The sequence below is a fragment of the Lepeophtheirus salmonis genome, chromosome 6, assembly GCF_016086655.4.
Source record: "Lepeophtheirus salmonis chromosome 6, UVic_Lsal_1.4, whole genome shotgun sequence".
Lineage (NCBI taxonomy): Eukaryota > Metazoa > Arthropoda > Copepoda > Siphonostomatoida > Caligidae > Lepeophtheirus > Lepeophtheirus salmonis.
This window is the reverse complement of record NC_052136.2, coordinates 3,166,288-3,238,376: the sequence shown is the minus strand read 5'-3', so window position 1 is coordinate 3,238,376 and position 72,089 is coordinate 3,166,288. Positions and strand designations below refer to the sequence as shown.

General features: G+C 31.8%; 1 protein-coding gene and 2 long non-coding RNA genes across 3 annotated transcripts; 2 read left to right on the top strand and 1 right to left on the bottom strand.

Moving 5' to 3' along the window:
• Window positions 1–39,239: 39,239 nt before the first annotated feature.
• On the bottom strand, window positions 39,240–42,322 carry LOC139905791 (uncharacterized). Its single transcript, XR_011780847.1, has 2 exons — window positions 39,808–42,322; window positions 39,240–39,751 (listed from the first exon to the last, which is right to left on the bottom strand). It is a non-coding gene; the product is annotated as an uncharacterized lncRNA (long non-coding RNA).
• Window positions 42,323–42,561: 239 nt separating this feature from the next.
• Window positions 42,562–57,524, top strand: LOC121119867 (uncharacterized). Its single transcript, XM_040714680.2, has 6 exons — window positions 42,562–42,747; window positions 47,563–47,717; window positions 51,600–51,702; window positions 53,052–53,120; window positions 53,957–54,309; window positions 57,146–57,524. Exons 1-6 carry the CDS (start codon window positions 42,709–42,711, stop codon window positions 57,279–57,281), a joined length of 855 nt encoding a protein of 284 aa, XP_040570614.1. The 5' UTR covers window positions 42,562–42,708; the 3' UTR covers window positions 57,282–57,524.
• Window positions 48,240–51,311, top strand: LOC139905643 (uncharacterized). The gene is made up of 2 exons (XR_011780568.1): window positions 48,240–48,317; window positions 48,429–51,311. It is a non-coding gene; the product is annotated as an uncharacterized lncRNA (long non-coding RNA).
• Window positions 57,525–72,089: the final 14,565 nt, after the last annotated feature.

The window sequence follows — 72,089 nt, the reverse complement described above, 5'->3', positions numbered from 1 at the left end:
TGAGAGTAGCACACACCCTCTTATCTAGATAAATTAGTCCGAGGGATTCTGGAGAGGAGAAGGCCACATGTTGAGGTCCCAAAAGTTCGGAAAGTTGTCTTTTAGGAAGGCCTGGGTCTTAGCGGCGTTTGACACGGAGCTTCAATGAAAAAAAGTTGTCCCCGAAATTTTCTCTGTCCCAAAGTAGCAATTTCGAATCCCAAAATTCGAGTTCTGCATTGAGCTGCTCCTTCCTCTCAACAAAAATGGGTGGGCAGACTCCACAACTCCTAATAATATAGCATCAATGTTGTTCCAGATTCAAAATAATGAAATGTGTTCCATTATATAAGATCAGCCCTTTATAATAACTTTTGAAAGAACATTTATTACTCTATTCATATTTTTTCAGCGACTATCATAACAACTTTGGAACCTATGAAAGACTCTTCAAATTTCTTACTACATAAAGTATCTTACGCTATAAAATGTAAATAACTAATTTACAATTCCACATTATTTGCCAATATTTAGAAAAGACGGCTGCTGTCAGCCTGTTAACTTCTCACGCACGAAATAAACCTTGACAACAATTGAAATAAACACTCAATACTTATTAAAGGTTTCTTTAACAATAAAAACACTCATTTCAAGTAATGTACCTACTTGAAAGAAGAGTCATATAAAGGATATAATCAAATCTTCAATCAGTATCTTCAATTTGCATCATTTCTTTTGTAAATAACTAAATTATAAACTAGAAGAAAGAAAAGAAGATATGCCGAAAGAGAACATAAAAACAATATGGAACAAAAATCCATAAAAGAAGAAATGTCTTCTATTTAACAACTAACACGATTTTTTAGCAAATGGATTTTCTTTGGTAATTAAAACAAGAAATTGTTTTTTGATCCATTATTTTGGAAGTAACAAAAGTTGAGTCACACCTAGCATAATAAATCACAAACAAAAGAATACACTGTCGTGAAATTTTAACAACTGTCATTTGAAGGCTGATACTAACTGAAAATCAGGTGGATAAAAAAAATAGTGCTACCTTTGTGTGAAATCTGGGACTTTTCATCCCATGTGCTATTTAAAAAGGGGGAAAATTAAGTACTGAAACGAGTTTTTACTTTATTTTATGGTATTTTTATTTTTGTAGTTATTAAGATCATTTACAAATAAGTAGGTAAGACCACTTTAAATACATGGGTTGCAAAGAAAACTAAATAAATGAACAAGGGATCACTCTAAATTACAAAAATATATTGTATTATGTAGATAAATATCTTTTTCCTTGCATTTTCATAGATAAAACTTAATGATGCATCCATTTAGATAAAGAGGCATTGCCCACAGCTACTCACCATATTTTTTTTTTCATTCCCTATAAGTACACCATTAGTCATGGGAGCATAAAAGATGCATTAATTGCTTAAATCAGCTGATATAAATTGTGGTAGTAAAAGTATTTTAGTTTTTGATAACTTCATTAAAGAAATCAGAGACGAAATTCCGTCAACATAAATGTACAAAAGTTTGAAATGTGGATATTCAAATTTTATCAGAGCCTTTATATTCTTGGTCTATCTCAAAAAAATTTAAATCACTTTCAAAGTAAGAGAAAATCGATTTTGCTATATTAGATCATTAAGCATTAATTGCATGAAGGCTTACGTCTTATGAGTAGAGATTGTTTTTTTTATAAAGAGAAGGTCCTTCTAATTTAAAGTAGGATTAGTGCTGGGAAATATTGTAATTATATTTAAATTCATAGATATTTATTTTATTTTACATTTTAAAAACAATTTGCACCAAAGATAGGCATAAGTTAACAGACCCAAGCCTTATTACATAATGAACAAAAAAGAAGAAAGAGCGCATGGATCAACCGTTTCTCCTTTTCTAATCATTAAACTTAGTTTTTTCTTTACACAGATCCCTTCTTTACTCTTTAGTAAAACTATAAAGGTTGCAATCATCTCAGGGCCCATCATGATTTATTTTGTTAATCCTAGGACCGGTCTTGATTGCATTATTAGTACTACAGTATTTCAGCTGTTGAAATTTCATAAATCATCATTGGTCAAAAAGATTTTGATTCATGATAAGGTATTAAATTAATTTTGCATCTACCTAGTCATATATTACTCAAGTATGAACAAGTTATTATTCATTATTTTCTTCAGTCCTAGAGGGTGCGCAAACAATCTATAGTGCAATTTTGGCGCAATCTTTCGGGCAAACCAGGGAACTTTGGAAGCTGAGTTTTTTTGTTAGTTAGCTTGTTCAAATTTACACCAGTTGCGAAAAAAATAGAGTCAATTGATGAATTCATTGTCCAAATATTTGAAAAGGCACGGAGATCTTCTTGGAATCCGTCCCGGGAGCGACAACATACCAATTGGTCGAGATCTAGGACTCAGTGAAAAGTTCGTTCGCAAGGTAAGGAGAGAATATGAGGCCTCTGATTTTGAGGCAGCAGTAATGCAGGCTGAGGTCAAATGAGTCCAAGACAATTTTGACCACTCCATCTCGCAGTACTTTTGGCCTCCAAACTCGCAGGATCTGAGTGATGAATATTTTTGCATGGGGCGATCGAACGATAAGCCAATCCAGCCCCTGAAAAATACTAAAGATGAACGTATCATTTGGATCAAGAATGCATTCAAGGATTTGCCAAGGGACCAAACTGCGAAGGCATGCTTGTGCTTTTGGTCTTGTGTAGAGACTGTAATTGAGGATGGAGGTGATTTAAAAAAAATTAATTAGAATCTATCAATCTTTGAGAATCTGATTTTATCTTTTTATTTTGATAACTGGTTGGATAGAAAATTGCAATTGAACAAAAAATCATATTCGTGGCACAGATAGATTGCGCACTCTATATTTAGAACCAAAGAACTGACTAATTTATCTGAGGAATGTTGAATGGAGAAAAATATTTAATAGATAATAAAAAAATATACTAAAGGAGGGGGAAGACTGATTATAAATGCAATCCTAGAAGCAATCCAACACTACTTCTGTGCAAATCTACCTGTATTAATTTCTTCAGCTATGACTATGAATTAGAATCAATTTTGGTATGGTATGGTACAAAAAAAAGTAAAAACAGGGTTCCACCATTTCTCTGGAATTGTCACAGTCCTAACTCACACTATCTTTGAAGCTTTATACTTCACCATTTTGATTTAAAGAAATATTATTAACAAGCAAAGTATTAACCGGCGTTGCTCGAGCCAAGAAGGGAGCGGGAAATCAAATTGACAATGGTAAATGCAGTTTTCTGAATGTTTAGAACCCTTCAGTGAGACGAGCGTTAAGGTATCCTATAATACATTATAATATAGCGCCTGTATATTATATGAAATATATTATTTTGAGTTTAAAAAAAAAATAACTTGTGTTCTAAATTTCAAATAACTTACCAACATTTATGTAGACAGGAAAAAATTTGTTTAGATGAAAGTCCATCTTTTATTTATATCAAATATTAAGAAATCGAAATTTGCAAAAAACACTGTATTTAACCTTCTTAAAACTTGAAAATTGAGGTTTGATGAAAAAAAGGGCGAAAATTTAAAAATTATTCATAGAATATCAAATATTTCAGTTAAACATCAATTTTTATTTGTCAAATTTATATGCAAACGAATTTCCAGATAAATTTCTACTAAATTTATTTGATCTACAAATCCAATATTCCATCATTTTCTTTCATTTTTTTGCACCTGACAAAAAAAGCAAAATTGCAATTTTCACCGATTTTTTATTTTGAACATTACTTTTTTGGTTTTGAATAAATTTAGAAAACTTTGTTATTCTTATAGTTGTTCTTTGAGACGCCAGTCACTATGTGATTTTTAACTTAAACCCTATCTAGTCATCATTTTGAGCACAAAAACAATATTTGTCTTTTGGGTAAGGAATAAAACCCGTTATATGATCCCACCCTCAAAAATCGGCACCCTGTCTAAGACGGAAGATGTTCAAAAGAGGTTCCATGCGAAATTTCAGCCTAACAGGCCCAATTGTGTGGTACCCATACAAGACTAACACACAAACTCTGTTCTATATATACAGATGCCTCTATAAAATGATTCAAACAGTTTCAAAGAATGTAACGACATGAATTCCATGAGAGTTCATGGGGTAACAAATAAGTGTCTTATGGATTTCAAATAATTACAAGTCATTTGTGAAAAATATAAAAAGAGCATGGATTCAAGTACACTTCCAAGATGTGAATATACACATATAACTAATTTGTCATGGGAAGCCTGATATGTGAGTCTTATATACCTATAAATATATATTTGAAAATATTTATTTTATATAGGTTGGTATTTTTGTTAGGAAATATGACACATGATTTGAAGGGTTTATATTTTAGGAATTTCATTTTCTTTTACGCCTTTTCAAGAGAGTTGTTTGATGTTCTTCTCTTCTTCTTAAAAATGCAGTCTAATAATATAGGTAATTGACATGAAGGATTCAATATTTTTTTTTAAACAAAAGAAAGAAAAAAACTGAAAGGTGAGAAGATGATTGACACTACTTTATCGATTTAGTTACAACATTCCTTAAATATCTGTATATTAAGAAGTTATTGTTCTTTTGATGTGGAACCCATATTGAATACCTATTTATGTATCCCTTACAAATTAATCAGTCAAAGAAATTCGCCAAATGATATTCTGATTAAATAAAATAATATGTTCTATACATGCTGCGATATTGTACAAGTTGCCACTTGTGTAAACAGATTCTACTAGTTACAATTGATGTGTATATCTAGATTGGAATATAAAACTTGTAGAATCATTTAATTACAATTCTATCCCCCTTGTTTTTAATTACAAGATTTCATTATGCAATCAAATGATAGCATAAACAAAAATAAGCAAGTTTTGTTTTTATCCCATGTCTCTAAGTGGTAAAATGTCGGAGCAACGACAAAAAAGGCAACGCGTTTGCAATCTCCTCTGCGCCGTTGTCTGTGCTGTGAAGGCTGCAGACACCATTGACATTCGGACTGCCTACATCATCAATAACTTCATTACAGCTCTATATAGGCAAATACAACAAGCACTTATTTATCATCAATATGGCTGACTTCTGGCATACCTCCATGTGGTTCTCCAACCCGCCCCCCTGATCCCTGGACTTTGCTGTTTTGGGTGTATTGGATAAGAATGTATGTTGCACTTCTTATCCCAATTTTGATTTGTTCTGAGCTGCCATTATAACAGTGTGCTACGCCATGGACACGGCCTTCATTGTCAAGTGCTGCCAATCTATTCACCGTCCTGTCTAGCCTGTTATTGCTTTTGAAGGAGGATATATTGAATAATAAATATAGCTAAATATAATATATAAATATTTTTACAAATTGGTTTTGAGTGGTCTTTTCTTGATTCCATAAAAATTACGTTTTCCATAATTTCGTCATGGTCCTGACAGTTTTGGATACGTACTCTCTAATTCGGTTCTAGGACACTTTGCCGGAAAAAATAATAGATATATTTTATGAAGATTCCTTCTGCAGTACCATATAATAATGATTTTTATACAATCTACTTCAATTTTATAAGCAATTTGTAGCCCTTTCTATCCGGACTACTTACAACATCACTAATTCCATTAGTGCCCCATACGGCCAAGAAGAACCCAAACTTTTACAAAAACAATATGAGTAACTTCTTCCAGCCTTGATATAGACCTTTTCCAGCCCTAACCTAAATCCCTGGACTTTGCTCTTTTTAGGGTGTCTTGGAGAAGAATATCCTACTGAACCACTCATTTAAATTTGGATTCGGCACGACCTGCCATCATGACAGCGTGCTACTCCATAGAACTGCCCTTCATCGTGAAGTGTTGCCAATCTATTCGTCGGTCTGTCAAGGCTGTTATTGGTTATGAAGAAGGACATATCTAATAAAAAAATATCTAACTACATATAATATTTGAACATATTACAAATTGGTTTTGAGTTGTCTTTACTTGATTTCATAGAGATCTCGTTTTTCGTAATTTAGTCATTATATTGAAAGTTTTGGGTCCCCACTCTGTATTACACAACATTTCTCATTTTAATGACCTACTATTCATTTTCATCTTTTAAAATAAAGTTTTGATTATTTTATTACATGTATTTTTTTCCCGTTTTTTTCGTTGCACAACCCATCTACTTGAATGTTTATTTATTATATATTGCAAGTGTAAAAGGATTACTCTGACAAAAGTAATAATTTAATCAAAAAATAGCAACTTTTATTCAACTTAAGAATTAACTATATGTGGCCTGTCAACATACAAACAATCTAGAGCAAAAATAAAGAAAAAGTAAACAAGGCATTTTTTTATACAGCCCAATATTTTATAGACCTATTTGAGTTATTTATATGCTTTGTAGTCCAATTTCTGGAACAAGCTATGAATGAATGAACCCAAAGAATGTTAGCACTAGTCAAAAAACCTTGTATTTATTTAAAAAACTTATATTAGACCCAATATAACCCTTTTTAAATAAAATCTTTCCATTTATAATTCTGTGATTGTGACAATCAATTCTGAATAGCTAAAGTTAACTTTACGTAGAGTTTATAAATATTTATTTCTTCAAAGTCAGTTATATTGGCCCCCAGCATGGCTTTTTAAATAAAATCTATCAATTTAGTATTGTTAAAACAATTTGGCTATTTTGGGCTACCAAAAGGTTCATCAGACTAATTTGTTCCTAGATGTGGACGAATAGTTAGAGAAGAATACAAATGTAAATTTGCATTCAACTTTGAGAAAAAAAGTTCTAACTTGATTTTGTGTTGACAAGCTACATATGTAATATAATTTAATAAGCTTTCTCATCAATATGAATTTTACATTCGAAATTTTAATCAAAAAATGCATTTACATGTGATATAATAACTAAAGTCGTTTGTACTGTATGACATACCAACGAATAGTTGGTATAATAATCAATTTTCTCTTAGAAAAGTCCAAAATTACACCATTAACATATTGACCACCTAACAGAATATTCTATTTGATGGATTGTTCTCATTAAAAATACTCAGTCCTACTCTTTCTCAAGATGGATGAAGCCTTCAAGCAAGCCAGGAAGATTATAGTTTTAATAGTGATCCCTGTTATCAGTTATGTTGTCTATCAAGGATTTACACTCACGAAGATTTAGAAAATTTATAGTTGGAACGATTAGAAACCAAGTTGCAATTATAACTATATTTGGCTCAATAATGCAAATCTGTTTGGACTTAGACACGCCAAGACTTAATCAATATTGTTTTGTTTTTTTAACATCACGACAAGTCATATTTATTACAGCTATAACATTACTGCTTTTATGCTTTTTCTTCATAAGAAAGTACAATATTGCAATAATATATTTTGTTCTTAACAAAAAAAGGGGGACTCTTTCCTTACAAATAATATATATTTTGTATCGGAGTAAGAAATAACATATCAAATTCTCTCTAGAAATGTGATTAATCCTTCAATATTATTGGGATTTTAACAAATATCTATTTTATTTCTCTTTGTGTGATATTTTTGTTTTGTTTTTGACAGTGCCTGTTAATAGAAGGGAGGAGATAACTTTTACTTCTACGTATTGGGTTTATTTTTTTGGAAATCCTTCAACACACACTTAAAGAGAAACCAATACCCAATAAATATAATCCTTCTTAACTTAATACTTATAACTTATCCGATGAAACTTTATCTTTAATCTTTTGTTTTTTTAACTAAAGAGGAGATAAAATATTTCATTACTTTATGAATAAAATGTTCATAAATAATAACACAAGTGAATTGAAATAATGTTTAAGTTTCATATCTAATTATATTTCTACTTAAAGCGTTAATCAAGTATCCGTAATTAGTTTCGTCGTATCAAATCTGGCTTTTGATAACTTTTGAATGAATTTTGTAGTGATTTATCTTTTTAAATATTTAATATGTTTTTACCTTTTTTGTATCATGTAACCTTTCATCCCAAAAAAAGCTGAAAAAAGGCCCAACATCATTTGGTCAAATTAGTCAATCATATCAACTGTTATTTCCTTGTATGTACTCCTAGAACATCATTGTCATATTATTTCCACAGAATTTTTAAAACGAATTACATATATATTTTATAATATTTAAATTTTACATAGTTTTTTTGTTTTTTTTTCCATTTCCCAAGGAGCATTAACACACGGCACCCTCCATGGGTCACAGAAAAAAACATTTAATGCAGCAACCCGTGATGTAGTTACCCTTGAGGTCGGATATATTTCAGTTAAACATTTGAATAATCTTGTACACAATAATAAAGGCACATTAATAAAAAAAATAAAAATAATATTTTGTTAAAAAACCAAAAAAAACCAAAAAAACAGTTTTTGATCGTGGAAGTAACAAGCAGCCATCGTCTTGAAAAACGTCCTCAAAGTGTTTTTCAAAGAAATTTTGATGAAACACTGTACATCCCTTTTACTCCAACAAACGTCTTCATAATTTCCCCACTGGCTTCTTCTTGCCCTGGCCAGAGCGTCGCATTCTGTGAGGAAATGGATAGGAGACTCTGATCGTTCTTTACATAGTCTGCATGAGTCCTCATCGACTTATCCCATTTTTTAAAGATGCATTTTCATTAAAATGTGGCCAGAGATTTTTTATTCTATAATATTACTTAAAACCACATCTATCGTGCGTATACACACGTCTAAATGTATACGCAAGATTGATGGGGTAACCTCCTTTAAGTAACACTATTAGAAAAACGTATCTATACAATTGTATTTTGTATATGATAGCCAAAATTTCGTCATATAAATAATAAGATGTTGGACGAAAAAATAATTCTGTATTTCCCGCCCTTTTTTTAAACAAAGTATATTTTGTTCATTATTGGTCACATTGGATCATACGATAAGAATTTATAATGGGGTGGGGGTATACTACTAACGCTTTCCGGAAAGTATTACGCTTGCCAGTTCAGTCGTGAATTATCGTGCGTCAAGCACGGAGGTCTCAAAGGAAGAAATTTGCCATATTTTATATTTTTATTACCTGAAAATTTGTCAAAAGCGGTGTTCCCGCCCCCTCCCCCCCTGATCAACTCAACCCTTTGAAACTGGGAATCGAACAGAAGCGGCCTGCATTAGTGAATAGGAGACAACAAGACATCATCAAGACTGCGGGACTCGTAAATCTTTGATGACGCTCCAGAAGCTCCGTTAGCTTGGATAGGAAGTTATTATGCATCCAAACAACAGTCCGGACTCGGCACCAAGGGACTACCACCTGTTCTTGTCTATGTCCGACGATCTTGGGGTACAAATTTGGTCTCAAAAGAGGCATGTTACAATTAGTTGTCAGAGTTTTTTTTGCCAATATGGACAAGGGCTTTTACGAGAAGGGGATTATGAAGTTGGATTCTCGTTAGTAAAGACTTATCTCTACTAAATTATTTTTTTCTCCAATCTATCATATACTTAACATTCTTCTTGGATATCTCAACTCACTCCAAATAGTTGAATATAAAGCCCTTAATTGAGCGTAATATGTCTATGAAATATTGAGTTGTATGTAGAGTTAGGTTGCTCCATCGACTTGAAACTAAACAAATCGGAGACTGTGGAAGTTACAACGTTGCAAAGTTCAATATTGTTATCGTGACAGCATTAATGTTGGTCTGTCATAGAACTGATTGCTTAATCAGTCTTTTCCACCTCTCGTTCAGTCTTTTTACTAATTGGTCCTAGCTTTTTATTATGTTCCCTCCTAGATACGGTTTAAAAATACCTATAAAAACAAAGAAAATAATGAAACTTCAAGAGGTGAAATACCTAAGTTAGTAACTACGTCATTTCAGCTTTTGTAGTTACCATAATATACCAAGAAGCATAGGTCTTAGGACCGACAAATTCTCTTAGGACCAGACTGATGGGAATGTAGTCATTTGAGACTTATTTACTGATGTAAAGAAATATTCTTGAATTTTATCCTTTTCTTGATATTTGTACAAGATTATTTGTGTGTTAACTTGCTACATTTGTTTTAAGCTAAATAATCAAAAAAAAAAAAAAAAAAATGTTAAGAAAATTAATTTAGAAATGAAGTTTGATTGAGAAAAAAAAATCTAATTACAGATTCATTATGAATGTGTCAAGTACTACAAAAATCAGATATTGAAAAAAGTGAACCTGTGCAAAATTATCTTTAAACGCCAATTGAAAGTATAGTCAATGAAATGAATGTCTTGTTTTCAAATAATATTGAGATAGATTTAGATAATTTACTTCTAAATACTTCAAAGAGTACATTATAACTTGTCAACTCACTCCCATCTTGAGCTGTCAACTCGTGAAAAACAAAAGGATCTTTGACAAAAAAAACTTACCAGATAAAATTACACGCTTAAAAACAAATAGACATCCTAACTTGTATATTAATTATCTCACAACATATAATCAAACTGACGTCTAAACTATGTTTCAAACACGATCAAATAAGCATTAACAAGCTACAACGGATCTTGGATATAATCATATAATTTGGAATTATATTTTGTCAGTAGTTATCTATTTTATGATGAATCTAAAAGCGTTATATGTATTTTTGAGTTTCAACTCATACAATAAAGAAAGAAAAACTTGGAATAGACAAAGCTTTTGACTTCACCCGACAAAAGAGATATGATCAGTTCAATATTTTTTCAATAGATATATTTCAAATATTATTTGGGAAATTTCAATACAAAAGCAATGTTCCGAACAGTTCACTGTATGGATGTGAATATTGACTAAACTACTGTTTGCATAAATTTAAGGTTCTTCTTGGTTGTATGGGCTGTAATGGACTTCTTGCTGTTGTGGCAGTCTAGATGGAGATGCAAACTGTCTCTGCAGCCTTCTAGGCATAGGAGGGATGCCTTTTTTGGTGTTGCTCCTTTACTTTTAACAGTTAAAGACAAGGGGATAAAAAAGAGTTTTCTTTTTTTGTTTCATCTGATATTTAGACTAAGCCTCGTAATTAAAAATAAATAAATAAAATTGTAAGTAAATGCTACTTTTAGTTTTGGGTTCCAAATCTGTAATGTTACCGACAAAATGTAGAAATTGATAAATAATTTTTTGTATCGAATCTTCACAGAATTATTTTAAAATGTGAAAAACTGAACTGTTGTCATAGTTTTTGACTCGATGATTAAAAAAAACAGCAATATTTGAATAAAATCAATTCATTGTTATTTTATAGAAAATTCAATCACAAAAATATTTTGTCATACTAATGTAACTTGTGCTGTGTGAATACTTATCTAGAACTAAGAACTGCAGTCAAACTTAGTCTGGTTTAGTCCAGCTCAACTTTTCAGTCCTTAAAAAGAGCAAAACTCAATCCCTTGCGAAGTCGTTAAGATGTTTCTTCCTTATAAATAAATATAGCTCAGATGTATTTAAGGAACCCGGTTCTAGACTTAATCAAATAAATTTGGAACGAGAAAACACTCAATATAAAGTGCCGACAGCTGAACTTTAATGGTATTTTTTTGTTCAAATATTTGCACAATTATCTTATTCAAATAAAATAACGATAACTTAGTTTGAATTTAACTTCAATTTGAGTTAAGAGTGCTCATAATTGGGCAACAAATATTTTTGCAAGATTCATGACAAAGACTGAGATAGATTTTAATAAAAAATATTTTCGACCCAGAAATGGTTTTTAGAACTACTTTAAAAAATGGATAATAATTGATTGAAAAATTTCTTTGTCGACCAAAATAGTACATGCAATGTACTTTTTGAGGCAGAATGAACAGAAAAACAAAAGAACAGGACTTAAGTGGGTGGTAAAGTGATTATTAAAGGCCTTTCAATACAAGAATGTTAACTTTTCTTTATATCGGTTGGAATGCAAGATTGTAAATAAGGTCCTTCCTCTTGGGAGCATTTTTGGCTGATCACAAGACAAAATGACTTGTTACTTTTGTAAAATACAATAGAAACGTCGAGTCATTTTTTATTTGAATCTAAAGATACAAAATACATTAGGTATCACTTGACTAAAACATTTTCTTCTAAATTAAAATTGTATTCAAGGAGCAAAGGTTACACATATACGAGGGTGGTCTGAAAACTTTCCGACCTAACAATGATAAAATACACTATTCTAATTTTTCTATTTCCAACATAGTAACCTTCTAACTCTATACCTACAATTCTCCCAGCGATGCTCCAACATTTGTAACCAGTCTAAATAGTACACGGGGTTGTTTTCTGCAAAATAATTGTTCACCAGGCACTTTTTGTATTTGGCTCAATTACTCCCATTTGGATTGAGTTAGATGTGTCAAATTTTAACACAACAAGCTTTTATATGTCTGCTATTGTTTAAACATATTTAAAGGTTACCCTTTGAACAACAAATATTTAATGACAGTTCGATACTTGATTTTGTCCATTTTCACAAAAACAATCCCATCAACTCAGATAAACGACTGTTCCTTAACAACTGCACGTCAAAAATGGCTGAAACTTTGATGCTAGAAGGAGGCGACTTGCTTTAATTTACAAGTGCTGCTATCTTCACATTGAAATCAGAAACTTTCAGACACCGTACGTATATATACACTGGCCCAAATCAAGAAAAAGTTAATGGAGTATGCGACAACAAAACTTCCTTTTTTTTTTTAAAAAGAAAAAACGCTGGCAGTGACTAATGGCCCACTTTTCGATCAGCAGTTAACTTGCACAGCCCATGCGCTGTGGAGGTATTATAAGATATTGAAAGGGTTCATTGATGCTCAGGGAAACGGTGGCGGTGGGTAATGATCCATCTCTTGAACCTGTGGTTCTTTAGCAAAACCCACGGCTGGTGTGTATTGTAGGAAATTGAAAGGGTTTCTTGATGCTCAGGGAAGTGGTAGGGGTTGGTCATGATCTAACTTTTGGACCAGTGGTTCACTTGTACAATTCGGGGAGTATTATAATATTTTAAAAGGGGTCCTTGATACTCAGGATAGCGGCAGCGGTGAATTTTGATCCCCCTTGTGGAGAAGTGGTTTACAAACGTAACCTGTGGGTGGGGCTGTATTATGATATATATATTGGAAACGGTCCTTGATACTCAATATAGAGGTGGCAATAGGTTTTGATCTACCCACAAAACCTGTTGGCCGAGGTATATTTTTCGAATGAAATGGAGTCTCTTTGGATAATTTCTTATCATATTATAGTTAGATTATCTGAATAAAATATTAATTTCAATAAAAATGCACTAGGTCATGGATGTTTAACCTTATTATATAATGGACCGCATTACCACTTGGAATATTTCAATAGGCCGGATAATCTATTATGAGTTAGTTAAATTTATGGAAAAATGCTATATAAAGCATAACTATTAAATACAAATTTATTTCAATTTTAGACCAAACATAACAAAAAGGCCAAATCTACATTTTCATAGCCAAACTGGGGAAAAAAGTTTATCTGGCAACCCTCTTAGAGTATCAGAATATACAAAATACCGTCAAATACTTTTTAATGTTTGTACTTAATATGAGCGTTCTACGTGTTTTGAAGATATTGCAACAATTTTGCTACAAAATACTACTTCAAGTGAGAATGAGTAGTGGGCCACACTTACAGATTGGGAGGGTCGCAATGCAGACTGTAATCCACAGATTGGACATCCCTGCAATAGATTATTAACCTGCTTGCAATGAAATTGTATCATAAAAAAATTCTTAGTGATCAAATTACTTGCAATAAATTGTTTAATAATCAAATCACCCACAATCATTTCACCTGACAATGTAAATGAAGTTAAAATTACCATTGACCACTCTCTTGAAAATATTTTAAATTGCCCGTAACATATATATCGCCAAAATATTTTTCTACAAAAAACAACACAAAATATACATTTTTTAACTTTTTTATTGAAAATCAAAACTATAACGAGCATATAGGTATAGAGTAACCATTCATTCGATATAATCACCGTTGGCATCAATAAAGGCCTCAATACGGCCTCTGAACCGGATGCAAGCTCTTCTGACCATCTCATTGTCCATGTTGCCGAATACCTCCTTGATGGAGTCCATCAGGCTGGCCTTGGTGCTATGGGGATGCCTGTTGGTATGTCTCTCGACATAGCCCAAGACAAAATAGTCCAAAGGATTAAGGTCGGGACAGTTAGGAGGCCACAAATCCTTAGTTACGACGTCATAACAGTTCTCGGTTAACCACTGCATGGAGATTTTGGACACATGGCAGGGTGCTAAGTCCTGTTGCCACACCCAGGGCCTGCCTCCGGCCACCCCTTGGATCCAGGGCAGAACCTGGACCTGGTAGGGCCATCCTCAACTACCGACTTCGTCTTGTCGACAAAGTCGGTGTCCCTGACCTTCCTGTCGGCGCCCTCCTCCTTGGGTGCCCTCTTTATGGTGGCATCAACATCCCAGGTGCCCTCTAGCTTCTTACGAATACGCGGAACATTCCTTAAATTCACTCCTAAGGTTGAAGCAATCGTTGAATTGGAGATTGCACCTCCATTATTAACCAATGCCATGACTACAGCGGAATTCGAAAGCTCCTCGTTCCACTTATAGCTCTTTATCTCCTCATATGATGACGGCATGATGCTAACTGAACTACGTATCGTTAGCTGACGAGAATAGCTTTCCTATTTGGTAACCGGTTTTCTATTTGATAATGTCGTCTTCAAGTTATCAATGTTTAAAGTAGGTGACAATTTGATCCCCGCTCCCTGTATATCAGGTGTTGTCACGTATGGAATCCATAAATGTCGACCAAATAGACGTATAAAATAACCAAATCAACGTCTATGATATTTTTTGTGCCCCCAAGTTCCTTAAGAGCCTGTTTTTGACCGAAATAAAACCTCATTTTCCTTCCCTCTTTCTATATCTTTCTCCTTATCTCTGTCTCTCCCCTCTTCTCTTCTCCCTCTGTCTATTTGTACATCCCTATCTCTGTTTCTTTTCTTAAATCTTCATTCTTTGTTTTTATGCCCCTCTAATTAGCACCTTCTCCAAGTTAGTTGTATCAAATTGTAGATGTGTGTACACAAAAAATAAAAGAATACTTGTGTGTTTTTCTCTTGACAACTCATGTACTTTGACTATAGAATCATGTTGTAGTACATTGTTCAGTATAAATACAACATATATAAATAAAAAGTTATAAAAGTAAAAGCTCCTACTCTCAGAATAATGAAGAAAAAAAAAATGAATGGTGTCTACTCATGATTTGATTACAATAGCAAAGTTTTGAAACAGTCATATTATGGATACATTCATTTCAAAGTTGATTGTAAAAAAAAAAAAAAAATCATTCTATTTTCCATCTACCTCAATTTAAGAGAACACCTTTTCTAATTAGACTTAAATTATAAGATTTTTTTTTATAAAGACTTTGTTTTTATTTTCTTCGTAGATAAAGAAGGTGAAAAAAAAAAAATGAAATAAAGAAAAGTAGTTTAATTTAGATAATAGCGAGGGCTCATTATCACAAAATAATGAATAGGAAGAAAATGAAAGGAACTGACCGTAAAAACATATTTAATACTAATTTTATTTTACACCTTAGAAGTGTATGTAGTCACATAAAATACATTTGTAGGTTGCTTTTATGTTGTTAGTAACGAAACTTCTAAAGATTTTTAATCCATAAAATATACAGGGTGTAACTGCAAAATCTAGAGGGGGAAATAACACAATGCTTATATTGTTGTAATACGGATAGAAAAGTATATTGTTTTCTAAATTAACCTCATTTTCAGTTAGTTATCAATCTTTACAAAACAGCTATCAAAATTTCATGAGAACTTGTTATTTTGTTTGAATTATTGTACTAAATTTGACACTACTTTTGTGAGATAACTATTTCACGTTCGAATATGACCGTTCAAGCTTAGCCATGACTTCAACAGTTGTTATGTGTACTCCACTTCATTAAGCGAATACTAAAAAAAACAAAAACTAATGACTCTAACGAAGCTTTTGAGTATAAAATTCACAGCCTTCCTGTTTGGCCACTCACTGACTTTCAATTATTTAGGTTGGCGGTTCATTGAAAGCAGGTCTAATTTAATTTTTGTATTCAAACTGTCACTGAAGTCGACATTTCTCTTTCTGTTAGGCTCACCAACTCTAACTCGCATCAAACGACTGTCCCAAGTGTTGATGACCTTATTCACATTGTAAACAGTATTTAAATGGATTTCTACAATCACGGGAATTCACTATTTTTTTTTAATATTTAAGTGTGAAGAAGGTATAAGATTTTTATTAACCTTGCTTTCTTCCCTCCGATACTTCACAATAAAAAATAATGTGTTAAAATAAATGAGAAGAATACAATTACAGCTTCAAAAATAGAAAAAATTACTCTCATATATTATTTAACGAGCTCTTACACACCGGGTTTATTCATATCAGACCTTTACTTCTACCACAATAATTTAAAATAGGATATATTATAATTATAATAATACATAATTATGATTTCGTGCCTATTTTGCTATTTTCATTTATAACATCATTTTGAATCAAAAATAGGGAAGTCTCACAACAATTCGGTTATATACCAATTTAAGATTAAAAAAATGAAAAGAAGAGGATCGTGTTCTGTGAATTCACATGCAATGGCTTAAGGCTTTAACATATAATTATATGCTTATATAATTCCTTGTATATATGTATATAAAAGGCACTTTTCCACATTTAGACTTGATTTCGTGCCGTTGAAAAATGAAGCAGAAAATGTAGAAATATTTTGTTTTGTAGGTTGGTACATGTGTTATTCGCTGTTGAATGAATAAGATCATTTATGAACCAACTGTAGATAAGGGAATTAATAGCTTTTCTGGAAGGATATTTTAGAAAACAAATACGCTGGAGGAGAGTTCTTATACTGCAAGCACAAATCGAGTCTCGAGTCTTTGCCCACATGTACAGGTCCTTGAGTATTGTCATCGAGCTCTTGAATATATTTTCAAAATGAGGACCCAAAACTAGTAGTATCATCTTAATAGGATTGTATTTCCATTATATTTAACAACAAGATTTCATTAAGCAACCAACCGAAAGCTGAAACAAATGTAAATAAGTTTTGTTTTTATCAGATGTCTCTAAGTGTAGTAATGTCGTAGGATGGAGAAATAAGACAACGCGTGTGCAATCTCCTCCACAACGGTGTCAGTGCCAAGAAGACTGTAGAGACGTTGGCATCTCCTTTTGGATACTCTACAATTTAAAAAAAATCATTCAATTCCTATACAGCCACAAAGAACCAAAACTTCTGCAGCTAGTATGACTTACTTCTGCCATGTCTCCATGCAAATATCCTCCAGAACTCCCCTCAAACCACTGTACTTTGCAGTATAGTGTGTCTTGGAGAAGAATTTCTGCTGCACTTCTCATCCAAAGTTGGATTCGCTCCAAGATGCCATCATGACAGCATAGTACGCCATAGACACATCCTTCATTATCAAAAGCTGCTAATCTATTCATCAGGATTGCTTGTGAGGGAAAACATATTTGTAGACAGAATTAACTATTAAATTCGTTAATACGTAGTGATGAAATCCCCACGTATTTTGGGGCATGTTAAAAAAAGAAAGAAACTGGAAATCAGGATGGTAATCTTGACAATATGAAGAATGCTTCGGGGAGTGCAGCTTCGCTCAGTTATTTTAATTGTGACAGGGATGGAGGAAAAGGACAATGAAATAAAAAAGAACATATGCAAGGATTACTCCGATGACGATCCTCAATTATACTTATGAGTCTAAGAAGAACTTAAAATTTAACTTCAAAATAAACCCCCAGTTTTACTCTCCGTCTTTTAAGAGCACACATAGGATCTTCAGTCAGATTTTGAAAATAATTGAATGTAGTAGGAAGGGAAGTCCACTCCTCAGGGTTAAGATAATAATGACGACAACCCAAGAAAAGAACATTCATTCTCTAGATTACCAGTTCCACAAAAAAAAACAGGCGGGCTAATAAATACACATTATTGATATCAATACTTATACGTATGAATGTTCAAATTAGGGAGTCCTAATTAATTAGTAAGAGCTGTACCACCTTAGACATTACCAACCTATACTTTAAATAAAATGTATGCTACAAGAATTTTGACAGTTTTTGCATACTGATTAATGAAATACTCTGTTTATTATTCACCGTATGATGTCTTTTAATCTACAAAAATATTCCAATGATTAACTTTGTTATGTCATATAGCTATGGAGGTATAATGAAATCAATAAACCTTGTGTAAAAGCACTATTAAAATACCTAGTTATTTTCTTACGGAATATAGGGGGTCAATTTATATTAGATATGTGAGTAGAATACTCTTACATTTTAATAAGTAATCTTTTCTGCATAAAATACACACTTTCTTTAGATTATTTCACTCGTGAATAATCTTTTATTCAATATTTATGCAATATTATGATTTTGAATATCCCCAAAAGAAGGCGGATTAATTCTTTGTCCCTCCACAGATGATCTTTGATGTTATTATACTACCTATTATCTGTAATATAAGTACCAACCATTCTCTAATACAACGGCTCACTTGTAAGAAAAATTCTAAAATCCTCCCTAATCAATGGATTTTTTGTCTGAATAAGATGAATAGGTTTTTGAATACATAGGTAAACCCACATATTACATCTTATCCCCTCCTTGCAAATTATGGAGATTTCATTTAATAAAACCCAATGGTGAAAAATCAAGAAAAAAATTCCATGAATATACGGATTGGGAACCAAAAAATGCAGTTGCATTTAACTACAATTTTATGCCCATTATTGTTGATTCCAATGTTTCATTATACAACCAACTACAGTTGAAACAAAAATAAACAAGTTTTGTTTTTATCACATGCGTGTGCAATCTTTTTCCGCGCCGGTGTCAGTGACGAAAAGGCTGCAGAGACTTTTAGCGACTCCATCCATACCACCCACAACATGAAGAAGTCTATAACAGTTCCTTACGGCCAAGAAAACCTTCTGGAGCAATATGACAGACTTCTGGCCTGCTTTATTGAGGCCCTCATCCAGCCTTGACCTCAAGCTCCTTGATTTTGCAATTTGGAGCGTCTTGGAGAAAAATGTATGCCGTACTTCTAATCCAAATTTGGAGTCACTTCGAGCTGCCATCGTGACAGTACGGTACACCATGGACATGGCCTCTATCGTCAAGAGCTGTCAATCTGTTTACCGGCGTGTGGAGGACTTTATTGCTTGTGGAGGAAGACATATTCAATAAAAATATAAAGTATATATAAATAACATAAATTGGTTTTGAGTTATTTATTCTTGATTCCATAAAAATTATGGTTTTGTACTCTGTGTACAGAGTGGCTACCTAGAATTTGCATACTCATAAAAAATTCATTGAGTCCTTGAATATTATGATTGACTTTTGTAGATTAGGAAAAATTAAACTTTATGAATAGTGAAATGACGCTATATTAAAGCATTGCATCTCAAAACAACCATCGTTGGTGGCCACCATGGTCTCTGTTCGTGCCCTAAATCACGTTTTTCGTAGTTTAGTTATGGTACTTCAAGTTTTGGGTTTCCACTCGTTATTCTAGGTAAATCCATATTTTTCAAGCTGGACTCTACAGAATCCAAAGGTAACAGTCAATATATTATTGTGTCTCCATATTGAGCCTAAAATTGGTTCCGTCCCTCATATCCTGTTTTGGGGAGGCACTTGCCCATGGCTGAATATAACTTATTAAAACAAATTAATATAAAAAGAAGAAATTTGTATTAAATTGGTGAGAAAACTAAATGACTAGTTTGTATCTGGTTTAATATAGTCAGATGTATTTTCTATGCGAACGATCAAAATTCCTAAACGAATTTTACAATCTTACCTTAACAAACCGACTGAGGTTCAGCGAAAAACATTATCTTTGCAATAATCATAATCCATTCTTAAATGATTGTAATCTGAAGTTCCCACGAATGTTTTCAAAATAAAAAAAGAATCCACGTCTAAAATTATTTTAGAATGTTGAAGAGATCAGGAATAGTTGCAGCAATATTTTCCACATATTTAATTTCAATACGACTCATCAAAAGTTGCAACTTTTCACATAGCCATAGTGAACTGTAATTATACCGAGAACATTTTTGCGTCTTGGAGATTTTTCTGCATGAGATATTCGCTGCCTGTTTTATATTAAAGATTCGTACTTTAGCTTTTGTCTTTACGTTTGTATATCAGCAATAGATCTGACGAAGAAGAAAAATTGAAAATAGCGAGGAAAAAAGAGTCACAGATCCCGGATCACGAGTCTATCCAGAAAGGACTAATTGATTAATGACAGCTTACACATAGTCATGAACTAAGTTGAGGCTTGAAGAAATGTCAGAAGCTTCATCACTACAAAGAAAGGAAGGTTTCAATAGTAAACATTAAAGGTAAAGTACAAATATCAAAAGAGTTCTAATATTTTCAAGAGGTGAAATTACCAGAGATGAAAATGAACAGGGAAAAATTACCGCTACAGCAAATGTTCGCGGGAATATTATCTTGAACACAGAGGACGGTTGTAAGGATAAAAAAGTTATAAATTAAGAAAATTTGACTAAATATATCAGGGGCACCTGCAGGGGGTGGGCTGGAGGGGCTGTATCCCCATCCCAATTAACAAATATGTCCTTTTTACTAGAAGATTTAATATTTGATTTTTTTTTTTCAATTTTTCAAGTTTAATTTTCAAATCTTTTTTCCAATAAATTTAATTTTGCAAATTAAAAAAAAAATTGTTGTGAATCGATTTTTGAAATTTTTCAAAAAATAAAATACTATTGAAAAATTTTTTTTCCAAAAAATTTAACTTTTTGTGAGCAAGTGTTAATTTTTGAATTGTTTTTTTCCCAAAAATTTAATATTTGAAATTTTTTGTGAACAGCTGTGGACTTTTGAAAAAAATTAATATTTGATTTTTTTTAATTTAATATTTGAAATCTAATTTTTTTAATTTTTTACAAGAAATTGTATTCCTGTCCTTTTGGAAACGGAGCATAAGTTAAAATTTAATTTTTAATTTTTTTCCAAAAAATTGAAGAAAAAAAATCCAAAAACCAAGCCTCTCCCTCATAAAATATATATAAATATATATAATAATGTGGGTACCCTTAGAAATTGAACTAGTAATTTACAACATATTAAATTATATCAAGCAGATGCTAAATACCATTTTCTTAGAATACTTTTTCAAATTATCCCTATTACATTTAAAAAAAAAAAAGATTGGCCTTATCAAATTCTTTCACAAAAAGATATAAGTTATTTTGTATTGAATAACGCCATGTTTTCTTGATTTTTTTTCTTGGTTTTTAGTGACTGTTTTACTCTCTTTTCAGAAACTTTATCAATGTATAGTTTATTGAAATTGTTTGCTTCTAAAGGCTTCAATTCAAATTTTCTAATCCCTACCTTAATGACAATATGTAATAAAAATGTGGTCTCAGAATGTTTTCTGGCTTAAATCCACATTTATTATTTTAACTTGAGAACACAATTGACCATTATAACCGTCAATCGTAAGAAGCTTATATAGTGTTTTAACATAAAAATATGCCTCTGAATCTAAATAACAAAAACGTGGTAATATAAAAAAGAGGATGTAAAGACCAATCATACTGCTTTGAAGGTTTTAATTGTCATTTTGTGTTCAATAGCTTAAATAACATCACAAAATGCTGGGTTTAGCCGGCGAGCAAAAATGCTATTGTATAGTATATGCAAAAATTATGAGTGATACTACATTTAAAATCATATTGTATCTAGCCAAATAAGTCTGTCATACCAACTTAAATTTATCTCCTAACTACTCCGAGACTATCGTTATAATATTATTACTCTATAATTTTTAAAATGAATTACATATATATGTATTTCGTAATAATAAATCCCAAATAGTAGTTTTTAACAGTACGGTATTATAACTTTGCTTAGTAATATTGTATTAAATGTATAGCTTTACATTTGTATTTGATAGCCAAAATGTCCTGAAAGAAATAATAAATTGGCCAATATATACGTCGAGGGATCAACAAAAAAATTGTATTCATGTCCTTTTGGAAATGAATAGTATAAGTATTGCATAACATGCAACTTCGTTTATTTATCAAAAAATAATTAATTATGACATAGAAATGACGTATCTAATGAGAGGAGGGAATCAACAGCTGACAACAAAATACATAGGGTATTTTGTGTTAGCAAAACGCCGTACTGAGAAAAATTATACAATCAATAATATATACATATCTTAAAAACGACCTACATCATCATATATTCCGAGTGAGTTTCCATTGTTTCACTTTCCTCATGGCACCCATGGCACTAACCTCACCAATTAACATACATGCAAGAAGCTAATATTAAATAAAAACATTTTCTGAAAAACAATCATTACTATTCCTAAACATCTAAAATTATTCACAATTAAGATAATTTTTACTAATAAGGAAATCCTTGGATACAAAAGAAGAATTTATTAAAGAATGTAAAATATTCATAGTACTATGCGGTTACTTAATGTAGTTTTCAAAAGGAATTTTTTACAAGACAAGAAGAAAAACTGTATTTCCATAAAATGACTAAGATATGAGTTTTTTTTTTTTTTTGAAGAATATAAAAAAAATAAAAATTCGTTACTCAAGAGAAATTTTAGCCCCAAAATGTATTTTACCCTTTTTTATTTCTCTATCAAAAACTATCATCATACATATGTAACATGGTTGTTAATAGAAGCAGTTAAAAAATATTCTAGATAGATAAAAATGGTTAACTACTAATTATGTTAATTTTCTTTCACATATATTATGTATGTAGGTATATTGTATACCCACGCCTTGCTAATAAGTTGAGGATTTTTTGTTAAGCCCTTATGGCAATATTAGTAAGATTCAATAATAAGAAACTTTAACTGTTTTACTTTGATCAATATCTTGGTATACAGGGTGAGGATTACAAAAATAGAAAATTTTAAAACCGTTTTCACTTCTCCATATTTTCATTTGTTATGTCAAACTTTTGAAGCAAAAGTTGGTAATTCAACAATTTTCTACACTTTTTATTCAATATGTCTCCCTTCATTCTGTATGATGGCTTCAATACGGGGAAGAACAGAATACCATTTAAACAGGCTTTACTGAATTCCAAGGACAAGTTGTTCCAATCCTCTGTGATCACGGCCTTCAGGGCATCGACATTAGGGTGAGAAGTCATGTTCATCTTGCCCTTCAAGATGCACCAAACAGCAAAGTCCAGGGGGCTCAAGTTGGGTTAGGACAGAGTCCAGAATACAGCTCTGCAGAAATGCTGCACCTTCTTGTACGTGTGTACCGGGGAGCCGTCTTGGGTACACATATAGTTGTCTTCTCTGGGGAACGGGATTTTTACCCTTGGCAGGACATGGTACCTGAGAAACTTGTAGTAAAAGTCCATGTTGACTTTCTCGTTGGTCTTGAAGAAGTAAGGAGGCATCTTGCTGCTGCCAGACGCCACAACACCGAGGACCATGACCTGAGCTGGATGTTTGGCCCTGAAGGATCACTTGACCTGAGCTCTTGATTCAGCCAAGAAGCGATCATTTATCCTGTTCAGAAATGGGTCCACTTGTGAGTGGAGAAGATCCTACGGCCTCAAAGAGGCTTATAATTTTTGAGTCCTCACCCTGGATTCTTGTTGTTTTTTTGTACTCGTGGAAGTAAGTCTTTGTTTCCTTGTCAATTATATAAGTTTGTCTACTACTTGAGTTTGGGTGACTGGTTAGGGTACTCAATTACCTTAATGGGCTTCTTTTTGATCCACTACTTTGTAGTTTTGTATCCAGGGGTTTTGTTGCCTTTCATCATTCTAGGGGAGGGGAGGCTTAGCCCCAAAAATTATCAACATACTTTGCATATGCACATACCAGCAGAGGTTAACCCAGTTGCAGGGGTAAATAGAGGGGAATAGAAACAAAAATGAAGGTAGAAGAAAAGAGACAGAGAGAAGTATGTAGAAAGATACAGAAGAAAATGAGATAAATATAGAATGATAGAAAGGAAGATCTGTTTTATTTAGGTCAAAAACAGCCTATTCACAACCTCAGAGGCCAAAAAAATATCATAAGAACATATTTGGTTATGTCCCCTCGCTAAATTTCAGATTAATTTTTTTTACCATTTTGGGTTTTATGTGTGATAATGACAAAAAGAGACTTAAAATAAATATATAGATGAAATGTTGGGGGGAAAAAAGGGGGAGAGCTTCAGAAACTTGTTGTATCTTTCCTTATTTATTCTGTCCAGTCCGGTTTTAGAACCGGTCCTTTTGGAATATCAGTCCTAAAACTGATTCAAAAAGAAGAAACTAAAATGGGGACTCGTCAGAGCGCAAAACCTTCACCTAAAATCAAATTGAGTTATGGATCACGATTTGTTTCACAGTTATGGTCGATTATGTATCTTTTACGTTATGGTTTCCTTGAGCTCTCAAAAATTTAATGGCTTCTTAATTTGATCATGTATAATCTTGGTACCAATTTCGATCAAAATCGATCTATGACTGTTGCCGTAATCCTGGTGACGAACAAACTAGAACAAAAAAAAAGTTATAATATTTCCAACCGCATACTCAACGGGCGGATGGTTTGTAATACTTGCTGAGAAATTGAGTGACCATGTTCACTACGGGATCCACTTTGGATGTCAAGAAGCCTCTATAACGGATTTGCAGAATGTGCAGTGTCTCTTTGTATCTTCAACTCTCGATTTATTCCTCAAAAGGGTTGAAGTAGCAATTTTAAGGCGGAACTACTTTTCTTAGTAGGTGAGCAAACGAACACAATCGGCAAAGGATCAAATAATTGTTTTCGCCATATTATGGGCATAATAATCTTTTTCTTAAACTATATTTAGTAGGTTTTGCAGCGTCATTATTTAAAAAAAAAATTACTCCCTGAGGGTCTAAGAAAAAAACAGTATTATGAGCTCGAAATTTGTCCTTTAAAAAACAAAGCAAGAACGAAAATTGTATTTTATCACATCATCCAATTTCTGAGGTAGTTAATATTGGATTTGTCTACCATAACAATAAAGATTGCAATCCTCTCTGCCCACTTTGATTTATTTTATCAGTTCCAGGCTCGATCTATATCGATTTTTTAGTACTACGTCATTTCATCTGTTGAACTTTCATCAATAGCTGCGATCCTAAGTCATAATTTACAATTAAAGTCTTGAATTAATTCAATATCATACTCTAGTATTTTATGATATAAGTATCTTTCATTCTTTTCTTCAGTCCTAGCTAAAACCGTAGTTAAAATAATTGGCACTAGGATATTAAATATGAGACAACGATTGGACCAATTAGAAAAAAAATACTAAAGGTGGGGTTGATAAAAAATTTAGTCCTAAAACCGATCCAACACTACAGGTATTCCCATTTCACACTCCTAACAAAATCCTACGGGCATTTTGTAAACACATTTATTTTTTCTTAATGACATTTTTCTTATATATTTTTAGTCGAAAAGTCTCAAAATCCCGATACTAATTTTGTAATAAGTACAAAAAATATTTGCATTGCTTTAACATTAGTAGTCTATTGTTATTATTTTAAACTAAAAATATCTTGTCGAAAACAGATTAATAACACTAATTTTAGGTAGCCCGAAAAGCAGAAAATGATCTATATAATGCAAAATTTCGAGTTTTGTGGCTTACAACGAGTATCTTTATTAATTTTTTTATTTTAACATACGCGAAAGTGTGGTTTCTCAAAGAGTTGCGAAAGATAATTCAGTTATAGAGTTCATTTGGAACTCTAGAAGTGTCTAGTGTACTTTTGCTCAAAACAATGTGCTGTTTCTGCAAACCTTCTTCTGAGAGGGTAGTCCATCTTTTGTGGGAATGTCATAAAATACAAGGAACTATGGAATCTACTATTACAACCCTCAAGACACTTAATTATGATGATGGGAAAAAAGATTTTTGGAGTGTTCTCTGTGGAAAAATAGGATGATAATATACGCTATAATTACGAAGATTGGGTAAATGATTTAAAGAAAGAGATGAATTTAAAAAAAAACAAAGATAACGCAATAACATTTTCAGAGGTTTTTTTTAATATTTTAAAAAAGTTGTTGGACGTTGGTTTCTTTTTTTATATGGAAGTATTCGAAATATAATGGGTAGAAGATTTTAGTATCGTGAAAGTATGTTTTGGTAGCTGTTTATTTATTCTTTGTTGAGGATATCATCCATCGTGTGAAAGATACGAGCTCCTTCAGAGTCATTAAAAAAATATTCATGATTTAGTGATATTTTTAGTCTATTTTTAATTTAGTTACCTTGGTCCTGATCCCAAGTACAAGATTTTGAAGAGGTTCAGACAAAAACAAGACTGAAGATCAATTCACTGATGGACCCAAAAAACTGTTTTTTACTCTTTTCTGCTATTATTTTTAATAGCCATTCGTAAGACTAAAAGTGTTTTTTACATCTCATAAACAAACCAGCTTTAAGACAATGACAGATTGAGAGTATTACAAGACCAATGCCATCAAAAATTCGTCTAAAGTACCACATAACTAATATAAATATGAAGTTACAATATTTTGTGGAAAAGTAACTTAGTATTTTTTGGTTTATTTCAATACTTTATAAGAAGGGTTACACTCATCCGATTTAAGGCAAGTACGTCCCTTATTGCCAACGAGAATCAAAGTTCATAATTCCCTTCTTGTGGAAGCTGTTGTCCCTATTGTCAAAAAAAATCGTACGATCAATTTTCATAAGCCTCTATTAAGGCCAAATTTGTACGCCCAAGGCCATTTTCCATTGACAGGATCAGGTTGTAGTCACTTAATGACATGTCCAAACTGTAGGGCTGATGTATAAGAAATTCACATCCGAGCTCATAGAGCTTCTGGCGCGCGTCATCAAAGATGTGTACAACCGTGTGTTATCTTGATGATGTCTAGTTGTGTCTTATTCGCCAATGCTGATATTTTCTGCTTGATCGTCAGCTTCAAATGGTCAAGAAGGGGGAAAATGGCTCGAACCACTGTCGAGCAACACAAACCGAAAGAATATTAGCCTCGTATGCGTTGCAAATTTTCTTGGTCACTTTTGACATGTTTTTCCCTTTCAGGGTGTAAAATATATATAATATGGCAAATTCGACGTACGATAGTTTATGATATAACCGGCTAAGGGCAGTACTGTCCATAACCATTGGTAGTATACAATCCCATCTTTACGACACTGCATCGTATCATCCGATGTGACCAATAATGAACAAGATTTACTTAATTATATAAAAGGGGTAGGAAATAGGAATGTACATAAAATCCATGAGCAATAACTTTTTGATACCCACATAAACCATAACTTTTTATAATAGTATGTAAATTATATTCTTATCAAATATCTATTTCTGTATGTTGGTATATATATTATATCTCTTTTGTTTATGCACTTTGGGTAATAATTTATGGGTAAATACGCGTAGTATATTCGATAAAAACAGACATTTATTATTTTTACCTATATATATTAGGGATACCAAAGGGATATAAAGGTACCAAACTTTTTGAAAGAACTCAATAGAAGAAAAAACGAACAGATAAAAAATTAACAACATCGACATAAATATAAGATGAAGAAAAAAGTTTCTCATCTACGCATTCAAGGAGCACTATACTATTATAAGTTATAAATTATCATATATGTACATAGAGAGTGGACGATTTTTACCAATTTATATTGTAGCAAAAATACAACGTACTGTTCGTTCATAAGAAAATTTAATTGGAGTTCAATTAGCACGTCGAATGGCATTAATCATAGAAATCTATAGTTAGAGGAAGGGAGATTATTTTTTACTCAAGACCAATGGAGGTGAAAAGGGGAAGTTCAACTGTTGATTCTTATACTATTTACCTTCTAAAAATCACTTCATCCTAGTATTTTCCTTATTTTTTTTTCAGACCTCAGAGGTATCATAACTTGGACTCTGAGATTGGGAATTGGACACTAAACAAGTATTTTCTATACTCGTCTGAAGATCTATGTGCCATGGCATGGATGATATACTGCATGCATGGCAAGATACAAATATCTTTGTATGTTTATTAATTGAATAAGGAGATAATTACGATATCAGAGCAGTGTAACAGACATTTCACTCTCAGTATTTGTCCTTTAGTGTATGACTACATAATAGTGAAGTGATATTTTTTTGTGTGTAAAAAGATAGATATAGTCTCTATGTATTTTTATTTAAGTTGGATACCACCTAGGCTGTCCTATTCGTCTCATTTTATTGTAGACTTCCCCTCTGAGTCTCATCAATCTCACTCAACTCGGACAAAATAGCATAAGGGCTTTAGAGTAATCCCGGAATTGTTAGACGAACTTCGGTTCGGAAAAAGGGGATTCTGCTACAACATAGTATATTTTATATTCGGATGAAGGAGTGTTTTGATAAATCTGCTTTAGTCTTCTAAGGATATATGTGTATTAAGTAAAGAAAAGCATCGTTATCGCCTCTACTCTCTGTGTATTTTAAAAGAGACTTAAGTAGGTATGTTAATGAATAAATCAATCCTGAGTCTGGAAGGTGAGATCATTAGACTTATGTTTCACGAAATAACTATAATGGAACTGAAACTAAGAATCCAACAACTTCATATACTGAAATATTTATATATTTATTGATCATGTATTTTATTAATAAAAATTAAATATTTGAAAATATAAGACACCAACTATTTATTCTAAAGATTATTTAGTTTCATTTTTAACTTGTATTTGTAATTAAATTCATATGCTATATCATTACTCATCAATTCAATTTTTGAAATAATGTCCAGTGAATTATTTTTTCAATTAGTGGCTAAATTTTTTGAAGGAATACCATGTCCATGGTGGACAAGGCTGCAGGGCGGAAGTCAAAGAGTTTTATAAGTATTCTTGACTTAAAACATCAACAACTCTGTATGGAGCGTTGTTTATGACCTCAAACATCAAACACCGGTATTTTTTCCTCTCTGATAAAGAATTTACAAAAAATGTATAGTTACTTTAAGAATTCATAATCCATAATTCAATAATCGCAATATATCGTACTTGGTTGTAAAAAAAAATGAATTTTTTATGTCAGAATTGGGATTGTTTCTTGATTACTTGTTTTAAAATAAGTTGTTCTATTTGAAATATTGGGAATAACTGCCTTATACTAAACTGATTCAATAGGCCTACAGAGGTACTTTAGTTGATAATATCGAGAGTGCTTTAAAATTTGGAACGTTTTTCAATGAACAATTTTAAATCCTTTATCCTTTAGACTTTTCCATTTCAAATTCAAAATAGAAATTGTTAAATTAAATATGGAATAGTACAATTCAAAATGTAATAGTCAAAATCATAATGATAATATTTAAACTTGGTGATGCTACAATACACATAACTGGAACAAAACAGCAAATATAATAAAAAAAAAAAACCAAATTGAAGATAGAACCCTAAGGGAAATGAAATTCCATTCTTGTTGCCTCATATCAGAAAGAAAGAAGAAAAAGACAAAAAAAATAAAAAAATACCACCATCACTGTGGCCTATGGTTTCTCCACTTTTCATAGTTCATTACACAGCTGACGACGACAAGAAAAAAAGAAGAGGGAGGAGAAATATTTACATCCCGGATGGTTTTTTTATTATGATTTTTTCCTACATGAGTTTTCACATAAAATAATGGGCAGGGGAGAGAAATGTAACAAATGCTACAATTTTTTTTTTTCTATTACACATTTCTAAAACATCATTTACATGCTGATTGAAAGTTTTATTGCAACATACAGGGTGAGTATTCAAATTTAGAACTCTCTTCGAGGCCGTCCAGCCTCATTTCTGAAGGAATGACAATTTTGTACTGGGATACATTCAAAAGAGATGAAAAAAGCTACAATCTGATGTTTGTTTTGTTTTTGTGGGATGAAAAATGTATGAGCAACAACCAAAACGGCAGAGGGTGTTTGATCTTCTCTGTGTACTAATCAACTAGTGGATGCTGTTCTGAACAGAAGGAATGATTGCTTCTTGGCAGAATCAGGAGCTCAATTCGAGGGAACCTTCAGGACCAAACATCCAGTTGAATCATTGTCCTCGGCAACATTGCGTCCGATGGCAACAAGATACCTCCTTACATCTTCAAAGCCAACGAGAAAGTCAATACGGACCTCTACTACAAGGTGCCCAAATACCATGTCTTGCCATGGTTGAAGAGCAATTTACCCAGGAAGAACTATGTGTTTACCCAAGACACTGTCCGGGCACACACGTCCAAGAAGGAGCAGTAAGATAATATTAAGTATGAATACAAATTCGCAAGAGATAAATAATTGTGGGGGAGTAGTTCTTAATTATTTTTGGGTTGATAATTTTTAATTCATTCATCGGATTTCTCGGGCAACAATCTACAATGACATGTTCCCCGAGCTCTTTTGTTATTTGCATTCATACTTAATATTTTCTTCTTCTCCTATCAAATATAGATAGAGTTCTAAGTCCCCCTCTATTATAATCCCAGACAAGCGGTCTTTATTTTGAAATAAAAATATTCTTCTCACTTGCGTGCCAAAAATTAACCCAACTAGTAATGAGTAAGAAACCGGCGTTTTTGTAAAGTTTCTTTATAGTTTTCTGCAGTGACAGCCATCCTAACGACTGTTATGTCAAAAAAAAACAGATTTCACAAAACACACAACCACTCATCTACTATGATTTCAATATTAAAATGCAGGGTGAAAGTCAACCATCAGGGGTAAACGCGTTATGATATAACCTTGTATTTATATTAACCTTGCTCCATTCAAACAGATTAAGAATGTGAATCTTATTATGATTAATTCGAGAAGGGAAACACATTTTTTTTAATGACAATAATCATCAATAATCCGATATAAAATATGATTCGTTTACTGACAAATTTTTTAGTGTGCTATTAACTATAAGTGTTAGGTAGTGTCAGGGGTGTCTGCAGGAGCTGGGTTGGAGGGACTGTAGTCCCCTGAATCAATGAATTTTTGTCTTTATCACCCCAAAATTATTAATTAGGCAAAGTATGTCAATTTAATACCCCGAGAGTGTAATGAATATTAATCGAGTAACGAGTATTCCAGCGAGTAATGAGTATTCAAACGAATAACGAGTATGGCTCGTAATTCCGATAGTGTTTTTTCTATAAGCTCAAAATACTCGAGCAGCAAAATTCAGCTTGCCACTAGTAATTATGAACAAGCTTAATAAAATCAAATCATCATAAAGCATAATTTTTTGGATGGGGCATTCAAAAGTATTTAATTATTATATATCATTTCAAATTGTATATGTAAATGTACAACGCCATATTTATCATATAACAATCTCTTCACCCTAACACCCTCCTAGCTATTGTAGGCGAAAAGAAGAGAGAACAATGTTCCGCCATATTGAATTTTTGTAGAAGAGTGGTGACGAGTGTGCACACGAATTGTCGGACATACTTCCTCTTTTTTTTCTTCCCCTTCCCCTCCCCCAAGTCCAGGAACCTACACGTATAAATACCACAGAAATCAACAATGTTTCTTTCCATCTTTCATGAGCACATACATTTGATACCTAAATGTTCCCTTCTCAAGAATTATAGAGTAACAGCTTTGGTAAATCAAAACAATGCTTCGATTAGCAACTGCAAAACTTTTTGCACTCCTTTGAAGTCATATTTTTCAATTATAATGCTGCTGTCATTGAACAATGTTCGTTATATGTTACGGCTTGTGCTTAAAATTCGGAGTTGTAATTAACATTTTTGAGGGGATTTCAAAGTTTTGGGACGATTCCATACCTAAATACTACCCTATGTTTAAAAGTACAATTATATTTGCATCATTTAGGATTTAAGAATCCGTTATATATACCTACTCATCCTCCGTGCATCCTTTTGAAAGTGGAGGGGCCAATAAAGGGGGTTCAAGTGACGTCATAATTTTGATGTCGTCTTTTTTTGTGAGCCTAAACAACAAAATTGGACTATAATAAAAGCCCTTTTTTTATTAATACTAAATTAATAAATGAAGCAAAATAGGACCAACAAATAAAAGGTCCTAAAATTGTATCACTCAATTGCTTTGTTTTATTAAAGACTGGCAGTAGTATCCGTGATTGCTCAGAGTAATTAGCCTTTGGCTTAAAAAAACCAATTTTTATATTATAAAATAAAAGATATCTCCCCAAGAAATCCTCAATGTTAACACTCCTTTTTTATGATCACACTCACACGTAATTACTAAATATATCAACTCATATAACCTGCTCTGACCTCAAAAATGAACAAATAACAACAAGAGTTTGATAAAAAATAAATACTATTATGGGATGACTGATGAGTACTTTAGTCTATCTAGCACTCACTAAAAAACAAGCTAACCAATTTCTATTTAGGCTACATACAAAATACCCGTAAGAACAACAATTCACAACAATTTAGTCGGACAATGGTAAATCACACCATAATTTTTATCATGAAACGATATTATTCCAAAAATTTTGTCCACAAACTTTGTACCACAATCAATTTACATGAACCATAGCCTGGATCTTGCAACTAGAATAAAGAGTCAATTAAACATCGTGCTTCGAATACTATTCACCCTTTCAAATGATCCTTCAAAAATGATAATTTTTGAAGAAGAATCATTATATAATTCATTCCGATCGTAAAAGGATAAAGGAATGTGGAATTTTTTGATCCTATAAATTAAAACTTAATTAGCTTGTGGTAAAGTCCATAAAAATTCTTTTGTTTTCAAAATCAGAATTTTCGTACCAATTGCTATTTTATTTTAATACCTTACTCCACCTTCGTTTTTTATACATATATAGCCATAAAATGAAGCCTTGTTATCGCAAGATAGGGATGTATAAAATATGTGACTATATAAGTACTCGTACATAAATATATATTTAATCCCCAAACGTATCTTACATTTAGCAATAAAAATTCAAATTGATCTATAAAAAATATATTTTTTTTTTATAGAAATAGAAATTACATATACTAATCAATCAATCAATGCCTTTTCCATTCCATATTTAATTCTAGGATTACTTACAAAGCTATTCACGAATCTGTAATTATTTTTTCGAAAAAATCTAGTTTTCGACATTTTTGAGTTTGTTCATCCTTATTAAAGGTTAGATCCACAACACAATGCCAGATTAGATTTCATGCATGGAACCTAATTCTGGAAGAAAATATACGCATTGGGTGAGATCTTCAATGAAGAAAAGGAGGTATATTCATACATAAATTATTAATACCCTTGTTAATTTTTGTATTTTTGTCAAATTTGTTTATGAATTATATGCGACCAAAAAGTGGATGAGTGAAAACTATACACAATTGAAGGAACTTTTGATTTCAATGGTATTTTATTGATGGATAACTTAAAAATACTTTCTTCATAATTATTCATACCCTATCCCCCAATATTTTTTAATAGTCAATAGTATACCGAATTGTTTATTATGACTGCTTCTAGACGATATTTGTACGATTCAACAAGCTTTTTGCATTTTTCCAGTGCAATAATGGCCCACTCTTCCTTGGCAAAGACCTCAAGTTGGGTTAGATTGGTCAGTTTCCTAGACATCACTCTTGTCTTCAGGTTTTTGATTGGATTGAAGTCTGGACTTTGACTTGATAATTCTAGAATGTTGATATTGTGATCCATGAATCTTTTCTTCACTACCTTAGCATTGGGTTTGGATCATTATCCTGCTGGTACGATGTCCAGTTGCGGCAACGCTGGAGTTTCTCAACAGACTCCTTTAAGTTTTCATGAAGGATCTCGATGTAATCCTCCTTTTTCGTAATTCTTCCAACCTTGACGAGGTTCCATCTGCCGCTGGAAGGAGCAATCCCCATGGAATTATGCTACCACTCCTTTGCTTCATGATTGGGACAATGTTCTTTGGTTTGAATGCTTCTCCTTACTTCTTCCAGACATATTGAACATCCATATGGCTAAATAGCTATAACTTCGTCTCATGAGACCACAAGAAGGTTGACCAAAAGCTGGGATCTTGCTTCAGATAACCTCTAATAAAGCCCAGACAAGCATCTACATGTTTTTCCTTGCGCAGTGGTATCTTCCGTTGCCTACGTCGATGGAGACATCCTCTATGCAAGACGCAATCGATTGTAGACTGTCGCACCTTCGTCCCTGACTAGTCAAGCGTTTCCATTAGTCTTAGTTGTTGTGAAGGGGTTTTATTGACCTTTAGGCATAACTATCTGCCCAATTTAGGGGACACCTTACGCTTCCTACCACGCCCGCTGAATGATGAATCTCTTGTGCTTGTTAATTATGCTCTAGATGGTCGCCACAGGGGCATTATACTGCTTTGAAATGGTCCTGTAACCTTTTCCTTCACTGTAGGCATTCACAAGATACTGACGCAGGTCCTTACTGAGCTCCTTCATTGACCATCATGACTAAAAATTGAGTGTGACGAGATGACTATTACACTATCTAAACTCTTCTGAAAAGATGCTATTTCTTATCTTGTTAAACATTTTGTCATCAGAAAGGTATTTATCCTATTAAAATATCTTGAAATAACTTTCAGACAAAGATGCAAATTTTTGACACATTTTCATCAACATTATTGTCAAAATCAAGAGTTCCTTGAATTGTATATTGATGTTATTCTTTCACTTGTTGGCACATATAATTCATAAACAAACATGGCAAAAATGCATTGGTTTCCTTGTAAAAATCAAAAAAATTAACAAAGGTAGTAATAATTTTGAGGACAAGTGTATATACATATTTTTCAATGTTTCTGTAATTGGTCAGATGGAGTTTCACTGATTTAGTATGCATAAAAATTATAGAATTACATTTACTCCAGCTGACCTAAGAATGTTCTTTGAAGTCCATATACATATAGTACATATGTTCTTTATGTATATTCTCAGGAAAAAACGGGCGCAAACCTACGCATATTTAGTTTAAGAGAATATTTTCTCCCAATTGTGTTTCTATTGAGCTACATCGTTCCATTTACATATTGAAAAAAAGATGGAAAGAGGGAGTATGTATATTAAAAGATAATGAAAATTAGCGTGAGTGATTGTTTTTTTTATTATATCGTTTCTCTTGGAAGTATATAGAGACGCCTTGTATTACTACAAGACGATGGCAAAACACAACACATAAGCCATATTGAAGGAAAGCGGGATATATGAGGAAAAATAGCTACTTCGACACATATTTTGAGAAGCGTATCGATTATTCGTTATATTGGTTAAGATATCAAATTGATACCAGTACTCTTACAACAGGTAGCATTTAGTATGCCTGCTGGAGATAAAATATGTTATATCTGCAAAGCATATTGAGAGACAACTTTTCATTTTTAGTCTGAATGTGAAGTGAAAGGATTTATCAGATGGGAAATTTATAATACAACTTATTAAAATTTAAAAATTATACATCAACCTAGTCACTTATCTTTTATATACATCGGTCCTTATCAGAATGAAATCAATTTCATTACAACAAAATAATTAACTGTTTTGTACAAATCTAAATCCACGGAAACACCACTACAAGAAAATATAGATTTACTTCTAATTAACTCGTTAAAAACAACGTCATAATTTTTTTTATGACTTCATGTTGATTTAAAATATTTTGTAAAAGCCAAAAATTGTTCAAAATTTTTAAATTATGTCTGTAACTAATTGAAACAGTGTTTGAAAAAGCTGAATGAAAATTAAACTTGTATTTTATTACAAAAAATTGAAAAAAACAACTTAAAAGAATCACAAAAAATCAATAAATATTATAAAGTTAATTTTCTTTTTCCAAAATGTGATATTGATTTCTAATATGTTGGTATACTTGACGTTCAATCATCCAATTTTGAGAAAATGCAATTTAAAGGTAAAAAGATATATTTTAAGGTTATTGTTTAAAAAAGAATAACGTCTTAGTTTTTCAGTTTTTCTACGCCATTGGAATTAATTTGAAGCGTAAATAATTAAGGTTATAGTTAAAAAAGAGTATATAGTTATAAAAGGTCTAGTTAAGCTGGAATATTGATTTTTTTCAATTTTATTCAATAAGAGATTTAAGACAGGATTTCTAAAATTTGGACCACCAAAATAAATACAACTCTACGTATAATAGTATAAATATACCTGCATTATTTAGAATTTAAGAATACGTTATACCGGGTGTGGTGAAAAAAACTATACATTTCGTTTTTACCACATAAATCAAGGTTTTTGTGAATGTGGTAAAATTGTTCAAGTCAAGTACTAAAAATAAACAAAAAATTAGATCTTCCTAAGTGTCTTAGACGCCGAGAAAATGTCATTTGAACAAATTTCGGTGCGTACACTTTTGGACGCTGACAAGAGGAAGTTGAACGAGAAGTTGTTACCGTGGGTTCAAACCAACTACCTGGACATGAAACTGATGTTCCAGCAGGATGGTGCGCCTACACACATCCGAAAAGGTCCAAAAGTGGTTGTAGTACAACTTGCCTTTCTGGCAATAGAAAAAATGGTCCCCCTATGCACCAAATGCCCACCCATTGGACTTTACATTTTGGGTGCATGGTGAGTCCAAGGCCTGCACCATTTGTCACCCAAATATCAACAACCTCAAGGGCACTGTTAAACAGCACTGGGATGCCATGTCTGAGGACTACATCTGGTAAGGTGCAAGGCCTTCCGTGTCTACCTGGAAGCCATCATTGCTGCATGTAGGGGGCTACATCGATGATTAGAGTAGCCAAAACATCATACTAGTTATTTTTAATTTATTGATATACCTAATTACAATTGGTTGCTGAATTACATGTTCATAAAGGTTTAGATTAAAAGTGTTAAGATTTTCTTGCTGCACCTGGTATATGTATATATATATATTTAAAGTCATGCTTCGTGCACCTTTTTTAAAGTAAAGGGGCCAAGAGAGCGTTTTCACCTGACGTCACAATTTGAAAAATAATATATATTCTTTTTGTGGAAATAGGAATTATAAAAGCAAATATAACGTAGTATTTTAAATACAATTTTAATTCTATTGGTACTTGACGTGCTGATCGCGAATCGATAATGAGTTGTTGTTGTTTTTTTTGCAAAAAATCTATTTTTCTAGAAATTACCATTTGAAATGTTGGAATATGTCTACCCTTTTGAAAAAATCCATGATTGATATTAAAGTTCATTTTCTTTTTTGCAAAATATTTTGTTGATTTCAAATATATGTTTATATTTTACGTTCAATGTCTCAATCCTAAGAAAATGCAATATACAGATTACAAAACTAGTGTATTTTAAAAAGAAATAAACTTTCGGGTTTTTAATTGTTTTTACGCCAAAGAAACTAGTTCAAAATATTATTTAAATTGTAAGATATACATGTTGATTTTCTTGATTTTTTTTTAATTCCCAAACACACATAATTTTTATCACTAATAATGAGAGTTTCATTTAGAATAGACCATTTTTTCTAAAAGGTCAAGTTCAGTTGAGTTTTTTCGTATAAAATTTAGTTTTTAAAATTTTTAAATATGCTTACTCTTTTGTAAATAAAACCCTAATTATTTTTGCTTGAAATAACTTCATTTGCTGTAAAAACAATTGATAAATTGAGACGTTATTATTTTAAAAACAAAATTCTGCTAATTTAATGGGTTTTTTAAACCTTAAAATTATAGTTTCTCATTATTAAATGATTGCATATTAAATTTAAACACATATTTGAAATCAATAGAAAATTTAATATATCAATTATTGTTTTTTTTTCATTCTCGAAAGTTGCCTCAAAAGTGTTAAATACTCAAACATTTTTAAATCAAACATTCTCAAAAACCAGATATTATCAGAACAAATTATTTACAAATTTAGCTTGTTGAAAACTACTAAAATTGAATGTGGAATTTAAAATATTTTGGAAAAAGTAAAATTTTGTTCATTTGTGTAATTGAAAATAGTTTTTTTTATAGCCAATCTAAAATTATATTCCTTAAGTGTTTAAATATCAACCCAAATCTTCATTAATGTTTTTTTATTGTATCTCCTTCGGTTTTATGAATTAATTTTATTATACGCTATCTCAGTTTTGTATATTTAATATCATATTGTTAGTAATTCACTGTTTCAATCTAAGTATTTTATTTTAAACGTCCCTCAATGAGTCGACAATATTAACCACTTGTCCATTCATAAATATATGTATAAAAATCTTATGATCTTAAAATAATTCAAGTGTAGTATTCATTATATAAAGGATTATTAATACAATGTATTTCTCACATTCAACCAATACTTTAACTACAACATTGGTTGTATAAATATTAGGAAACCCATTAAAAATATAACTATTCTACCGTTTTGATGAATAAGCAATTTGTGTTGTATAATTTCAAGATGGACGATATATATATGTAAGCATTATTCATCTAAGAATAATAAATATAATAAGTTTTTTATTGGAACTAATTTAAGATACCATATCGCTTCTACTGTATGGTAATGGTAAAGTTCTCAAAAAGTGGAATGTCATGGCTATTCCCCCCATATAGCATGGTCCCTACTACTAGAGTTAAGAGTTAATCAAATATTGTGGTTGTAATATTCACCCTTTCAAATTATACTTCAAAAATGATAATTTTTGAAAAAAAATCATTTGAATATAATTTACTACCATGATAAAAGAATGAAAAAACGTGGAACTTTTTTATCCTATAAATTAAAACTTAATTAGCTAGTAGCAATGTACATAAAAATTCTTTGGTTTTTAAATAATATTTTTCCAATATCTTCAACCTTTAATCTTCAAATTATGCTTTGTAACTTAGTTACTTATTAAAATAGTAGTTTCATTGTCTTTTTTTTATTTTTATTAATACAAACAATGGCTTAGTTAAACCGATTGTGTTCGGTTAAGAAATAAGTTGTATAACAAGAACCATTTACAATAATGAATATTACGCATAACTTTGTTTAAAACCACAAGATTTGCTTGATTTTAAAAGTTTTGCAACTCCAAAAACCACGAAATTTAATGGTTAAATACAGGGTAGGGCACTAAAACGTGGACTTTTGAGATGGATTTAGAAATACATTAATCATTTTATATTTTCAATAATAGGGAAAAAAATAATGTGAACAAAACATGTAAGCAAGGTATTTGCAAAAAAAATAAATAAATCAATCAATATGGCCTTTACACGTCGCCTGAAGGCCATATAGGAGTAAATGACAAACTCCTCTAACAAGTTTTCCCATCCAGCCACTCTGAAGGACTTCAATGAGTTCATTTTTGGGGTAAGGTCCAGTTGGTTTCCCTCTCCAAAGTACCCCATATAGAAAAGTATAGTGCCATCAAATCTGGTAAGAAAAGGGGCCATATCTCTTTTGAAATAGAACCGAGCCGTTTTATCTGCACATCACTTTTGGCGGGCGTCGTCATGAGTCCAAACATAGCAAGATGGTATACCTAAGCACCTTATAGCAAGTCTCCTGGCCGATTTGGTGTCCATCCTTGAAAAAGAACGGATACATCTTCTTTCCATCAGAGACCACAACGTAGAATAACGTAGAAATAATCAATATACCACTTTCCTAGTATTGATAAAATAAAGATAGATTAATTAACAGTCCAGGTTTGGTTTCCTTACCCTGTATATAAGTATATAAACTTAAAATACTTGAAGGAGATTTATCAAATGATTTCATGTCACGTATTGCAAGAAGGGGGTGGGACTTTTTGATATACACATGTGACCTTGAAAATCTTAGAATAATGCAATAGGCAAATATATATATCATATACAATATTGATGTGTCGGCCTTATTTTGGACCACAGTTTAGTACATTTAAGTCTGGTCTAGTCTAGATATACTTTGGAGTTCCTTAAAAGAAGGAAACTCGATTCCTTATGATATCATTGATGTATTTTTCCATAGGATTTCATATTATTCAGTTCTTTTAAGAACCATTCCTTGGGAAAGGTCTTAAAATGGTCTGAATCAAAGAAATTAGGGCAACACAACACTAAAATCATTCTCTAATTAGTATTAAATTATGCCATTACAGATAAAAAATAATAATTAAAACTTCGTCACTCACAGACGTACAACGTGTAAGATATAAATCCTGCACTTCATATTTCCGGCATGTATGATAACCAAATTGCGTAATGATTTGTTTGTGGTGAAATATAAATTTGTTTCACATAGTAACCAAGACAATGCCATGAAGTCAATAAAATATTATTTATATTTTCATACGCAGAACGCAGGACACCCCTGAATATACAATCTGGATATTCAGGGGTGTCCGCAGGATTATATATATATTATTATTATTTGAAAAAAATCCAAAAATTGAATTTTTAGGAATAAAATTCAGAAAAAAAGGAATAGTTGTAAACTATTAGAGAATTCAATCCCACTTTCATATATTTTGCATGGATATGGTTGCAAAGATATGTACAGTTCAATTTTCGTAGGGATCTTATATAAATCAGTAGATAGTATACAAAGTTCAATAGGGTCATCATACCAACATAAAGTCCCTAATTGGCTCCATTGTCCTGCTATGCAAAAGTTTAAATCGGTCTCGAGTTTCCAGGGCCTGAATTTGGTTCAGTGCCAAGTCGAGACCACTGTTGAGGCCAAAGGAAGATAAATTAATTGATATATAGTTTCAATCCTTCTATCTGTTGTTCAGTTTTAATTTTGTGAATAAATCTTAAAAAATGACTGTTTTATTTTAATTAAAAGTAGATTGATCAAAAGTGCCAGAGTTCATTGTTATACCTATATATAGTGGCACCATTGCAAACAGTGACGTAACTGACCATTTTCTCAATCTGAGAGATGTTCATCATAAGTTTGTTAAATGTATATTATATCCGTTTTCACATAGTTTTTCTCTCCATACGTCATAATACGCAGAAAAAAGTCAATGAATGTTGCTCCTACGCAATAAATCTAAACACTAATGATTTCAGGAAAAAACTACTTATAACGATTTGCATCATAAATTTTATCCTGGTCTGTATTCGTGTCTTACAAATACGTTGATTTTTCAACCAACTTTTCTATCTTCTGGGTGGTGTCATTGTAAAATTGACGTAACTATCACTTTTATCAATTTTGCTCTGTAGTTTTTGGAGACCTTGGCAGGAGTGTCACTTTGCGTTCCTGGAATCAATCTAAAAACTTACCGGTTAAAAACATGTTCTGTATTGCTTAGAAGTCAGTTATCAGTTACGTCACATTAGACTGACCCCACGATATATAAGCTATGGTTTATAGCAACTTTCCCCCGCCTCCTATCGTCCTTATATATGTCAGTAGGACAAAGTGGATACAGAAATATGTAAAAAAAAAACATGTTTTAAATGCGCAGCCCTCGAAGATGAAATCCGCGTCCTTGAACCAAATATCGTCGGTATATAAATTATTTTCTAAATCCCCCTCAATATAAATACAAAACACATTCTTTCAGTCTGAATTCGTCAAAATGTAAGAAATATACACGGAGCTGCCAGAGATTCAGTTGACAGAGGAGGAACGGAGATTCACTGAGTTATATGTAATTATGTTATTAATAATTAAGAACACATAAGTAACTGTGGCATCCAAATACTACATGGCTGACAATGCGTTACATCAAAAAAAAAAAAAAAAAAAAAAAAACAAGTAGAAACTAAAGGATTGGAAGAGCCATCAGAACACAATTTCAAGGTCGCTGATGTCACAGGTATACTCCAGGAAGGTGAGGGTTGCAGAGTTCATCGAGAAGGTGTGCACCAACATTAACCGGTCTCCGATGAGGTCTTTCCTCTCAATTGGAAAGGAACTTTCAAGTCAGTGAGAAGACAGTTAGACTATGTGTTAACGAGGATTTGAAATGCCATTCTTCATTTCATTTTGTTCATCACCTTGTGACCAAGGGCAAGTGACCCCAAAGCAGCCCTGATCCTAATCTGATGGACTACTTTTGTCGAGTGCAACCTTTAAGCACATACTAATAGACGCCCTCAAACAACTAAGGTGGCTGCTTTTAAAGAGCACTTCGCATATATGCCCCCTCGTCATCAAGTCCTGCTTTCATTTCAGAGGTGGTGATCGAGGCTGGGTGTAATTATATCGAGAAAGCCTCAAGAAAATAAGATTTACAATGATTTTGTTTTTATTTGAAATAAAAGTATTAAAAATTACGTATTTATGTTTTTTTTGTGTTTTTTTTTGTAAAAATACGAAAGAGGGCATTGATTTTATCTTCGATTCTATTGTAAATGTGTTTAAGTATGTATTTTTAATAAATAAAGTGAATTATATATTTCGCGCGAGCAAATAAAGACGCTTCTCTCTTGCAATAGGTACATACTCGTACGTTTCAAGCCATCCTTTACCAATAACAAAGTATAGGTATATATATCACAACAATTTACAACGCCGCTAAAAGCTACACACTTATGATTATGTAATAATTGCCTTGTCTTATTTCAAACAACATTTTAATCAAAATGTATGTTAGTTACAAGAATGAGAACTAAGAGGCAATCATGATCAAGGGCACAATTTTCTTCGTCTGTTTCATTGCGGTAAAGATCCCTATTTCTTTTCTTTTTCAAAAATGCAATTTTTTATTTATTTAATTCATTTTTTTATATTAAAATTAAATAGTTGATTCGTTTATTTTAAATTAATGATGATTACTTTATCATTTATCGTTACAAGTTGAATATCATAAATTGTGTTGTAAAAAAGGCATGGATTGTGTCTACTTCTGTTGTGTTTAGTGTTAAGGCCGGTATCCTGGGATTGAGTGAGAATCATCTTATAGAGACATCCCCATTTAAATTAGTATACGTTTAAAAAAAATCCTTACAAAAATTATTATGTTTTGAAGTCGTGTCAAAAGTAAGGAATATTTTTAACCTATAGAATTCTGAAGTTCTAGAAATGCTTAAATAACAAATGAGGATGTATACTTTATATACAGGAAAATGTCCAGTGAGATCCGTCGTCCTTCCGGGCCACTAGCTAGAACACTTTACGTGAGCTAACCTAATTTATAATAGGATTATTGAATCACAGTTAGGCTGCGTATTTGGGAGACCATTGTCTCGGAATCTTCCGGATAATGCACCCTAAGACTTTCATTAGAGAGTACCCTAGGGGTAAACTGAGCAGTAATTTTATCTTATAAAGCTGTTATCCTTTTTTTTTATTCTTGTGGTGAGAATGGCTGAGCACAAAGTGTAATCACAAATGTTTGAGTTCATGAACGACGTAGAGTAACACTGAGATTTGTTTGGGAGTGATAAGTAGAAATGTTGAAAATATGAACTACCTATATGCTCAAAAATGACATGGTAGCTCTGACAATTTTGAAAATGTTTGGGGGAAGAACAGCTAAGCTGTCATGACAATTTATTAGTTTAGCTGTCTTCACATTTTATTAAATTATCTGTCAGCAGCTATAGGAGGGCTCGGAAGGAAATACACCCCAATCATAATCCGTAATTGGTAAATGTATCTACCAGAATTTCTCCGGCATCAATATTTCATTCTACTCCGAGCCCAAGAAGGACTTACTCTTAAAAAATTCCAAACAAATTCTTCTTCTTTTATGGGCAGGTCACTTGATACTAATACGTTCCCTTCTCTCTCAAGAAGTAAAAAGATAATGTTAACAGCTTAGGAAAATAAACAACAATATTCAAGCTGCGACAAAAAAATTATCGGCCTTATTAAATGTCAAACTTATTATGACTCTAGTAATAAGTTTTAGCTCCCATTGGACTCCTAAGTAGAATTGAGGATCGGTATCGTCGTAATTATTGCCTTGTTAAATACGGAGGGGAATTTATCTTTATGTCCTTACTCTCATAGTACATACAAGTAATCTATTAAAACGTCATGACAGCTAGGCTGCACTCCTACCAAATGTTCTACAAATTGTCAGGGTTACAATGTTCATTTTCAATATCTTTTATTTTTACAAAGCTAAAATGTTTACGATTTACAACTTTACTCAGGGACATGTGCAGGGGGTGGGATGGAGTGGTCAAATATCCAAATTTCCCAAAAATTTAATTCTTAAAACAAAATCCAAAAAATTTATTATTGGAAATTTTCTTCTAAAAAAATCATTTTTGAAATTATTCAACAAATTCAAAAAATTTCTAGTTTTTGGTGTAAGATTTAAATTTTTCGGAAATTTAAAAAAAAGTATAATTACTTTTTAAATCTAATTTTTTTTTTTTTTTTATTTTTTGTGAACACCATTGTAATTTTGAGAATTTTATACAACTACAGATTTTTGAGAATAATTTTTTTTTAAATTCGTTTTTTTGTGAATAGCTGTAGTTTTTTCAAATTTTTATATGTGAAAACTTAAAATTTAATTTTTTGTTACTACCTGTAAATTTTTGAAATTTTTTTCCAATAAATTTAATTATTTGTGAACACTTATAGTTTTGAGATATTTTTTTTCAGTAAATATGGATTTTTAAAATTTTTTGTGAATGGTAATGTATTTTTGAATTTTCTTATGAATAGCTATAAATTTTTGAAATTTAAAAAAAAATTCCAAATACTATCATCTCCCCTCCAAAAAAAAAAAAATAATAATAAAACCTCTGCAACTGATATTCATTGCATCCCATTGAAGACTTACTTTAATGTATTAGTGCCTTACTATGCCAAACTGTCGATCGAAATCCCTTTGTCGTTTCTATGTTGTATTTATTTCTCCATGGTAGAAATTTATACTTATTCGACTCATATCTAACTACGTTTAATATGTATAATGTTGTATGTCTTTGGAGAATATAAACCTTCCCTCTAGTATAAACTTCATAACTTTTAAAAATAAATAAATTACGCATATCATTTACATAGCGCTTATAATTGTCATAAAAGTTTAAATATCAAATTATACAGTTCGAGGAAATATACGCATTGTTCCACTAATAAAATTAAACACTTTATATCAGAAATGATCTCAATAAGGTTTAGGACCCTTGATAAAGACGACACTCACTCTAGATGGAGATAAAAAATTGCAAAATCCACTAAAGCCCAGAATGAAACACGTATGAAGGGAGAAAATGTGGGTAAACATTTTACCCAGTACCTAATCCTCTTTGTACTAAAGTTCTTATTAATAATAGGTGAAGAGAATAGTTCTGATCGTTTTTTTGCGTAATTTTGACAATAAAATTAACAGAGTTCGGATTATCTGATTTAGATGGTTCCAAACGGTTTTCTGGCTAATCTTCCGTTCCTGACCAATTGAATAAGTGTTCACATGCCGGCCTAACTCGACGCTTTCCATTACATATTTTATCGACATTTTTGAAGTCCTTATTACTAGAGTAGAATCGTTGGAACCACCGCTTTGCCGTTGCATTTGATACTATATTGTGTCCATAAACAACATACTTTTTTGCCTTTTTGAAACAAATTTTTCTTAAAATTCTTTCATTTTGGAATCCTGTAACACACAACTGGCTTTACCAAACACAAAACTGAACTTTTTTAAGTGTACGCTTAACCTTTAAGTATACTAGATGCTTTTTTGATGTAGTGTATTGATCTTGAGATTTAGCTCACTTAAGACATCCAGCAAAAACGCTCAGAACTTTTTACTTAAACTGATACTAGCTTTAATGAAGGGCTGAAAGAAATCAAAATCCCATGTTATTTAAACGAGATCAGGGTAGGTTTGGACCTTTACATCTAAATATTTGAGTAAATTTGGGTGCCTGAACATTCGGGTCTAGATCTGAATCCAAAATTAGACGGATCCTTGTATCGAATTTTAGTAGAATTTTACCAAATTTTGAACTTAAAAAAAATGATCTGGATTAAAGTTACATTTTTACTGATTACTGATGCCGTAACAATGTCAATGTTGCTTTCAGATTACAATTATAAAAAGAGCGTGAAATCCAATGTCATTAATTATCAGTTATTATTTGAATTATTGTTATAATAGCATAAGAATAACCAACTGCAATGCAATTGTTAATGTAGATGTCGCTCCAAGTAGTAATCTAGATAGACATAGTACTTTGCATCTATAAATAATCTTTTTTTTTCCTCCTTGGTTTAAATATAAAGAAATATTATAAGCGTTTTAAGGGACAAAAAATCCCTTGGATTTTTTAAAAGATCCGTACAAGTTCGAGTACCCGAAGCCTATTCAGATCTTGGGTATCATATAATGCAAATTTACCCAAGTACTTTGGATTTGGATCAAAGACCTATCTTATCTTTATTTATCATAACCATAAGTTCTCAAAGATCCAGAAATTCCTCGAATCTTTTGAAGATAAAAAAAAAGTTCCAAAGCAAGTTAGGTTTTTGAAAATTTTCGGATAGTTCAAGCTTACTTATATTGTATCCGGGTACTTCGGATCTAGATCAAAGTCCAGTCTCATATATTGATCAATCTCTATATAAGGAACCCCTGATATTAAATGCACTAATCAATTCTGTTACCTTCCTACTAACATAGGCATAATTATCATAATAAATGCAGGCAGAGTAAAAAATACAATAGGGTGTTAGCGTTGTTTACTTATACTAGTTTATAAACAAAGTTGCTGTAGCAAAATAATACAACTCCCTGAAATATAAGGTGTGTCACTCACAGGACATCAGCAGGATTATAATTTGAAAAAAAAAAAAAAAAAAAAAATCAAAAATTCTAATAATTTTGAAAAAATATAAAATGTTTCTTATAAAAAACTTGCAAAATTAAATTTCAAATATTAAACTTAAAATTAAAAAAAAATTCAAAATCCACAATAATTCACAAACAATTAATGTGTGGAAAAAACATTTTTAAGTATTAAATTTTGCGAAAAAAATCTCAAAAATCAAATTTTACATATTAAATTTTTGGAACAACATTTCAAAAATTCATTATTATTTTTTTTTTTAAATAAATAAAAAATCGACCGATAATAACAAAAAATTGAATTTTTGAAAAAAAAAAATTCAAATATTAAATTTAGCAAAAAAAATGTCAAAAATACACAGCTGTTCAAAAAAAAAAAATACAAAATCCTTAGTCATTTACAGAAAATTAAATTTTATTAAACTTAAAATATAAATTTAAATACAAATTCAATTATTAAATATTTTGAAATATTTCCTTAATTTGATTAGGGCTACAGCCCTTCCAGCCATTTGCTGCAGACTCTTCTATACAGGGTGCTGTTATAGTTTTATGTTGCGTTCAAAAGTTATAAATTGTCACACCACCTTGCGGATAATATTTATATTTTAGTTTACTCATGTTTTATCTTTTATTTTTGAAATATTTATATAATATTCCTATTTTGTTAATAACATTATCAAAGTCTATTAGATATAAATGTTTTAAAATATATATTTGACAGCTATGTGTTTTACTGGATGCGCGTCAAAACTTTAGTCATTTACGTTCTACTTATACATTAATACCAATACATGGTTTTCATGAACTACCACGAACCTCAAACGAAGCATTTAAGCAGGATTATGTAAAAGTTGGAAGTTGTGGGGATGGCTCAGGGTAAGTTTGTTTTAGTTGATAATTATTCAGGAATCAAACTGATTTGATTGCTTCTACACTTAAAATTTTTCGTGAGTTTATTAACTGTTTCAACTTACATTTATAGAGTTTTTTCTGTTATCTATAGCCCTCAAAACAGATTAATAGACTTGATTCAATTTTGGTAAATCATTAGTGACATTCAATGCAGGGTGGATCATTGAAATCTGAATACTTACTCATTCAATAATTACTGAAGGTTGTGTGATCAAAATAAATTAATATTTCGATCTATTAAATCATACAAAATTATTTACTAAACACAACAAACCTAATCTCTCTAGCTTAACAGTACGTACTAGTCAAAAAAAATAAATTTCCACATGCCCACTCCAAGTAGTTGGGGGTCTTCAGAACCATTGTCTACGCCATCAGTAAGTCTGAAACGTTGGAGAGGAAGAATGCCTCCGTAAAAAAGGCCAGACTTGACCCGGAGGAGTTAAAGAAAACATCCCAGGCGAATAGCCTCAGTCCATGAGGCCCATACGGGATATATTGGGCTCTCACACCAGACTGTCCAGAGATCTATTTAAAAATTGGGTGGAACTACCTTTGTGAGGGGTGAGATGAAAAAAATATGTTCCCTCTATCGGAAGAATAATTTGAATTAGTCTTTTGAACTCTTTTTAACACTTTTGTCCCCCTAGGGGGACAAAAGTGAACGGCCTGCAGTTTCCGGCATCCAAACTCTAAGACCCTCAAATCCAATGGTTGCCAGCACTACGATGCCATGACAGATGCCAGGCCTTCCGCGGCTACCTGAAGGTCATCATTGCTGCTAAGGGCGCAACATTATTTATTAAGAGAGCTCAAATACACATCTATTTATTGTATAAATTTTGTTCAAATTAGATTGTCAATTAATAAATTATATCATGATAAAGTTTAAAACTAAACATGTTCAGATTTTAATGGACCACTCGGTAAATCACCATTGAACTCCCTCTCATTATTTAAATAAGTAAGATCGCACACACTCGATTTTGAATTAAATAAACAAGCTGCTGTTTTTGCTCAATTGAGTACACATTTGTGAAATTTTTCTGGAGTTTTTGACATTTGTGGACTATTGACAAAAAAACAAACTCGAATGATTTTTGTCAAAATTGAGTGGATATTTGTATTTTTTAGCGAATATTCAACAAATTATTTTTGTTAATTCTCCAGAGGTGCTGAGAATTGCACCTAAAGTACCAAAAATTGACTGTTACGGTCAAACATTGGATATTTAAATATTTTATTTGAATGACCCTTAAAAAAAAGTTAAAAAATTATACCCAATTTGACCCAAATAGGTAAAAAATAAATTGGGACCTTCTCCTTTTCTTGATCTTTGTACAGGATACTTTTTATGTTGATTTATCACAATTTCAATGAGAAAAATGGGGATTTTTTCATTTAGCTGTTAAATACAATTATTCAGCACTTGGGCTCGTTTGAAATATCTGATTATCTACAAAATATTGGTCTTAAGCGGTACATTAACCTTTAACTTAAATTTGAGGTTTTATGTTTGATAAATGATATCAGTTTGCCTAAATGTGTATTTGTTGGTCTTTTTGGGCAAGGGTTCACGCCAAAATATATAAAGATAGACAGATCCATCATAAAATAAAATATATTGTAATACACAACAAAAATACTGATTTTATTTCGTCTCAAGTTGCAAAGTGTCATAAGACAATTATTTTGAAATGATTTTGGATAAATAAAAAAAAATTTTTTTTATTCATTTTATTGCCTGTAAACTTTAACTACTTTAAAAAGGTTTTTTGACGACCTAATTATACATCAAATGGCATAAAGTTTTGTTTCTTTTCCAAAAAATATGTATAATGGAATATTTTTAACAAATTCATTGGTAATATAAGGACATCAAAATATTTACTACAAAAAGATGTTTCCTGTTCTTTGCTACAAGTTCTTGTTGGTCCCTTTTATTGCCTCTTATAAACACACCTCTTAATATAAATTATGATCATAATCCTTTTTATAGTTATGAAACAAAAATCTTGAGGCTATTGTAATTATATATTGATCAGAATCATTCAATTAAATAATAGTTGAGGTATTAATATTAATAACAGTTCATTTGTAAATAAATTTATACGGTTAACAAATTACCCTTTAGTCAATTATATTTTGTATCTAAACTCAACGGTATTTTTCTTTAAAAAAAAAAAAAAAGATAATATTACTGTAAACACACATACCGAATTGTTTACAATGTCAAGTAATTATATATGTCTTCACATAAAGTAACTACATATGTTATTATTTTTCATCCCAAACAGTTCAAAATAGTTTTAACCCAATACGTGGTGATGAAAATCCGAGCTATTTTTTATCTCCCCCGGCTTATCGCAATTGATAATATGAAGAATGTTTTTTTCAGTTATTATCATTATTTTTTAACTCCTGAGTAGCGAACTTCCTTGTCCAAAACATTCAGTTACATTCAAAACTTGATTAACAAATGTGTGTGTGCTCATAAAAGACAGAGAGTGAGTAGTGACCTTGAGGAATTTTTGGAGAGTTATAATTGTAAGGACTTTTTGGACTACGATTAGAATTGAGGCAATACATTTGTAACTTTGAAGTTTATAATGAAGACATTCGCTTATTTTATTTTTCAATGAACCATTGATAATATACTTAGAAAATGCATGTATCCAGTTTTTAAGCCAAAAATTATCAAACTACTCAAATCGATTATTTCAAATCTCATTTATCAAATAAATATACAGGAGAGCCAGAATTAAACTTAAATAACTTGGATGCTAAATTGTGACATCTGGTAATTCTTTTTTTTCAGTTTGTCTAAAGTAAATAAAATAGAGAACTCTTTTTTTTTTTTTTTATTCACCTCAAGTTTCGTTCAAATATCTTGAAAATTGATTCACAAGAATAAAATCCTAAAATTACTGCCACTCTCCAACAAGATCCAAATTTTCTACAACAAGAATACCTTCACAGTCGACAAGCTTCACAACAGTAGGAAGGACTGCTATAATGTCAAGAGTCGAGAAGAGTTCAGAGTCTTTGGGATCGTCTACAGTGACGGAAAGAGGATGCCCGCCCATTGTTTGAAATAAGGACATCCTGTCCACGTGGAGGCCTACTATAAGATGCTGAATGCCAATTACCCCAAGGATGATTATTTTAGGCAGTAGGATGGAGCTTCTTTACCACTCAGCGAAGAAGAAACATGTCTTTCTCAAGTCCAAATTTGCCAATATCTGGGCCTCGGACATCTGGCCCTACCATCACATGACCTCAACCCTCTGGACGTCTTTTGTTGGTGCACCGTGGAGAACAAGTCCAACAGCTCCTATCACAACTACAATGACTCCCTCAGCTCAGTCATCAGAGAGACATTGAAGATCAGTCCATGGAGGAGATTGCCTAATACTTGCTCCTAATTTTGGCGACGTGTCAAGGCTGTCATTGCATCTTAAGGGAAATATTTTGAATGTCTCAAATAGTAGTGGTACTCAATGTACTCATTTTCAAATCAAAAGTCTAATTAATAATAAAGTTATGGGTGGGAAATCATTCCTTGAATTTATTTAAGTTTATTTCTGGTCACCTTGCACGTCACATACAATATAATACGTATTGGGTTATAGGTAAAAATGTTCGTCAATTCAATCGGCGGATTTTTTTTATCATTTCAATTAAGAATATTCTACCGTATATGTAATTAAATATAACTTTTTTATGTTATGTTATATATGTACTATACCGTTATGTGATATACATTTTACAAGCCATTTTGCAGAATCGAATATATAAATGCATTTAAACAAAACGATAATTATTTTAATATTTTCACTTTTCTAGTTTCCTAGGTGAACGATTCATCCGTGATTTAAATGATCCTGATATTATTCTCATTTATGACGTCAATGGGTTCATCAGTGGTATACAAAATGTAGTTCCTTCAGTAAGACATACTATATTTTTAACATTCTGGCTTCTAAAATCAGTACTTTTAACTAATAACATATTAATAATTAATATACAGAGTGTTAAAATCAAATATGTGGATTTTCAAAAGTATATAAATTGTCACTCAGACCACATTTTTAATCAGATTTACCTAAAAATCGCTTCAATTGCACATATAAATGTTGAAAAAGAGCCATTTGATGTATTTGCTTTCAGCAATAATCATGGCCTAGGTCTGGTCTCGGAAGGAAGATCAGGTCTTGACAAGGTGGTTCATTGGCATGGAAGTCACTTTTTTCTGCCAAAAAAAAATGAAAAAAATACACAATCATACAGCTGCTTCATAACAAAATTACCACAGGATGCAAGGGCCGATTTGATTTTAACACCCTGTACAACTACAAGTTTTAACTTGTATCAGCAGATTTTACAAGTTGAAACAAAGAAATGAGATTAACTTTTTTTTTTATGAAGAATTTGCAGTACATGTTTTTTGTGAGGATAATTCAGTAATGGAATAATCCTTGGATAGTTGATATATTAATGATGTAACTTTTGACACTTTTTGATGGAAACTTCTAATTATTTTTTTAAAAAACACGTAGTTCATTAGATAATCCAAAGGACTAAAGTTCTATTACTACTAAATACTCAAAAATAAGTCATTTAAAAAAAATCAAAATCACATCATTTTATCAATAAATAGTTGATAATTAAAATTAACCTATTAACGCCAATCGTGATCATATGAACAATGAAAAATTATATAAAAATCGGTCTAGAAAAAAAACATTTAAGACCGAACCGAAAAAAAACTCGGTCCTGGACCGAGTGTCAATACTAATATATATACAAAAGATAATATTAATAAAGTCCAGGAAGGCACTTACGTACTAATGCATAAAATACATTGTAATTTAAATTAATGCCCCGGAGTTAATATCTAATATATATCACATCTAATATAACCATAAATTCAGAACAAATTCATTAAAATGAAATAAAATCTGCAAATTAAAGTCAATAAATAAAAGTAAAATGATAAAATAAGATGCTATGCCATGCTATTCCTAAAATTCTTGAGTCTTCTGTTTAAAACTCTTCCCTTGTTGGAGGCCATAGATTGAATAAACTTGATTACTTCTGAAGGATAGGAATATGTATCCATTCCTATGTTTTGGAATTTTCAACAATTAGGCCACATATCTTGCAGGGGCAGCCAAAATTATGCCTCTCTATTTTTCCGCAACAATCGGGTCATATGAATTTTTTTTACAAAAAATTTAAAATTATGAAGCTTTTTTTCTTTAGTGATTATGAGCATTTTGTCTTTTATTAATCTAGAAATTGTCGAGGAATGAATTTATAAACATGGAGTTGAATCCTTATTATCAAATGGATAATGCTATTAACGTAAGTATTCCGTCAATTGAAATCCGTGGTTTTCAAAATGTGGGTTTGCAAGCCCCCAGCTCTACCCTCGGATTATAAATGAATAGATTTTACTTGTGCTGGACTGGCTGGACTTTCAGATTCCTAGGCTAAATATTAACAAAAGTTTATTTAAAAAAATATGTGTTTTCTTCGTTAGGAGATTTTTGGATCTTGTGTTATTTTAGAAATAAAATTGAGATATTATTTCGATTATGTAGACCTTATATTATGATGGCCTATGTATTTGTATTTTGAGCATTAAAGAAATTCACTTATTACAAATACTTACTTTTTGTAAAGTAATAATTAGTGAAGTCCTGAATTTTGCTGTTTGAGTTTGTTCGAGTTGTACAACAGCCCTTTACCTAGTGTAACCTCCAGGGAAAATATAAATTCTTAATTTGATAGCAAAAGGAAGTTCGTTCATGAATGTTTTTTTTAGCTATAATGTGCTCGAAAAGAAAAATGGGGAATCCCAAAGTATAATGTTTTACTTGTAAATACTCGTATTTTAGGTACACGAGCCGAATTTTTCTTGTCTTTTTTTTTCTTTTTTACAATTCAACTTGTTGCTCCTATCTAGTATTAATAGTTAATATTAGAACCCCTAAGGGCTCTTTAGGACGTCACTCCCACCTTTTTTCATGCTTTTTTTTAGTTAACGGTGCTCATGTCAACAATAGGTTTATAGAAATTTTCTAAAAAATGCTCACACCCCTAACCACTTTGAAAACCACCGGTTTAACTAAAAGATATCAATACTCAAAACTACAATTGTGTCCTAAACTATTTTTATTTATTCATGTATATGCTAGGGCCATGTGACAACAGCTTATTTCATTGATCCAGACAGAATATGTACTGACGGAAGATCTCAAATAGAATTTGATAGTCAAGGAACAGGCTATACTCTAATTTTTCAAAAAGGGTTGGATCTGAGACAAAAAAAGAGTTTTGTTGAAATTCCATTGATTGAAAATGAGATACAGAATAGTTCAAATGAATGGTTCGAACATGGTTGTTGGTTTAACATGGGAAAACACTATGCAGAGTTCAATCACAAGAGAGACCAAAGTTGTGACATGTTATTTCCGGGATTCATTACTTATCACAATTCCATGCTGCATGGCTTTGCTTGGATGCACTATGGAAAATTGAATGGAAGTCGGTAAGGATATAAATTATTCATAGCATAGACGCACCGGAAAGACGTCAGGGATCTTACGTAAGTTCCTGGCGTTGGTCTTAAAATGGTGTCAGCCTCATTTTGAAAGGGGAGGAAGGAAAAAAGACGAACAAATATTTTTTTGTTTTTGATTTTATCAACAATAAAACTGATTCATATACAACTAGGGGCGTCCGCGTAGGGTGGGCTGGAGGGGTTGTAGTTCCCCACCCATTAAGAAATTTTTCTTTTTTACAAGATTTTTTTTTCCATAAATTCAAATATTTGCAATATTTTTTCCAAAAAATAAAATATTTTCTTTTTTTTCAAAAAACATTAAATATTTGCAATTTTTTTCCCCAAACCAGTAATGTTTTACAAAAAATTAAATATTAACAATTTTTTTGGGGTATCTGTAGATTTAAAAAAAAAAAATTTTAATTTTTTTACAAAAAATTTACTGTTTTATAAATAGCTATGAACTTTTCAGAAAAAAATATATGTTTTATTTTTTGAAATAGCTAAAGGTTTTTGAATTTTTTGTTTCAAAAAATTAAAAAAAAACCCTAATATAATACTGCAGATATCCTTGTCAACTGATTTGTTATTTTTGTAATTTGAACATATTTATAGTATTGCCGGGCTTAAAATAGGTTGTGACGTGCCTTATACTAGAGCTCCGGTACATGGATTCCCCATAAGAAGGGAACAACAAAGAAATTTACATCAAAATTGTAAAACATAATTCAAATCATTGTGGAAAAAATCACTTATTTGTGTTATTCTGTCTTCAAATATTGCAATGTGAATAGAAACTTATGTTTGACTTTCACCACGCTTTTAATATAGTGGTTCCGTGTTTTGTCAAAATCAGCTTTTCTTGCACAGTAGTGGGTACGAATTACATGATGGTCTGACCTTGTATTTCCATTAACCTTGAAATATTGGATAAAAACTATTTTCCTTTACATTTACAATAGTACGGTCAATTTATCATGGTCTTTACTTATGCGGATATCATTTGAATAATTAATTCTTTTTCTATGAATTAATGTATAATTGTATCAAAGTTCAAACCCTACTCAGTGAGGATAAATTTGAGATATCTGAACCCTCAGTACAAAGGGGTCGTTTGCAAAAAGTGTTTGAATTTCCCTGGCATAGTTTTTTAAACTTTCTTATTTAATATAATTACACATAACATTAGGCATTTTGTTTGAAAGAGCAGGGTACTAAATAAGTTTTTGCAAGTTAATTTTTCCAATCTATATTACTGACCAGTGACCCACCAGCGACCAAATGTATTTTCAAGTGGGGAGGGGCGAAATTTTAGCATAATTTTGTCCTCAGGATATTTATAATGGGGAGTGGCTTTGGGGCTTTTTTGACAATTTTTATTTTGCAAAATTTTACAAAGAATTTTTTTCGAAAAGACTAAACTTTTTTTTTCGAAATTTGAAAGAATTTTAGTTTCTTTAAAAGAAATGAAATTTGATTTTTTTTTCTTCTCCTTAATTAAGACATTTAAAATTTGTTGCCGATTTATTCATGATGCAATTATGCCGCAAGTACCGATTCCAGTACAAATCTATTATAGTAATACCATGTTAAATGTCTGAGTAACCCGATCATGGATTGTGTAAGAAGCTAATGCCAAATCATATTATTTGCAATGACAAGCACATACCCTTATTTCATTATGTTAACCCCTTAACGGATGTATCACAGTTTTATAAAATAAAACTTTAATTTTTATAAAATAACCACGCCTTATATAACTTAATATCAATATGGTAACCCTGATACTTAATAGACAGCAAATCAGCCATTTGATTTTTTTGGAAAAGGAATGAGTCATCAATTTGTTGCGATAGAAGAATCATGAAGAATTGGAAGAACCATAGGATCAATCTTCTGGGAAGGTTACATCTTTAAAAACCATGAATCCGTTACCCGTCGAAGTCATCATGATCATGGATTTGTCAACAATAAAACAGTCTCTAAAGTTTATGAACTTTGTTTTTAATTCATTATTTACTAACTGGTTATTTTACGGATCACTCGAATTCTAGTCTAAGCTTGCTGAAATTATCCTTTATTTCATTACCTAATTTTTACTTTTAACCAATTAAGACTAGAGTTGTATCGGTACTTATTTATTCGGTCCGGTCCAGTCTTTGGACCGGTCATTAGAACTGCCAGTCATGGATTTTTTCCTAAAAATGTCGATGGTTTATTAAACCAAATAAGATATAGGAGATATGTGTATAGAGCATTGCACATATCTTGCAAAAATATTCCTGTTTTCAATATAATGCAATACGATACGATCATATTTTATGTTTAGAATTTGTTGTATAATTTATTCAGTATGTAACGGAATAATTAAAAAAATAAAACAACAACTTCAATGACGTAATGAGTGATGGATTGTACCTTTTAGAAGAACCATCAAGTGGAACTGGACTGGACCAGGGTCCCGAGTCCAGTATATGGACTAACACAACATTAATTTAGACAAAAGTATATATTTTTCTACATCGCTATGAAAACCGGTTTTAATATTAAATATCTTTGTAAATATTTTGTTTATTTGAACTTTTTTTTTTGCAATCAATGCTCATGATGTTCTGAGGAATACTTTATTTTTGAGATACTAAATACTTTTAATATAAATATTTGTAGGTATATTCAAAGGAGCAAGTGCATATATACCGTGTAAAATCCGTTAAGGGGTTAAAGTGGAAGTGCTAATACAATTTCTCACAATGCCTCTCTAAAACCGGGCACTGATCGTTATATTGCACAAAACTATTTATATATCAATTTTTTCTTATAGTTATGAACATCCACATAAGTTTATGTTAAGCCATATAGTTAAAAAAGGACCCCGCTGTCTCTATAAAGGCGAGAAGACTCTTGGAATATCAGCCATGCACATTTATTTTAAATCGCATAAGCTCATGTGCCAATAAACTCAGTATGACGAGTCAAAATTTCATTCGCAATCTATGAATTACATATTATTCTGTTATTATTTAAAAGATTTTATAATAGGAAATCAATCTTCCTTCAGTTTGAATCATTTGCACCACTTATTTCATTGATGAAATAGAGGAAAAACAACTCATGAATGTCATCGTCGGCTTTTTGATCCATAGCTTTGTATTATTGTAGATTTGATCAATAAATAAATATAGAAAAAACTATGTAAAAAATGTTGTTCTTATTACACTTTTAGTCAAAAATGACGTCGCCAAATATTTTTAATATAAATAGATAAAGGCATTTGTATTTTTTCTTTATTGTATATTTATGTAATTTTCGGCTGGATGAGTTTAATTTGAGATAAAAAGATTTATATGTATACAGTCTGCTAAGTAAAATCGTGGACTTGACTTTAAATCAATTTGGATTACTTTAGGGTGTATATTTAAAAAAAACTAAGTTGTTGTATTAAAATTAAGAAAATAGAGATCACGGAGAACGTGGACACCATGATTTCCGGAAGTTTGGCCAAGTCGATGAGGCGGCATACCAAGGCTCTTAATGTCAGTGATTGGACTAAGAATATGTAGGTGAAGGATTTTTAAGTACGAAGACATTGGCTACTACTTTCAACAGCAACCAAGGGCAGCCGGGTCAAGGTAGGGGATACATTTTTGACTTTGTTGAGGCATACACGTCGGCCTAGCCACCTTTCTACTCAAACTGTCCCCTTTTGACGATTACTATTCAGGGTGTAATCCAGAAGATAACTTGTACTACACCTCTCCGGTAACTATGATTCCCTGACGGAGAAAACCAATATTGTGTTTCAAAATTTAAATGAGATACTAACATATATGAATGAAAATATTTATGTAGATGGGAAGTCCATTTTTTATTTTTGTCAAAAAATTGCAAAATAGAAATTGGCCAAAAAATAATATTAAATAGTATTTATAACAATGATAAATTCGAACACATACCTATCCAGACTTTTATCGTACTTGTAAAAAAAAGTTATGGAGGATAATGTCGTCGAAAAAATAATTCCCGATATTTTGTTCATTTGTGCAGATATTGCAAAAATTATTTAATAAAATGTTCCAGAAATTGCAAATGTTCTTTTCAATCGTTAGATTCACATTTTTATGTTCCAAATGCATGGTTTTGAGGTGCTTCTGTTAAAAAGTTGATGTTTGATGAAAAAATGAGAGCAAAATAAAAAAACTGAAAAAAATATCAAGAAAATGACAGATATTTCTATTAAATATATTTTTTTATGGGACAAATTTTTATGGCAAAGAATTTTTCCAGAAAAATTCCTCCAAACTTTATTTTATCTACGAATCAAATATTCTATTGAAAATAAATTTTTTTACACATGAAAGAAAAAAAAAACTAAAGCGCCCTTTTCACCAATTTCTTATTTTACCAATCGCTTTATGAATAAATTTAGAAAAGGTTGTTTTTCATATAGTTCTTTTTTTGGATGCCAGCCAATTTTTGATTTATAATTAAACCCCCATCTAGTCTCCTTCAGCTCCAAAAAACAAGTTTTTGTTTTGTGTTTAGAATAAGCCCTCCTTATTTGACGTTTTAACATGACCAGGCTCAAAAGAAGTACCAATACAAAATTTCAGCCTCCTATGGTGTGGCCTCCTATAGAGGACACACACAAACTTTGCAATGTTCTTTGATCGCAAATTACTCCACTGTTAATAATGCTACAAAGAAAAAAATAGTGCTATCAGATTTATCGTCATACAATAATTTCATAATGTTGTAGTTTGTTCAAATCAAGTAATTTGGAAACAGATTAATTCCGGAATAACCAGCTTTTTTGTGAACTCTGCAGAATCACCAATAACTAATAATTGAATCAATTATTCATCCACAACTATAAATAAAATATTTTGCCAATTAAATTTAGTATGTTGTAAGTTAATTTGCATATTACTTTACAAACTCCTAAAGAAAAGTTTGTTTCTTTTTTTAAAGAAACACAAATAATGAAAAATCACCTGGTATTGAAATACCAAAGTTCTGTTTGATCAGTGTATGGACAACTGGAAATGCCATATGATTTTTAAACCACTTTCAAACAAAACTTTAAATATGTAAACTACTACAAAAGAAAAATAACCCTTTTCTAATCTATAAAACCTGTTTTATTGTCTTTTGAAAAAAGGAAGCTATGTTACTGTAGCCTGTATTATGTTGAAGAAGAATATAGAAATTGAATTATTATCTATCTCTGTTGTATAACTTCAAAACAAGCCCCATACGAGGTGTGTTCAAAAAGTAAGGTGACTTTTCAAATTTCGTGGGAAACGTACCTTTGGTATGCTTGAGTTTTTTATTTTTTTATGCTGGTACACTCGCCACAAACATATATTTACTATTTCATCCGTATAATATGTTTAGTTTGTTTGTGAGAGGCATAACAGTTACAAATATTTTACGTGTTTGGCAATTTTTCTTATTGAAAAAATGGGATCAACGAATTTGCATTAAATTTTATGTTAAAAATGAAATTAAGTCCTCCAAAACACTTGAAATATTGACAGTCACATACGGTGAAACTGTTTTGAGTTAAAAAAAATGTGTACAAGTGTTAAAACTCTGTCAAGATGGCCGGGAAGATGTCAATGTTGAGCCTCACTCTCTACGCCCAAGCATATCAACAACAAATGAAAACGTTAAAGTGGTGAAGAAAATTGTTTTTGAAAACCGTCAAATCACTATTATAGAAGTTGCTGAGGATATTGATATATATTGGTTGGCTTGTGCTATATACTTTTTCGAGCATTTTGGGCATGAGACGAGTGTCAATGAAATTTGTTCCAAACTGCTTGATTTTGACCAAAAAAATCGTCGCATGAGCAACGCTCATGGGCTGTTGACAGAGGACAAGATAATCTTGATTTACTAAAAAGGGTTCTGTAGCATGTTTTAGTTCCCAAAACTGTAGAGACCTATAAAATGACGTAGATTTGCAACGATTGAGATGAAAACTGCCTCGCTGGCAGAACACAGGGCATACCTTCGAGGACATGAAAAATAATCGTTGAAACAATTGTATTGAATCTGAGGGGGATGGATTTGAAGGGAACCCCTAACTATTGATGAATACATAAATATTTTTTCCTAAAAAGTCACCTAATTTTTTGAACAGACTTTATATACAATCTGATTGTATAAAACCCTTTTAAAGACCTAGGTATTTGAAGTATATTTACTCATTTTTCCATCTTTTTTATATTATATTAATTTTGTTAAATCTCTTTGATGTTTTTATGAACATGAATGTTCATAAATACATACAATATTTTTATTCATTTCTCTATGCAAACATATACATATGTATCAATGGAGTAGAATAAATGTAAAAACTACTTCATTATGGAGGGATCTCTTTCATCTATTAAGCACAAAATATGTACAATATATTCATATTATGCGACTTCAGTATGAAAAAATGACCTAAGAGTAGTAGAAATTTTTTGAAGTAAATAAAACAATTATTTTGACATTATAAACAGAGCCGTATAAAATATGATCTCAACGCGTGCGATATATTTTATAATTGGGTATCGGAACATTGTTTTTATTTTATTTTAGCAAGCTGATTTCATTACTCTTTAATAGTTGAGGAAATAACATTTAATTATATAAAGGGTCGGGATTTTTAATCTGGAAAACTGAAGGAATGTATGTTACAAATATTTTCCCAAATTCACAAATATTTTGCTTTTCCTTGTTTTAAGGGTCCATAGTATTGAAGTCAATCACTCAAATCAAACCAACCAACTCCAGTTTCAACCATAGCCTCCAACCTGGGGCTGAACCTCTTTAGACCTCCTGAAAGTCTCAAAAATGTTTTTTTTTTTTTTTTTCAAAATAAATCCTGTTTCAATTACCCTATTAGGACAAATTGCTTAAATTCTAGCATGGCATCGGATCTGTTAACATCAATTTTAAGCTTCCCTTTCAACTTATCTATGGGTTTATTTGCATGTACCCAGTTCGGAAGCGCACAGTAATGACCGCACAGCGTTCGCATTTGAAGAACATCACAAGTATTTTGTATTCTTTCAAATACAGTTTTGACAGTTCAATCTGATGAACATACTTTCATAAATATATCTCAGAGTTGCCAAGCTATTGAAATGTAAACTTATTACTTATAGTGGAGATCTAACTGTTAACTCTTGATGGACGATGCCGATCTCATTAACTGTTTTGCTTCCACTTGATGTAGTAATGAATATTGAAGTCCTCAAGTTGATTATCTTATTTTTTTCATTGTACTATTCAATAGCTTAGTTTCATGTTGTAATATGATTTTGTCAAAATTTGGTGTGAATTGCGCTTCTATTCTTCCACGAATTATCATTAATTTATATCAATGATAATTATTTTTATTAAACCATTTGAGGACTCGCAAATTCCACGCAAAGTAGCCAAAATTGATCGTTACAATAAAAAAAAAAAAAGTAGAGAAATTGATTGATATTATGGTTAAAAGGAGTCACACCGGGGACAATTGAAGTTCCTTTAAATCAAATAAAGGCTCTAAACTATATCCAAAATTCTTAGGTAGCATAAGTTATTCAGGAAATTTGAATACAAAGTCTATAATTGACTCAAATAGGTCCATCAAAAATTGAGTTATGTAAAAAAATATTAGGATTATATTCTTTACTAAATTGATGCTCAATTTATGTTGACAAATTACATAAATGATCTTAAATTATTGTAATATTACATACATAATGATTAGAAAAGTTTTTATACACACAACTTATTCACTCGATAATTGTATAACTTTGTAACGAAATCCGAGTGAGTAATTGGAATTCCAAAAAGGTGAACCATTTCTTCATAATATTGGACTTAATCACTTTTTTCCAGTAGTGTACATTCATCTTCTCACGAGGATATTTTCGTTTAATAGTATTAAGTTTTAGGTTTATGTATATAAGAAATTGGTGGGAGCGAACGAAGAATGAGAGAAAATGTACTTATGAATATAAGTCCACCCTCGAGGGGTCAATTCCCTATGACATAGAAAATGAAAGAGAAAAAAAAAACGGTTGACATTTTTGTTGAAAAATATATATTTGCTGATCCGTAGATAATCTGATTCTCTACGGATATTTCAATAAGAATAAGTAAGAAATCTTTTTTCTTCATTAAGGGTGTATTACTGTTCTCCCTGAGTCAAGTACATACTTTATTTACTCACGTTTTCATTTAACAAAAAGTTACGTTACAGTTTGTCTTAGTTCATAATATAAAATGAATGAATTAGCGTGTGTGGACTCAATTTTATTTCCAACTGTTGTATGTCTAGTACTTATTTTAAAAATAAGCATGCAAATTGAGGAAGTAAATAGACTTAATATAGATTCAAAGTAGTTTTAATTAATAATGACTAGTTCATGCAATGTGTAAATATGTTGCACTGAATCATAAATATTTCAAATAGAGGTCTGTAATTATATATGCGTGTACACATTGCCTTAAAACCATATTGTCGAAAGCCACTTACACAAATGCATTTTGCAAAATAACCACTTTGCAGAACGGACACATTGGCTAAAATATATATATATATATATAAATACAGGGTGTGCAAGCTATCTATGCTGCCACTTTGGTTCAATCTCTTGGGCAAACACAGGGACTTAGGAAGCTGATTATTTTATTGATTGTTCAAACTTGCACCGGTTGGAAAAAATGCAATCCATTGACGAATTTGTTGTCCCAAATATATGTATAAGGCAGAGGAAGTGATAACATATCTATTGCTTGGACTGTAGCACTTAATAAGATGTTCGCTCGCAAGGTTAGAAGATAATTCAAGACCTCAGTAGGATTTGGCTTCATACCACACCTCGAAACTATGTCGTAAATGGCTCCAAGACAATTTAGTCAACTTCATCTTGAACGACTTTTGTCCTCTAAACTCGCAAGATCTGAGTCCGATGGATTATTTTTTTTGAGTAGGGCACGATCTAACGACAAACCAACCGAATCCCCTGCTACATCAAAGACGAAATTATCAGAATTTGCTTAGGAACCAAGTGTCAAATACCTCCTTTCATGCTTTCGTCTATGTATAAAGACTGTAATTGAGGCTGGAGGTGATTTTATGAAATAAAATAAATCAAAATCCATCCAGCTTTCAGAATTTGGTTTTATTTTTTAACTTTGAATACTGTTTGGAGAGGCAATTACGCTTAAAAAAATCCTTTTGGCGGCACAAATAGCATGCTCACCCTAAATATTAGATGATGATTCGTGCTGCATGGGTACGTTTTTGGGATGTTTTTGCACTGGGTCAACAATATGTATATAATTCACATCTATAATTATGAATGTATCTTTTTATAGAGTATTCACGATTCACATCTATTTTAATTATTATATATTTATATATATATAAATGAAGCGAGTTAGTTTGGATTGCCTCTAATGATCAAAATGATAAAATTTTGGATTTAACATTAGAAACTAGACTGGAAATATCAATATGGCTTGAGTTATTATAATTTTGAATTATCTATTTTGTTCATTTCTTCCTGAAGCTTTGGTCCGGAAAAACAACTTGTATAAAATCATACAAAATTTTGGTAAACATACTTAGTAATAAACAAAATGAAATAAATTATCCAAATCTCATTTGATTTACATTACATTAAAAAAAGAAAAGCGATTTGGAAGTTTCAAAAAATTTATTCATGAATATTTTTCGTATGGCTTTTTGCAGAGAATTATGCTCCATGTCTAGTGTAAGTTTGAATTTACAGCAATGAAAAACACATCTTGAGAATTATATAGTCAAAGACAGCCTTGGGATTGAGGTGTATCGATCGGGGCTTGACCTGGTATATAGGAGATTGAATACATTTAATCCAAGGGATTGATTCATTTGCACAGAATCTCAGTCGACAATCATTGATTAATCGAGTATTTAGCCCTCTCTTAATAAACAATTTGTATAAATTTTATATATTTATTGTTCAGTTTTAATTATTTTTGTTACAATAGTTCGAATACGAGTTCGAGCCAACCTTTACAACATCCTCATAATTGGATAAATCATTTATAAACTAATCAACATATAATCATTGCAATGTAAATTTAAAATTGGAGTACAATTAATGGGAATCATCATCAAATATATTCATAGTTCTTTTGGGCAAAGTGTCCAAGAACTGTAGTTATTGTATCGATAGGCACAGGGTTGATCATATCTTGAGGTACACTTAATTTTAATTTTGATTCATTTGAAATTTATTCGTCAATTGTATTCTAACTCCGATAAAGATAGGTTTTGTAACTCAAGATTCCTTATGCAAAGTTTCGAATCAATTAAAAAGAACAATCGAGGACGTGAAAAATGGAGCAATAAAGGAGTGTAATTTGGAAGCTTTTCTCTCGGGGCACGTCCTCCATGGCCATAACTAAGGAGCTCAGGTGGAGTTGTACCTCTGTTTATCGTGTCAATGACTTTTCACCACTAACATGATTTTGGGTGTTGTAGCCAGCACAGGCGAAGTCTGTCCTCTCATTTTGTGGAGATGAAGGAGCGGCTCAATACAGATTCGTAATCAATCTTCTGGATGAGAAAGTGCTAGTTTGGGCGAGAGAAACGTTCTGGGACAAGTGAGAGCTCCAAATCATCGCACCGCTAAGACTCAGGTCTTCCTGAGATACAATTTTCTGGACTTTTGGGACCTCAACATCTGGCCTCTCCAAACCCTTTGGACTACACTATCCAAGTGCATCTGTGGGAGAGGTTCTGTGCTACTCCTCATAGGAGAGTCCAGTCTTTAGAGGCTTCCATCAAGAAAGAGTTGACCAAGCTCGAGTCTTGATTTTGAAATAAGACTCGAGCCTACTCTGCAAGGGATGTAGGTCTCGTATTGAGGCAATTATTAGAGCTGAGGGCTTGCATATTGAATAAAAGTTGTAGCAACCACTATTTTCATATGATTTTGTTCATTACAGAACCTCTTGTTTCAATTTCACTATTGGGAATTTGAAAATAATAAAATGTATTCTACCAGATAACAACAGCCCTATACTTATGTTACAGTTTTTGAACGATACTAAATTTCGTGTATTTGGATTCAAAGAGTTTTGCATCCACACGAGGAAGATATCTGCATAATCCTAGGTGGCTAAGAATGTTCATGGATGACATGAATCTTATAAATAGATTCGGTATGTAAAAATTAAAGTCATACGGTATTCGCGAGGAATAATGATCTCAGCAGCAGCAAGATATACAATTTTTTTCATCACAATTCCACAGACGCACGGAACAAATCGGGACTTTGGTGGAAATTTAGAGAAATTGTATCTCTCAGTCGCTGCAAGACATTTCAGAACCTTAAGCTCTAACATAAGAGTGTGTAGAAAACATTACAAAAAAAAAAAGTCTAAGTGTATACTACTTGTTGTAAAATGATATTTGTTTTTTATCATTCTTATTTGTGATGACATTTTTTCATGTCTTATACCTTTTAGTAAAATTTAATTTATCAATTTCTTAGTCGGTTTTTCTACTCTTATAGTGTATGTGTGAATATATGAAATTATGATTTGTGATAGTATGATTTTTGGGTCGTTAGAAGGAACTTAATTTTTAACAATTATGTTGAATGATGCTATTATATAAGTGCAATTTTCCATTATGTCTTTATTTTTATACATCCAATAATGAGAAAAAAGGACTCTATTGACAGAAGAGAGAGAAAAGTCTGTGAGGAGCGTGGAAAAAAGATCTTGAACCACCTGAAGTGAGCCTGTGGGCTCAAAGTAATATTCTCTGATGCGAAGACCTTTACTGTTGACCCTGTTTTCAAGAGGTAGAATGATCGAGTACTGAAATTTGGGCATGTAGCAGAGGAGCACCGATGTACCTCCACTGCCATACACCCTACTTTAGTGAGGACGTTATGTCTTGTTGCATCCAAAGGGAAGGCAATGAATCTCGTGTGGTTCCCTTTATGATACAGGTTCAAGGCTGATCAGTACATCAAAGTCATCCTATGGATAAAATCCAACGTTGGCGATTCTTCGTTGGTGTTCCTACATGTGGAGCACTTCCCAAACAGTAAAAATAACCCAAGAGTGGCTCCAGGCCAACGTGCACTTCTGGGAAATAACTTTTGCCCGCCGTAGATCCCAGACCTCAACCCCCTAGATTATTCCACCTAGACGTACGTGGATTCCAAGACCTGCCAGAGACGCCTCAACAGTAACTGCACCCTGAAAACCTCCACCAACCAGACCTTGGCTTCCATGAGTGTTGAGTACATCCAAAGTGTCTACCACAGATACTGCTACTGCCTGAAACTCACCCTCAATTTTGAGGGAGGATACATCAACTAAAACATGTTCTTTGGGTTTCAATTCATAATTAATAAACTTCTTTTCTAATTCACCTGGTAGCCTGCCATGGACTTCAATATTTTGCGTGTTAAAATGGGTAAATATTAACGGTTGGCCGAGTAGATGCAAGCCCAAAACAGATAAATATTTTGCGTTTTTCTTAGAAAAACGATTCGGCGTGGACAAAGTCTAACAAATGCCAAACTGGTGTAAGTTAAATATTATGCGGTACATAACAAAATTCAATTGGCTACAGTAATATTAGGTATTTGGTAGAAAAGGCAAATTGAACTCAAGATTCAGAAATAACTTTCTATATAGTAAATACCCAGAGGAGTAATACTCGGGAGTAATTTGTAGCTATATTAAAGTGTAAGTATTTTTTGGAAGTAGAATATAATTTAAGATCAACATCAGTGTTATCCCATCCAATGTGTCTTTGCTGTACATTGAGTAAGATTTTTGTGTATTTCTTATCCCGGCTGCTTGCAGTTGATCTAATAAAACGCCATGACGGCTAAGCTTGCTAAACATTCTTTAAATTGTCAGAAATACACATTAATCTTGGGGTTGTCTTATTTTTATATATTTCTAGTGAGAAGACAGGAAGTAAACAATTTATAATGAATTATAAGCTACGTAATCCTAAGTACTTCTTGCTATCTTTCAAGACAGATGATGATGTCACAAGAAACTAGGAATTACTTCGTTTCTTCCCGCGGAAATAGATAAATATCTGAATACTTTTTACCTGTCAAACTTATGGTGAATAATAGGCTCGAGTATTTTTGTTATTTTTATGTTCCAGGTACGAGTTTACGACATCAACCAATCGGATCAAAGTCTAACCAATTGGCGAAACGATGCTCACGTGATCAATTTGTACTAAATTTAATTTGCTAAAATAATACTATTTATTCTTTATGGGATCTGAAAGTATTTTAAATTACTTTTTTATAATTATCCAACCTCTATGAATTAACAAAGTGAATTCTGTCCGAAAGAATGGCTAACTTTTAAGTGAAAAAGTTAGAAAGTGACGTATCTGTTGTTGTAGTTTTATATAAAAATAATAAATGATTGCTTGAACAAAATAAACAAAACAAAAAGTATGCTGAGTAAGTTTTTATTGATTCTTAACAAATTGACATATATATAATCGTTTGATAATTATCGAACGATGGTATATTTATCAATATATTATTCTTGCAACTATGAGACTCTGAATGAGAAGTACCCATTTTCAATTTTAAACAAAGATAACTCTTGTTTTAGACATGATAAATACATTTTAAAAGATCCTCGTAGGTTCAAAGTTCTAGTTATAAGAAATGGAATTGTAACTTGTTACAATATCCTCAGGAAGCTAAATTCAACATTTGGTTGCTGGCAATTAATAAATTCAGAGTCCAGGGAAACGGGAAAATATTGGTCTCTTTTTCAAAGGACTTAAGTTCACATCCAAATTTTGAAATTCAACCGACACTTATTCTGTATGATTATTCTTGTAAGGATCACAGAAATATGTTTCATAATACACTTCATGCATTTACCAACTTGTCTTGTATCAACATTTAAAAAAAAAATGTTTCCCAACATTTTAAATGATTGGATGATATAAATATGCACGCCCTTTGGTCTTATTTTGACTACAGCTGAAACAAGGGAGATCTATTTAATAATATTTTTTTTTCTTCTGGGATGATTTAACACTGGTATTTTTGCCCTAATATATATACATATAAAGGTAAAAATATATCTTGTCATATATAATTTATCAAGTCCTAGTCGCAACCAAGAGCACAAAGTACGAGGAGAAGATTGAAATATCAGCGCTCCTCCGTGCGGGATTGTCCTACAAGTCCATCTGGGATCAAACTGGGGACTCGATGAAGACGATTTATAATATCTCCATACATGGAAAATGTTTCTTTTAAACAATCGACAGCTAATTTATGTGTTTCACAACATTACTCTTAGGAAAATTGTACAAAAATGACTTTTAGTCACTCAAAATTTGCATTATAGAGATGAGGAAATAATAACAGTTGGCCTGGTAATGGTAAAAAACCAACTTTATAACCTTTATTAGAAGGCCACGAGGATAATAAAGAAAAGGCCATATCTGGAATTAAGTGATCAAATTCTACTTATTTCATCATATGTCGTTCTTGTACCATTTTTCTGTAGATCAGTGTAATTATATATGACTCTTGTCAATGTTTTTTTTCTCCCTATGTTTCAATCAGTTTATCTTCAACTCCAGATAAAAACGTTACACATTCATACATTGGACTTTTTTTTATCGTTAGCTTGTAAAATATAATAATACGTAATTGCCTAAAATGAAGATTGATCTAAAGGAAACAAAGTAGAACTACTTTATTGTTCTTAAGAAATATCTGATTTAGGTATACCTATGTATAGATATATATAAAGAATATATTGATTACATCTTTACCCTCCTATATTGAGGGTACTAAGTATAACTAGACAGATCGAAGAAAGTCGGAGAAACAAAAAATAGTTTTAAGAACAAAATGGGAGATAAAAACTATTAATATCTTTTTTTTAAACTAATTGATTTTTCCTCAAGACATTTATTTCTTGGTTTCTCTGATATAATATAATTTTACAATCGAGGGATATTGTATATTATTTTAGAAGAACATAATTGATTCATTTACAATATTGAATTTTATTAAATGAGTTGCATAATATATTTATAGTCATTTAATCCCATGAATCATTGTCAGAGCAGTAATACACATGATCTGCCGCTCTTGAAATAAAAAATTAACGGAAAATTACATGGTAATCCTAACGATTTGAAACTTTTTTTAAAGGAGAGCAGCTCATCTGTTATAATTACATTGTTTATTAGATTTGCTGCGATAGTTGGATAAAAAAGATACAAATCCCACTCTATAATATCTAACAACGATATTAAGCCAAGAATTAATCCAATCTCGATCCTTAATTATATTACTTGGGTATGAGCAGGATCCGAGATAATCACTCTCAGTACCGCTATTTGGGACTAGGTTGGGTCCTATGCCAAGGGGTTAAACTGAAGTAATTGACAAATGATTTATTTTAGGGATGAAACTTCAGAAAATACTCATCTCGAAATTCCTACCCCCAAATATTTATTCATAAAATCCTATACCTCATACAATAATAACTACAAATTAATATTTGGTAATTATGAACAAGCTCAATAAAATAAAATCAACATAGTATGTTTATAACTTTTGGGTGGGGCATTTAACAGTATTTAATTATTAGTGCCAGTATTTACAACTTCAAATCTTAATATATATTTTGAAAGTGTTTATTTAATTAAGCCAATTCTAGCACATATACATACTTAAATGCAGGATAACATATTTATCATATCACAAACCCTTCACTCATACTCCCCCCTCCCACTCCCAGCTATTGTGGGTGAGAAGAAGAAAGAACGATATTTATCAATATTGGAGGATATTGTATTGTATTTATATATTATTTTGGTGACTAGTCTGCAAGTGAGTTGTGGGACAAATTGCCTTCTTTTTTTTTCACTTCCCATCCTTAAGCCCACACTAGGAACGATCACCGCCAGTTTGAGTGGGAAAAATACTTATTACTTTATACACATCTGTGATAGTACGATATTTATCCTTTCCTCCAAGAAGAGCTTACACTTTAACACCCCAACAAATCGCTAGTTTAACTCTACGTCTTTCATAAATACGTAAAATCGGTATTACTTTATGCTTGTATGTTCTCTCTTCAACAATTCAGCATTAATGATAAGAGCATTGGATTTTGAAAATCACATGACGCCATCAACAATTCATCGATATAATCGGTTTAGGTCAAATTTTTCTATGAGACTGGTTCAGACCGAACTTACCAGGAGGCGGGATTTCACACCGACTTTCCAATGAGCTATCAAAAAATTGGATAGAAAGAGCTTTAGGAGGGTAGAGAGGCCACTTTTGACACCACCAATTAAAGATTTCCTTCTTTTCCGTTTCAAGATCATTATGAATTATTTTTACAAAACTTTACTTTTATAATTTCGCCCTGTCTACAGACCTGATGCCAACCCCTCGACATGCACCCAAAAGGTGCACTGGGACGACATGACCAAAGACTTCATCTGCAGCGGATGCAAGGCCTACTGCCGCCACCTGGAAGCTGTCATTGCCGCTAAAGGTGGCTACATTAATGATTAATAGAGCTCAGACACACATCTATTTATAGTACTAATTTTGTGTATAGTACTAATCTTCTATCGTTAATTAATAAATTATATCTTGTCAAAGTTTAAAATTCAACGTGTTCAGGTTTTAATAGACCACTGGGTATTTAAAGGACCTCATTAGTTAGATCCACTAAAATGCATCTACGGTCTCAGACTGTTCTATGATTTTCAGGCTGAAACCCAATACTTGTAACTATACATAGTACGTATATATGTGGCCTGTCAACATAAAAGCAAGTAATAATGATTTATCTAAGAGACTGATCTAGACCGAGTTTTGATTAGAGACGGGGTCACACGTCGTTAAAGGAACAAATTAGTTCAGTCAATTAGAAATTATACGTGTATCAAAACAATCTAGGATTTTACCACCAAAATCCAACACTAAAATGAATGATCAAATCCGTGCCCTCTTTGAGTCATCGTGGAACCAAATATTTAGGTCCACACAAAACTAAGGCAGACCTGTGGGCCTTCGTCAAGGAGTACTTCACATCCATTCCCAGGAACCTCTTTGTCAAGGCTTGCTTCCGCTTCAGAGACCATATTAAGGCCTTAATCGAGGCTGAGGGTAATTTTAGCGATTAAGCCATAAGTGAGATGACCTACAATGTCTGTTTTTATTTGAAATAACCTTTTAAAAAAATAACAGATTTTACTTAGTTTTTTGTTAATATGAGAGAGGGCACGGATTTAATCTTCGAGTCTTGTATTTCAATGAAATTACACAGATGTCAACATTGGCACCATACACAGTACCAAAAAAAGTTAAGTCTCATTCGTCAAAATAAATAAAAAATGTGTATCAGGGTCACCCTAATGTAGATATATTGTAAAGCTTATACTAAGTAAATATTTAAAACAATTTCATTATAAAGAAAGGAAAAGAAGCAAAGTTTAATTTTCTACAAGATATGTACAAAGAAAGGTAAATAAACGTGTTCATTGTTTGAGATCGTTTGACAAAATTTATTTAATTTCGTTAGGACAAGTAAAACTTTGAAATACTGTCTTTTTCTAATAAAAGTAGGATGGAGTAGAGACAATTGCAAAAATATGTTTGCTATTGTTTAAATTGTTTAAAAACTACTATTAGAAGAAACTTTAACCTCATTTATGTCCTGATATTTTT

Coding starts and splice junctions, on each gene's coding strand:
- LOC121119867 (XM_040714680.2), top strand. CDS start 42,709: ATGATCAAGGGCACAATTTTCTTCGTCTGTTTCATTGCG. Junction 51,703..53,051: donor TACAAAATGTAGTTCCTTCA/GTAAGACATACT, acceptor TTATTAATCTAG/AAATTGTCGAGGAATGAATT. Junction 54,310..57,145: donor GGAAAATTGAATGGAAGTCG/GTAAGGATATAA, acceptor TTTTTCTTATAG/TTATGAACATCCACATAAGT.